Source organism: Hibiscus syriacus, unplaced genomic scaffold (genome assembly GCF_006381635.1).
Source record: "Hibiscus syriacus cultivar Baekdansim isolate YM2019G1 unplaced genomic scaffold, ASM638163v2 tig00112415_pilon, whole genome shotgun sequence".
Lineage (NCBI taxonomy): Eukaryota > Viridiplantae > Streptophyta > Magnoliopsida > Malvales > Malvaceae > Hibiscus > Hibiscus syriacus.
This window is the reverse complement of record NW_024063327.1, coordinates 2659-74747: the sequence shown is the minus strand read 5'-3', so window position 1 is coordinate 74747 and position 72089 is coordinate 2659. Positions and strand designations below refer to the sequence as shown.

The 72089-nt window shown below is 33.7% G+C and overlaps 5 protein-coding genes, 1 long non-coding RNA gene, 1 other non-coding gene and 1 pseudogene across 8 annotated transcripts in view; 6 read left to right on the top strand and 2 right to left on the bottom strand.

The window, feature by feature from the left end:
* The window catches only part of LOC120179424 (cyclic nucleotide-gated ion channel 4-like), a 5516-nt gene extending 1665 nt beyond the window's left edge, over positions 1-3851 (bottom strand). Inside the window, exons 1-4 of one of the 2 annotated variants that reach the window (XM_039185024.1) lie at positions 3149-3850; positions 2628-2843; positions 1256-1569; positions 1048-1156 (exon numbers count right to left, since the gene is read on the bottom strand). In XM_039185024.1, the coding sequence (XP_039040955.1) occupies positions 1048-1156; positions 1256-1569; positions 2628-2843; positions 3149-3775 (1266 nt within the window). In that variant the 5' untranslated portion in view covers positions 3776-3850. Of the gene's footprint in view, positions 1-1047; positions 1157-1255; positions 1570-2627; positions 2844-3148 lie in introns of both variants that reach the window. The other variant, XM_039185025.1, reaches the window with a different exon arrangement.
* Positions 3852-17405: 13554 nt separating this feature from the next.
* On the top strand, positions 17406-17951 carry LOC120179430. Its single transcript, XR_005521615.1, has 3 exons — positions 17406-17480; positions 17607-17758; positions 17853-17951. It is a non-coding gene; the product is annotated as an uncharacterized LOC120179430 (long non-coding RNA).
* Positions 17952-19622: 1671 nt separating this feature from the next.
* On the top strand, positions 19623-19695 carry TRNAF-GAA. Its single transcript has one exon. It is a non-coding gene; the product is annotated as a tRNA-Phe (tRNA).
* A 350-nt stretch (positions 19696-20045) lies between these two features.
* LOC120179429 (chlorophyll a-b binding protein 13, chloroplastic-like) lies at positions 20046-21183 on the top strand. Its single transcript, XM_039185027.1, has 3 exons — positions 20046-20227; positions 20308-20469; positions 20567-21183. Exons 1-3 carry the CDS (start codon positions 20114-20116, stop codon positions 21074-21076), a joined length of 786 nt encoding a protein of 261 aa, XP_039040958.1. The 5' UTR covers positions 20046-20113; the 3' UTR covers positions 21077-21183.
* Positions 21184-21286: 103 nt separating this feature from the next.
* Positions 21287-55974, bottom strand: LOC120179426 (myosin-2-like). The gene is made up of 27 exons (XM_039185026.1): positions 55968-55974; positions 36963-36969; positions 28655-29123; positions 28034-28135; positions 27791-27934; positions 27555-27705; positions 27438-27465; positions 27160-27328; positions 26900-26963; positions 26762-26775; positions 26588-26672; positions 26332-26435; positions 26102-26240; positions 25776-25894; positions 25501-25653; positions 25327-25416; positions 25062-25139; positions 24614-24772; positions 24211-24396; positions 23650-23855; positions 23419-23554; positions 23008-23137; positions 22820-22933; positions 22600-22736; positions 22226-22441; positions 21582-22075; positions 21287-21545 (listed from the first exon to the last, which is right to left on the bottom strand). Exons 3-26 carry the CDS (start codon positions 29090-29092, stop codon positions 21635-21637), a joined length of 3603 nt encoding a protein of 1200 aa, XP_039040957.1. The 5' UTR covers positions 29093-29123; positions 36963-36969; positions 55968-55974; the 3' UTR covers positions 21287-21545; positions 21582-21634.
* Positions 55975-57778: 1804 nt separating this feature from the next.
* LOC120179432 lies at positions 57779-58471 on the top strand (annotated as a pseudogene).
* An 11-nt stretch (positions 58472-58482) lies between these two features.
* Positions 58483-61567, top strand: LOC120179423 (cytochrome P450 81E8-like). The gene is made up of 3 exons (XM_039185023.1): positions 58483-58650; positions 58765-58873; positions 61338-61567. Exons 1-3 carry the CDS (start codon positions 58483-58485, stop codon positions 61565-61567), a joined length of 507 nt encoding a protein of 168 aa, XP_039040954.1.
* Positions 61568-62458: 891 nt separating this feature from the next.
* On the top strand, positions 62459-64216 carry LOC120179431 (cytochrome P450 81Q32-like). Its single transcript, XM_039185028.1, has 2 exons — positions 62459-63377; positions 63492-64216. Exons 1-2 carry the CDS (start codon positions 62481-62483, stop codon positions 64125-64127), a joined length of 1533 nt encoding a protein of 510 aa, XP_039040959.1. The 5' UTR covers positions 62459-62480; the 3' UTR covers positions 64128-64216.
* The last annotated feature ends 7873 nt before the right edge of the window (positions 64217-72089 follow it).

The window sequence follows — 72089 nt, the reverse complement described above, 5'->3', positions numbered from 1 at the left end:
AATCACAATACTAAAAAAATAATTGGTGTAGCACTGAAACGACACGTGGGGGAAATGGCAGAAATGTCAGACATTTTTGTAACATGTCATCTGTCTGAACATGAAAATTATCAAAGATTTGTTGGAATAAAATATGGACAGATAGAATCGTTTGATGGGCTCCCACTGGACCCTGTGGCTTTGGGATTTTGGTTAAAAAAAGAACCAACACTTTTCTCTGGGCATCAATGTTACTTCAACTGCAATATCAGTCACTGTTATTTTTTTTTGGGGACAAAATCAATCACTGTTGGTCTAAACTTTTTCTCTTTCGATAAACTATAAATTTCATCAATTAAATTTGATCATATTTCTATTCAGTCACTAAACTTTCATTTTAATCACTATACTTTTTAATTGTTCCAGATTCTCTTGATTTCACGACGATAGAATATCTTCTTTCAAATCTGAACAGTAAGGAGGAGGAGGAGGAGACTAGTTATACATCATGATTTTATGTTTATCAAATAGTTGAGATTGTTGATTGGAATCATTTTCCTTTGGATTGGGTTTTACGAGTTTTAAAGAGAATTTAAGAAAATTTAAATTGATAGATAGATAGGAGACGGCAAGATAAGTTTATGAATGTCTTTTGTGATAAAAAAAGATGATGAAAAAAAAAGGTGGTTCTAACACTGACATGACACATGAATGAAATTTTATGAGATTCATCTTTGTTGGAAAGAAAAAGAAAGAGAAATGTGATCAAAAGGTGGCTTCCATTCCATGTTAGCAAATGCAGTACATGTCAATACAAAATCAGCTACGTCACTCTATTATTTCTGATTTAATACTTCAGTGACAAAAAATGAATAACTCAAAAGTTTAACGATCAAATTGAAAATGTTTAAACTCAATGACTAAAATAAGAATATGCTCAAAGTTGAGTGGTGAAATTTTTCTTTACCCTTTTTTTTTACTATTCATTACTTTTATGCTGGAATTAATTTTGATGATATGCAACTTTATAACATTGTGAGTAGCATATTAAATGTTATTAGTAAATACCTTAATGTTTCCGATCAACATTGTGACGAGAAGAAGTCCACTGGTAAGCACAATGATGTTGAAAACAACTTCCAGCCATTCGGTTGTGCTCTCCAAGTTCCCAAATGTGCTGATAATTTACACAAACACACACACAAGGAACGAATAAATTAAAAAAAAATATTAATGTATAGTTCGAGATCGTTTTATTATTAAAAAAGAAGGAAACCTGAGAGTCATGAGACCCCAGAAGATGGGGAAAAGTATTTTCTCGAGACGACTGTCGTTCTTGACGAGCTGAACGGTCCATTTATAAGCTCCGTAATCATAGTTAGCAGGGGTTTCAATGCATGCGCTTCTCACTTGTTTGTTTTCTGCCCAAAGTAGCCTAGCTCCATCCCTCACCATGCTTCTTGTTCCATAGTAAATTGGATCTTTGCAAGTCAATAACCTCAGGTCACAATTCTCTATTCCTCTACATTGCTCTTTCAGGCACTTGGCCGATCTTTGGATCCCCAACAAGTACCAGCAAGCTCCCGCTGCCTGCCATGAAAATGAAATCAATAACCACTGATGTAGCAAATGTTGAAATAATTGAGGATTTGGATGAAATGAGTATTTTAGCCTAAAATTTTCACGAATCGTGTGTAACCAAGTACAAGACATTGGATGCTCAAAGGTTCACTATTTGCAACATTTACCCCCACATTTTTCCTCCCACGTGAATCACGAATTGACCAAGAAAGGACATTAAAAATGTAATTACCATACGGTTTTTCACCTTTAGGGGACATGACCATGACCATGCATCTTTCAGAATAAGCCGAAAAATAATTTGGGGTTGCTAAATGGTCTTGACAGCTAAAAGCTTTTATCCACCCACAAATTTTTTACACTTCAAAGCTTTATCGAAATAGAAAACAAAAATCAAAACTTCCTCAAACTATTCGTCTAAAAACCTAATTGTTATACACGATACAAGATATAATGATCATAAACGTTAGTTACAATACAATTTATCCAGGGATGGAACAAGGGACGGGCGAGGGCAGTCGTCCCCCTGGTATTTTAGATTTTTCTATTGAAAATCTGTTTACGTTCTCTGAAATTTTATGAGTTCGAGTTAACCCCAACATAAAATTATGCGTTCGTCATTGAATTTATCTCTTCCGGTCTAGATAAAAATTATTCACCCTTTTCTTTTTAGATAACCTATTAATAGTGTTTACGTAAGAGTCCTAGAGAATGGAGTAAATGTCTTACTTCGTATTTTGTTAAGAGAAAGAAATAGTATTAACTTATCGTCTTATCCCTAAAGTTATGTCTCTAACTTATATAGAGTTAAGAATGTTGAAACTGATGATTTTTTTAATAAATTTTATTAGTATATATTTTTTGAAAATATTATTTTCACAATCACTTCAAAGATTAGTATTTATATTTTCTTTTCCGTACCTTTTGTAAGTAGTGATGGTTATTGAGATTACTATAAAAATTAAAGGTGAACATTCATCAAGTAGAGTTGAGAAGATCAATTTTTCGAATCGAATCGAGTTTTACTCACTTTTAATAGAAAACCAAGAAAAAATAAAACTGCTTACATGTGAAGCGACGAAATAAGCGATCAAATTGAGAGCAATCCCCCACCAGACGGTACCAAAGACGTAGCCGGAAAGGTTTTGCATCCGTCGTAGGAGGCAAACGGCATGGTAGATCTTCGGAAGGTATTGGAAGAGGAATATTATCAACAGCACCGTCATTACTAGGGTTACCGATCCTCTTTCCAATAATGATGGAATTGCCACCCACAGTACAATCTACATTTCATTGCAATTTCACGTCAGTCCATAACTATATAATTCAAATGAAAATGGGAATATAAATGATGAAACCCATTGTATATTTTCCATTCTATCCTTGTCCTAAAAAATATAAAAAACGACATGGTTTCTTCACATGTTTTGTTACACTGTCCACTGCATGCAACAGACTCACTAATGGCAATATGGCATGCACTTGTCATGATCTCCTCCAACACACTAAAATGTAAGGTTTTTAATTTAATCTTTATTTTATATTAATTAATGAAACTGAATAATGTGATTTGTGGTGATGATTGTACCTGAGGTAGGGGTAGGATTACGAAGAGATCGAAGAAGAATCCTTTTGTTGCTTTAAGGTATTTAAATGCCACGTGGCGTGCATTCGCACCACGGGGTCGGCTGCTTCTTTCTCGCCTCCCGTCTCTCTCCTCTTCACTCTCGCTTCCGCTTCTCTTATCGTACGACGATCGCTTGACCATTTTGAGCTGCAGGCACATGTTCCACACGTGCAACGCGTCGGTCATGCACCGGAGCGCCGTCACGGTGATGGCGAACCACCCGTCGACGAACAGGCACATGCACGTGTCGCTTACCGAGAGGGTGTAGAAGAACAACGGGTCCATGAAGAGGCCCGTTGCGCACACGAGGAGGAAAACCCTATTCCATTCCTGAACCCATTTAGCTCTAGGGTCCAAAACTCGCCCTAGCGACCAAATTTTACGCCGACGGCCGCTGCCGCCACACATTAAAAACAATCCCCGACTATCCCTCCAACTCTCTTCTTCTTCTTCCTCCTCAACCTCATCCTCCAACAATTCTTCTTCTTCCGTATCTCCCAACTTCTCTTCCTCGTCGTCATCGTCGTCGTCAGTAAAATACGGCGCATGAGCGCCACGCGAAAAGGAAATTTCCCGTTCGCTCGCCATAGATTCGAGAATTCAGCAAGAAAGAAAGAAACGTATACGTGACTAGTGAGAGATCTTCATATGAGGTTTTGAAGAAGGACGGAATATAGGCAAAGTTGGCGAAGAAAGGGCATAAGCATTTGACAGGAGAGCAGTGAAAATATGGGGAAGTAGGAGAGAAGAGTAGAAGACAATAATATATGTAGTGACAAATTATCGAATGTACAATTTTGCCCTTCAAATAATTTAAATTATGGCATGTACAATAATACATGTAGCGACAAATATTAAAGTTGAAACCTAAATATAATCATTAATTTTTTTTATTTGTTTAATATTTAAAATAATTATATTTCGAGTTTGAGTTATATTAAAAATCTGTATCAATGCTCTAATCCTTTACAATTTTTTCACTTTTTTTGGGTCCACGTGCAATTCATTAATTTTTCAACCAACTAGCAAGTATGGGAATAATTTTTTTTTTTGTTGCCCTCTCGTTCTAAGACTTCACATTAATTAATCTGGATTGACCTGGGTCGCACTCTTGGCTTTGGTGGGTGAGTCTCCCAGCGATGATTTTCTGCATACATAATGACTCAAACCTGAGGTATTGCTTAAAGAATATCAAGTTGCTTACCACTTAAACCAACCACGTTGGTATTGTTTAATACATTATCAATAAAGAATTTAAAATTTTAATGAATTAGATTCTTGGATTGGATGTAGAGAAACGAAATTTGTGGTGCTCAATTACAATTTTGGAGGCGTCAAAATTAAACTTTTATCATTTTATAAATTAAAAGACCCACAAATCTTAAAGAGGTTAAACTACAAATTTAATATTAAGTGGGACCAAAATGCAATTTAACTATTATGTGAGGTTTTCAAAGCAATAGCTGCATGATTTGAGTTTAGAATACTATGAATCCTAATATATCTTTAGAGAAAAATTATTTTATACTTATAATTTGTATGTGTGTGGGTAACTATCATATGAAGCTTCTTAATTTGGTCTAAATTCTACTCTTAATAGCTTTGTTTGAAATCTATTCTGTTAAAACCATTCACCAGGGGCCACGCAACAGCAGAAACAGACAAGGAAATGCATGACAACAAAACAAAAAGAATATTAAATAAAAGTAGTAAAAGTGTAAAGGGAATGTTGAGAACTTAGTTTTTGTTTAATTTCAGAGTACAACCCAAATGGGTTTTTTTTTGGGGGGGGCATATTACTTTTTATTTTTAATTGAGACCCTGATTTAATAATTGTAATTGATGGGGTTATATGGAAATAATTGATATAAACATGGTATATAAAAAATGATATTATCGTGGCACAAATAATACATGGATACGTTAAGCAGCTTGATATCACTTAAGTAAGTCTTGAATTCGAGTCATTGTGTACAAAAAATCCCCGCTGCGAGATTCACCCACCAAAGTCAGATGTACGACCCAAATCGATCGAGATTAGCCAAGGCTAAGTTTTGGGAACCAGAAAGGCAAAAATTAAAGATGCATGTAGAGCAACATCCGGTCTCCCCTCTCTTTGAACCTAGGTTATCTTTTAATATTTTGTGTTATTTTTTCTTTTTTTTCTAATATTTGTTGAACCCGTCACAATATTAATGTTAATGTTGATTTTCGGTGGTTAGTGATTATTAATTCTCTCTCTTTTTATATTATGTCTTTCTTTTTTTAATTTTGAATAAGAATTGTTATCCCTCTTACACACATTTTTCTATTTTTGTGATATAATCCTTATGGATTTTGGTATGTTTTTCGCATACATTTGTGATCGTTTTGGTACTCACACAAATAGTCGTTCTAGTGGATAAGACACTAGATTCTTTAAGCAATGTCAAGTGTTCGAACATTAGCGTTTGCGAATAGAACAAACTGGGTTGGGACGGTCGCCCTTGTCTCTGTGATATCTGATTTGGATTAGTCGGTCAATAGATTGGATATCAATGATTAATTCAAAAAAAGACCCTCGAGTCATTTATTTTCTAATTAGGTTATCCGTGATCACGTATAGTTAGATCCTCTCTTTGGTAAAAGGTTGTTTGTCGATATAATCAAAATTATATAACGAAGCAGCCTGCCAGATAGTTTAGTTCGTTTATCATTCCTTTATCACTTCGCAAATCATCTCGTTCAACATAAACACTGTGTTTTTACAATGATTATTGTGTTCTTTTGATATTGGTAGTCATACTCAACAAAATGTTTTTATTTTTTTTGTCTTTGAGTTTAATATTTTTATTTTTATATAATTTCTTAGTGATTATTGTTCTCATTTTTTTCTAAGCTTAAATATTATAATTATGGGTTCTTCCATTATATTAATTAATGAAATGTAGTTATCATTATTTAATACATATATATATATATGAATTCCATTAAAAATTGACTAAAATCTCATAATGTGGGTCAATAAAAAATTATTTTAGGTTTATTTTTCTAATAAATTATACATTATTAAATTTAATTATATAGAAATTATATGATAACACATAAAATAAAACAAATATGTAAATTATTAAATTTAATTATATAAAAAATTGTGCTTTCATTTTTTAAGTAATTTTCTCTAATACATGTTTTTGAATAAGATACCTCAAAATATTTCTTATTGTTGCTAAAATATCATTGGAGAAATATCAGCACAATATGAAATATTTTAAATTTTGAAATATTTAAAATTATGAGGTATCATTGGTCAAAATTTAAAATATTTTAAATAGTATACGATATTCAAAACCATAATTTTTTTATTGAGAGAAGAAACTAATTTTATTCAAAATATGAAATATTTAAAATTACAATAAAGATTTATAATTACCATAGTAAATTAAGCATATTATTAGGAAATTTTTTATATAATCACTGAAACAAAACTAGAAACTAAAGATTATATAAGGACCATACAAGGAAAAATTAAACCAAACCAAGAAACTCGAACAAAGATGGATACAAACAAATCTTATCGCATCAGCAAACAAACCACAAAAGGGGATCAAGATATTAAAAGACCACCCAAAAACCACAAATCAGACTCGAACGATATGAAAAGCTATCAACGATCGCAAATCGTGTATCCAAATCCAATCTGAGGGTCCAAAACAGGGAAGATCACCGATATATCATAATAGGCACCATCTTGATCAGTCATAGCGATGTCAAATCAACCATTTGAAATAAAAGATAAACGAAAAAAAGAGCCAAAGAACCAAAAAATATCAAATAGCATAAGAAAACTTACCATAAAGACAAATAAAAACGTGTAACACATGTAGATTTATTAAAATTCAAAAAAAATTACAAAACAAAAAAGAAAAATATAATAAAGTATAATGACGGTCAACAACCAATAATAAAATTGATATCATCGCCGATTAACAAAATAAAAAAAATTGATGAGCAGTAAACTAATAGGATAAATCTAGGATTTTTTTCCTTAAAACGTATTATCTAACTTCAAAACCATAATTTTAATATAATTTAACTAGAACCACAAAATATTAATTAAAATATATTTATTTCACTCCTATATTTTTGTCAACGTTTGTTGTCCGTCAAACATATATTATAGGACACTAGTATCAAGATATGGGCAGTGTATAGTATTATCTCCGCACCTAAATTGTTGTCCTCATAAAGGGAAATTATACTCAATTCTTAATATACGGTTATGAAAAAATGTTATTGATTTTGTTATTATTTTTATAATAAAATTAGTAAAAATTTATTTAAAATATTTTTATTTTTATTTAAAATATTAATATTTTTTAATATTTTTGGTAAAGTGTCCAATAATAACAAAATCGATAAAAATAACAAAGTTGATAGTAATTTATCAGATATGTTAATTAAACCGGTAAAACACCCAATAATAACAAAACCGATAGAAATAATAATATTTCTGATAATTATTTATCGATTTTGTTAAAAATATAATAACAAAACCAATATCGCATAAGACTCCCGCACGTAAGACTCCCCCACCCCTATATTTACATGTAGCTTTCATTTTTTTAATGCAATTTTTTTTATTTTTTTATTTCTCCCGAGAAAATTAAAAATTAATAGAAAATTAATAAAATGATAATTTTCTCCCATTTGCCGAATAGCTTCCTCGCTCTTTCATCTTTCTTTCTCAAGTCTTTAATGATTATTTAATATACGGTTCAGAACATGTTGATATACATCTGGTCATAATGAACGAATATAATAAAAAATAATTAATTCAATACATATTAATTATCAATTATAATAATAAAATGCATTTTATAAAATTTTCTTAAATAAAGTCAAATACTTAAATCTTAATTTTTTTTTAAGGAATGACAACTTTAATTCACTAATAACAGAAGGAATTAGAGTTACAACGAACTAAAATATAGAAAGAAAATTGAAGACAATAATCACCAAAATTCTCGTACAAAAATAAAATATTAAACCTAAATATACGAAGCAAAACAAAATTTTCCATTGAGAATAACGACCAACATCAAAAGAACTCAGTAACTTTTATAAAAACTCATTATCTATGTGGAATGAGACGCTTTATGAAGTGATAAAGGAGTTGTGAGCGAACCAAACAATCTGGTAGGCTGCTTCGCTGCACAATTGACAGGCTACTTCGCCGCACAATTCTGATTATATCAGCAAACAACATTTTACCAAAGAGGGGATCTGACTACACGTGACCACCGATAAATCAATCATAAAATAAATATCGTGATGATTTTTGTACGAACACCAAAATGACCGCAAAGGTATGAAAAAAACTTACCATAAACCACAAGGATCGTGTCATAAGAGCAGAGAAAATACATGCCACAAGAGCAAGAAATTATTTTATGGACCCGACTCACCACATTATTCATGGTCCCAGTGAATGACAACCACAAATTTTAAAATAACTTCCAAATAACCACACACTTTTTATTTATATGTAGGAAAGAGATGAAGATTCACATTGGAAAAAAATGATGTGAACAATGTTATTGGTTGGAACCATGGATGACGTGGTGAGCCGGGACCATCTAATAAATTCTCCACAAGAATAGAGAAAAATGTGTCATAAGGACAAAAAATTTAAAAAGACTCAAGAAAAACAATGAAGAACAAGAGAACTAATAATCACCGGGGTCGGCAACCAATCTTAATTAGTACCGCCATCGGCTAAACAAAAATAAAATAGAAAAAAAAGACGGCACAAAAGTATTAGGAGAAAATTAGGTTAAAACTCTTAAATTTTAATATTATAAATAAAATAAATAGAGTTAAAACTATTATTATCATAATAAATATTTATAATATTAAATTTTAAATTTCATATCAAAACCTTGAATGAAATAAATATCAATTTTAGCAATTTTAGCAAACAAAAATAACATCTTATAAGCAGAAAGAAATCAAATTAAAATATAAATAGTAAGCCTAGTAAAAGAACCAAAACCATAATTTAACCTTTATTTTAATTTAAAGAATTTCAGTTTCCCCAACTATTACATGTTTTTCTTATATAAATATATAAGTTATTCTTTAATTTTTTTTTATTAATATGAGATAAATACATTTACTATCTATTCAAAGTTATTCATTATTCTTAAGCTCTTAATATGAGACAAATTGTACTTCATCGCATATGTAATCATAACCTTTAAGATATATTAATTAAGTTAAAGTTTTTTGAGGATTATAAAGTGATATTGGTTTGTAATCTCTTTATATTAATAATGCACAACTGCATACGATTATATTCGCGCCTATTATACAATTTCAAATTTAGGCAACATAGTTACATTTTTTAATAGGGTAAATTACATATTTGATAACTGAACTTTCATATGATTCCTATTTTACTCACAGTACTTTCAAAAATTTTAATTTGCTCACTCAACTTTATAGATTGAGTTTTTTTGGTCACTCGGCCGTTAAATTTCTCACGCCATTTTGACATGGCTTAGAAAAATGATTTTTTAATTGGTACAACTCGAGGTGAGTCGGGGTTAGACGAACAGATGATCGGGGTGGCCAGAAAACAACGTCGAACCACTTACCTAACGGTTGACAATGGAGGCAATGACAGTGAAAGGGCAAATCGACTGAGTTTTGGTCGGAAAGAGAAGAGGACTTCAGCGGTGGTGACGGTGAGACGAACAGACGGATGAGGTGGCCGAAAATCGACAAAAATCGATGGGAAGCTTTGGTTTCCTAATGAACCTTCGACAGTTTCTCTATGATGAATGGTTGGGGGCCTTGACGATCGATCACTAGGATTTTGGTCGCGGTGGCTTGACGCTCACATCGATACTGGCAGTGACAGTAAGCCTCAAACGGTGATTGAGATCAACGGTAGGTCTTCGAACAATTTCCTATGATTTTACGATGAACGGTGGGCTTTCATCAACGGTGAATGGTAGGGCTTCGATCGGGAGGCGACATTAGTGCTGTTAGAGGTGGCAGTGCGAGCCACTGCTGGCCGGAGATGGGTTCGACGATGAGGGCAGCGGTGGACGATCCTTGACGATGAGAAGTTTAACGGCAAAGTGAGCAAATTGAAATTTTTGAAAGTACGATGAGTAAAATAGGAATCGTATGAAAGTTCAATTATCAAATTTGAAATTTACCCTTCATTTTTTAACCTGTCATGGCATCCGTGAATTTTAACGATTAAAAAACTATTTCTCTAAGCCACGTCATAATGGCGTGAGAAGTTTAATGGAAGGGTGACAAAAAAATCAATCTATAAAGTTAAGTGAGCAAATTGAAAATTCTAAAAATAAGGTGAGTAAAATAGGAATCGTATGAAAATTCAGTTATCAAATTTGTAATTTACCCTTTTTAATAATCATCAAATATATGACGTATTGATAGACTAATTCAAATAGGATGCTATAAAAAATTATTGTAGAGACAATTTTCTCAATCTAATATATTTCATTGATAATACCAAATTTTAATCTCATATTATTGTTTAAGAAATTTAAAAACCTCATTACGTCATACCGACGTATAGTTGGTACATATAAAATTAAAAATTTCATGTAATTTTGAAATGATAATGATGGGAATATCAAATGAACAATTGAAGAGTTAAGGAAAACAATAATTCAATGAAAGAGGGTAATAGTTTCTAGAAAAGGATTGTGATAATCCTGGGGGAGTAAATTAGAAGAAAAAGACATAAGAAATAGGAAAGAGAGAGTGTTGGGTATTATTCACAAATAAGTCCAAAAACCGCAGCTTCCATGCAACTTCGTATATTTTGTTGGTTTCTTAATTAAATTAAATTTTATCGATATCCAAAAAGCTTCTATTCTCCAAATTAGACACTTCGTTTTCATACCTTCCCTACCATTTTTTCAATGATTACTGGCAAAGAAACAACAACAAACCCTATATATATATATATATATATATATATATGTGTGTGTGTGTGTGTGGGGTTGAAAACTACAAATGTGAGATCATCGGATAATATTATGGACTTTAGTGATCATTAAAAAAACTGATTATTTAAAACAAGAAAGGGAAAGTTCTTGATTTAACCCTCTAGCTAGGTAGTTAAGTCCTTGGTAGCAATCATTTTCGTTAATGATTTTTTTGGGGTTCATTTTTCAAGCCGAGGGATTAAAATGTAATACGGGGATAGGATAGGGAGTTCTGTGATGATTTTCCTGTTGAACTTTTAAGTAGTTAAGAATATTTCTTTCTTAATATAAAGATTGAATCATGAATAATTTATATATTTCATGAGAGTCAGCAAAATATGCATAGAAAATACTGTTACTGAAGAGGCAATATATATTCAAAATAAAATATTTTCTCAAATAAAATGTTGTTCAAGAAAAAATTAGGGTGTAATGAATTTTATTTGTGGAATGATTGTAATGAATTTCCCCTTAGTATCTAAAATTTCAATAATAAAAAGAAGAGAATTGGAGTTTTAATTCATGTTCTTAAACTTTGAAAAAAAAGAAGTGTCATGTCATCATGTTTTAACTAGATAAGTTTATAAATTAAAAAATATTGTATATTTAAATAAAATAAAAATATATATATTCTTTTATATTATAAAATAATGATATTAATTAAATTAATATATAATCATCTGAATTAAAGTATGTTAACATAAGTATTTTGAAGGGGATAAGGAGCATTTTGTACAAATGTTGGCTCTATAGCTGACTATGGGTCACATACCATTAATCCTCCCATGTGAAATCCTTCACGCTCCACCTGCATGATTGATGCAAAGATTCTCACTCTTATATCTTTCAAATCCGAACATTATAGTGTGTGTATATATATAATATGAAATTTCTAATTATTAACACGTATTTATGATCTTATTTTTGATCGATTAATAATTTAATTTTCTAAGTTCATCCAAAATATTCTAATGATACAAGTCAATGATCCTTTTATTCAATGGTAAAAAAAAAATTTTACTTCGACATATTAAAAATTAAAATTATAATAATGATATATTGACACGTAAAGCAATCTGAGTGATAAAAAATATTATATTCTTTAAAATTTTTGAGTTCAAACAATTCTATATGTGTGAGATTACTAATTGATCCTGACGATTTCACTAAGATCTTCGAGGTGACACAATCATATCAAACACACTTGGTTGTATGACTTGAAGATTGAGCTGTGTGTCTCTGTGAGTGCATAAATGAGTGACAAATGCAATTAATAACCTTCGAGTATCCGAAACACAAAAATATTTAATTTTTTGTAGTTGTTCTTTAATGAATTTTAGGGGATTATTTATCTTTTAATTAAATAGAGACATTATATTCTAAGATAAATACTACGATTCAAATTCACACAAGATGAGATAATTTAAATATTTTAAACAATTCAATTAAGAATATTGTGTATAAATGTATTTTTATAAATAAATGTTTTCCACCTCTCAACATGTTTGACAGCTAATCTGTGTTCCGTAGCCCCGCCCACATTTTTATTTGATGGAAAATTACGCTTTTTGTCACTCAATTTTGGTTTTGTTTCTATTTTGATCATTGAATTTTAAAAAATTGAATTTAATCAAAATTTCTTCTTCTTCTTTTTTGTCATTGATCCGTTAAGCTATAAACGAAGTAATGGCATTGCAATTTATATCGAAATTATATTATTTTAGACCCCTATAAAATGTTAAATGTACATCAAAATATTGTTATTTTAGATCCATATAAGCTTTTTTTCTCTCATTTTCTCTTTTTTTCCTATTATCTTCTTTTCCTTTAATGGTCAATTGTTACCACTGACGGTCGATGTGTCACTATTGGGTAGAACCTAAACGGACAACTTTTTTATTATTGGGATCTTCAAATGGAAGCTTCTGCCATCAGAGATCTACCAAAATCGAAGATGAGTTTATATTCTTCTTTTTATATATATATTGTATTTGTTGTAATAGACGGTTTTTGTTTTTGGTTTGTCAGATTAGATGGTCGAAAGTAATTTTTGAGATGACTATCGAGAATGATATCTAGGGATAATTATTGAGGTCGATGGTAAAGGAATGAAGGTGTTATGGTTTCAATAGTAATTCTCGAATAGTTGGAGACGAAGATGATGGTGGTTTGAGTAAAGATAATAGATAACGATTAAGGCATTGATATATGTACGATTAATGGTCACCGAATAAAAGTTACACATCAAAAATAAGCATTTAGATCTAATTAACCAAAGCAGTGGTACAATCTTCCATTAGAATTAAGTCTTGATTGACACTATATCTAAAATATGACCATTGAATAATTATTCCCTCACCTTGTAAAAATATATTTGAATTTATTTGTGAAGTTTAAAAGTATATTGTTATCCATCATTAAAATCTCTGAAATCACTTCAATTTCGACCAGTTTTTTTACTGGAACCGATTGGTTGGGGGGCAGAAAATCAACTATAGTATTACTAGCTACAAGATGCAACCCTAATCAACTAGCACATGTTTCCTTCTCGGGTTCTATTTTCTAAGTTTCATAGTACAATTGAGTTACTAGTTATAGTCAAACCCTAACTTCGAAAGAGAGGGACCCATTAACACGTGAAGAGATCTCGAGGACCACTTAACATTAAACCTTGAATTGGAGTTTTTCATACGTAGCTATGTACGTTTAGCATATTTGCACAGTTTTGCCTTTTCTCACTCCGAATTTCCCCGGAAAATACAATGGAAAAATCGCTTTCGAAAATTTTGATGTCACTCTCACATTTTCCCTCATTAAATATTTGAAATGGAAACTTGTCAATTAGATCCGTACGACGACCCGCCATATAAAGAAGACAAATCCCACAAGGCATCTCCAAATATTTAATGGAAGATTTTTTAGAAACCTAATTATCATTGTTGATGTATAATGAGAAGAATGACAATTTACTGTGATTGAAGTGTTGCTTATGCCATTTATTTCTTCTTCTTCTTTTTTGTATACTTGTCTCTCTTTCTGAGTTATGACATGTCTTAGAATTTTTCCCCTACTTTAGAATGTAGGATGGTGATGTTATGTTATAGGTTGGAAGCTTAATGCCTCGTTATTAAGGTTTATTCTTCTCGTCATGTCTAACAGTTACTCTTATTTGTTGTTCTCATACTGTCTGGTCATTCCGGTGAAGCTTGGGTAAAGCACAACACCTTGTCCCTCCAGAGTGTAAGGAGTGCTACAAGGTGATTTGTCCAAGGATGGTGTTTGAAAAAGAAGAGGAGGCTATGTTCTATTTGTATCTTTGTTTTTGTTTGTGTTTTTGATGGTTCATCCTTTGTGATTTGGACAAAGGGGCGTGTGTTCCGTATCTTTTTATGAAGTAAAATTTTTCAACTTAGTTTACTTCATCGTTGAACGGGTGAAAATATCTCTACAAAATTATTAGAGACGTCCTTGCTAAATATTCCTAGCATCAATCTAATAGTGGAAGACCCACGAAGACATCTCGTGTTTATACAAATGGAGGCATCTCGACGCTATAATAGGGAGATATTTAGCTAATGTTGGTAGAGCACAAGGTTTTTATCCTTGGGGTCGTGGGATCGAGTCTCATGGAGGGCATTTCATAATTCAGAGGTCTCCTACGAAAACTGCTCTCAACCTGGCGCTGGGGGCAACCTACTATCCTACCTCCCCTTACTCCATTACATATGGGAATAAGGGTCAACTAATACTCTAGCTAACGGAGGGATGTATAACAGTTCACTCTGTCTTATTTAGAAGAGTCGTGTGTGGTCCATCCTTTCTAACTTTAATGAAAAATCATACCCGATTCAATCAAATAATTATTCTTATTCTCCACGGCAGAAGCTCCACCTAAGAGGACTATTGCTTAATGTTAATTGTACACCTTTACTGGTTTCATATCGATTAAAAGGTGGCTGGCAACAATGGTGAGCAAGAGGTAGTGGTGGAGCTTTTCGGTAATTTAGTTGGAAAGGATAAAAATGCAATGGTTGTATAATTTTGGGCCTTTATTGCAATTGTAAAAATATGATATTTGATTGTAATTTACATAAAGTATATGCCATTACTGTAATTTATAAAATATAATTTCTTTTTATTGTAATTTACAAAAAATGTTCTTTATTGTAATTTATAAAAAAATGTTGTCCTTTATTATAAATTATGGAAATTTTCATCATTCATTGTATTTTACAGAAACGCTATTCTTTTATTGTAATTTATATAAAAATTATTTTAATTGTAATTTTACTATTTTTTAATTTTTAATAAATAAATTGTGACGATACTATTTCAGTCATTTACACAATAAAATTATTATATCATTGACGACGATACGAATAATTAGTGATGAAACTTTATGTATTTTGGTGATGTAATTAATTGTCATTGAATGTAAATTATAATGTGATGTTATTCATTAACGTCACAATATATTTAATAATACATGATGAAAATATATACATCATCACATTTTACATTTAGTGATACACCTAAGGTGACGTCTGCTGTGACGTTAAACTTTAAGTCACAAAATACAAATAGTGACGTAAATGTAAGTTTTAGTGACGTTATTTTAGTTGTCATCAATAAGCAAATTTTTTTGTAGTGACTCTTTGCGAGGGAAAAAAATATCACAAGCTACATTATGCAAACCTAATCAACTATCACATGTTTTCTTGTTTAATTCTTCTCCGAGTCCCTAACCATGGGCACACCGAAAAACTTGGTATATTTTGAAAGAAAGGGGCACCTAAAACATGTGAAGAGATCTCGAGGACCACTTAAAATTAAACCTTGATTTGGAGTTTTTCATACGTAGCTACCTACGTACCCCCCGGCGCGAAATTTCCCGGAAAATGCATTGGGGAAATCGCTTTCAAAAGTTTTGGTGCCTCTCGTTAAATCATCGAAGTGAAAGCTTGTCAATTAGATCCGTACGAAGTTTTCCAACCATAAAAGGAAGACAAATCCCATAAGGCATCTCCAAATATGATAAGCATCCGATGATATAATAAGTTAATATACTTTTGTTTTCTATATCATTTTATTATATTAATATATAGGTTTAATTAGGGTTTCTGTTGATAACTTTATCGTGCCATGTTTAAAATGATTTTCTCCCGACAAACATTGCATGCTATTATAAGAAGGTGTAGTCAATGCCTATGATAATATTTAAGTGGGGGAAACAAAGTAATGAGTTTTAAGACTAATTAATTAACTGCAGACGATTAACATTGACAAGGCTACATTACACTTTTGCTTCCCTTTCTGGGATTATTTTCATGCATGAGGATTAGTTGTTATCATTTTCTAGACTTGTTATGTTCGTAGTATCTGTACAAAGATTTTTAATTATTTGACAATGAACGCTCGTACCTCTGCATACATAGTGTTAATAATCTTATAGAGAGTTGATTAGAATCCTTATTAAAATTTGTTGAATTTAGTTACGATGGTTCAGAAGATTCTTAGGATTAGTATAAAATAAACATAAAAAATCCGAAAGAAGAAATGAAGAACTTTATAAAGTGAGAACTAGAAATGAAGATTCTTAGAATTTTGTTATCATTTTCTAGACTTGTTATGTTCGTAGTATCTGTACAAAGATTTTTTCCCCAGATCGTGAATTAACACAGTGATGATCTTGTGACAATGTTTGAATCATGGTTTTGTGCCTCACTTTTATTGGTTTTACTCGAGATGTGGTCCTAAATAGAACTAATGGCTTATCTGATCCATGTATCTCACCTTGCATTTTGGGAAAGGCTTCTTGTTTTTTTATCCCCTTTGATTTTATGTCAATTGGATGTCCCTGTTATAAATTCTTTCTGGCTGTTATTTTATAACATAATTCTATGGTTTACTCAATTGCTTTTACTAGTTTGACAGCTATTTCTTTTCATCGTTTTCCTGTTTGTGTTAGTGATTTCTTTACTCTTTTATTGACAGAACAAAATAGGAAAATATTAAGATGCTTCAAAGTTTGAAGAGGAAGACTTGATTCTTAAAGTTTCCCTTTTCCAATTGATTGGCATAAAAATTACCACAAACTTATAATGCTAAATTCCCCAGTTGCGAAAATGTTCCTTAATCATTCTTTATCAATAGTGCCTTCGGTAGATGGAACAATACACTATGCTTCAATTCACCTATTAATTTTGCAGGAACGTGTCAAGGAAAGGTCCTCACACCCTAAGGATACTTTTCGGTTCACATCCACTGTGCAGTCCTTTTAGGTAATCTTAATTTGCATTTGCTCCGTGCTGAGCAACAATGATTGAATGTGCTCCACTCTCTATTTGTTTAGAGTCTTCTTATACAACATTCTTTGCATATAAACTTGTGGTTTTTCAATATTATAGACTGTCAGGAGTAAAATGATACGTAATAGGAAGTACAACTTCCTTTAGAGATGGTGAAGATACAACACAGATGTCAAGCTCTGCCAATATGGGCCGGAAAGGGTCATTGGCAGCTTTTATATCATCTGGTGATGCTCCAGAACTTGTTAAAGGTGACACTTTGATCTTAACCCGTTGGCATGCAACTTAGAAGTAATGAAATTTGCATCACTAGCAAAAATTTCATTTGTAATTTTCCTAATGCAGATCTGCACCGGTTGCTGCATCAGCTGCAGTTCTCAGTATTACTGATGACGAGAACATCAACTCTGCTTCAAGTGAAGGACGTGGAATTATCGAGGTTGACGACAGTTCAGTATGAGATACCTTTCAGTCAGTTAATTTTGTCACAATTTCAAGAATAATGTAAATACAATCTGAATAAGTGTTCCGTAGCTTTTGAAGGAAAATGATGAAATTGTTCAAGGTAAGGACGCAAGAGAGCAGCTCCTAGGGCTAGGGGAAGAGGTAGAGGATCTACGTCTAAGCCGGGATGGAAATCTGATGACTCTTAAGTTCATAAAATGTTAATGAACAACAGAACAAGTATGATGATGGTGACGACAACGACGACGATGCTGCTGAAGAGATTGCAAGGAGATTCAACAAGCCTTCACCTGGGGTTAGTGGTTATTCTTCATTCGTTCTTTTTGCATTTTAATTTTCTGCAGTCAACAGCATGTTTATATTGCTTTGCCTATTTATCTCCTTTTTATGTAATATTATTTCAATTCTATTCAACTAAAATGCAGCAGAATAAAATTATTTCAGCACAATTCAACCTGGAAAGCGAATGATATGTAGATTTGGGATAGCTAACAACAGGATTCGACTAGCGAGGATAGCTCAGTTGGGAGAGGGTCAGACTGAAGATCTGAAGGTCGCATGTTTGATCCTTGATCACCGCATTGTTTTTTATAACATATTCCTATGGTTTGGTCGATTGCTTTTGTTAGTTGGACAGTTATTTATTTTCATCATATTTTTGTTTGTGTTAGTGATTTCTTTACTCTCTTATTGACAGAACAAAATAGGAAAAGATTAAGATGCTTCAAAGTTTGAAGAGGAAGACTTGATTCTCAAAGTTGGGGAGTGCTTCGAGGCAAACATTTCGAGTTGATTGATATAAAAATTACCACAAACCCCAATTGCGAAAATGTTCCTTAGTCAATCATTCTTTATCAATAGTGCCTTTGGCAGATGGAATAATAAACGATGCTTCAATTCACCTAAGGATACTTTTCAGTTCACATCCAGTGTGCAGTCCTTTGATGTGATCTTAATTTGCATTTGCTCCGTGCAGATCAACAGTGATTGAATATGGTCCACTTTCAATTTGTTTAGAACGTTGAAGCTTTCTTATACAACATTTTTTGCATCTAAACTTTTCGTTCTTCAATATTATAGAATGTCAGGAGTAAATATGAGACGGGAATAGGAAGTTCAACCTCCTTCAGCGATGATGAAGATAGCTCTGTCAATATAGGCCGGAAAGGGTCATTGACAGCTTTTCGATCATCAGGGGTTAGTGATTATTCCTTGACACGTATATTTTCTCCTCGGGTTAGTGATTGTGCTATTCGTTCCTTTTGCAAGGAGATTGCATGGAATAATAAGCTATGCTTTAATTCATCGATTAATTTTGGCAGGAATGTCAGGAACGTGCCTCCGGTAGATGGAATAATACACTATGCTGAAGAGATTGCAACAAAGAGATTCAACAAGCCTTCACCTCGGATTAGTAATTGTTCTATTCGTTCTTTTGAAGTTTAATTTTCTGCAATCAACTTAGCATGTAATTTATCTCCTTTTTACTCGGCTTTCGGTACATGCTGCTGCTAAATTATTAGTGTCCCCATGACCGGATCTGAACCTGATCCTTCGTGTCGGGGGTTTAATTTTGTCGGATTGTGATATAATTTCTTAGGTTGCTATTTCGTCCGATTTGAAATGAAAAGCAACAGCAATAGTCAATAAGCGGGGATAGCTCAGTTTGGAGAGCGTCAGACTGAAGATCTGAAGGTCGCGTGTTCGATCCACGCTCACCGCATTATTTTTCTCTTCCTCGAAAGACAATACACTATATTCCTTTGTCTATATATTTTGTCCCAGGAGAAAAAGCCCAAAATATCCCTCCCTCCAATTCAAAAGCCCAAACCACTAACTCCCAACAGTTTTAGAAGATAGAATGTATGGATATAAGGATAAAAGTTGGAGATACTTCAAATCCTTTGCAGCCTTTTAATTGGCTGATTTCTGAAATCTCCCCAGCCCCTAGTCCCCACCACAATCCCTTACTTCATCTCCACCAATTCCTTCTTCCTTTCCTATTGTCTACTTATTTCTTTTACGTATATATATATATATAAAAACTCACACTTCCCCTTCCATGCATTTCCCTTGTTAAAGCTAAAATCAACTAAATAAACCGAAAAAACAAAGGCATTGCCCTTTAACTCTGAGAGGCAATGGCTTCGATGCTTAGCTCAGGAACTGTCCTTAGGCCAACCCCATTTCTTGGCCAAAACAAAAAGGCCAACCCTCTCAGAGATGTTTCTGTTGGCACTGGAAAATACACAATGGTAAGTTCTTTGGGGGGAGGGGGTTGCCTTTTTCATCTTGTATACTGAATTTTGCATTTGGGGTGTAATGTAATGTGTAGGGAAATGAACTGTGGTATGGACCAGACAGAGTGAAGTATTTGGGACCCTTTTCAGCTCAGATTCCATCCTACTTGAACGGAGAGTTCCCCGGTGACTATGGATGGGACACTGCTGGTTTGTCAGCCGACCCTGAGGCCTTTGCCAGGAACAGAGCTCTTGAGGTGAGCTTTGTTAGCTACTGAAACTGTTTGTGCTTCCTTTAATACTAAATCCAATGCTGTGTTTTTTTATAAGCATATAAGAGTTTGTGTTGCCTAGGTGATCCATGGAAGATGGGCAATGTTGGGAGCACTAGGCTGCATCACCCCGGAAGTCCTTGAGAAATGGGTTAGAGTGGACTTCAAGGAACCGGTATGGTTCAAGGCTGGAGCTCAAATCTTCTCAGAAGGTGGCTTGGACTACCTCGGCAACCCCAATCTCGTCCATGCTCAAAGCATTCTTGCCGTCCTCGGATTTCAAGTCATCCTCATGGGTCTCGTTGAAGGTTTCCGTATCAACGGTCTCCCTGGTGTCGGAGAAGGCAATGACCTTTACCCTGGTGGTCAATACTTTGATCCTCTTGGTCTTGCTGATGACCCTGTCACGTTTGCCGAACTTAAGGTTAAAGAAATCAAGAATGGAAGACTAGCCATGTTTTCTATGTTTGGTTTCTTTGTCCAAGCCATTGTTACTGGAAAAGGTCCCCTGGAAAACCTCTTGGACCACCTTGACAACCCTGTTGCCAACAATGCTTGGGTCTATGCTACCAAGTTTGTACCCGGATCGTAAATGAATAACCCCCACCCGCATGCTATCGAACTTGTTTCATAATTTGCTTGTGTGTTAAGAATGGAGATATGTATCATCCATGTACTTGTAGATTTTGAAGATTTAAAACGTGCATTACTGAGAATTCAATGAAATTCATGTTCCAGTTCGATTTAGGGTTCAACAGATATGGAGCGCTCAAAGAAATATCAGATTCTATGACAATAATTTGGGGAAAGCATATGAACAATTACCATTTCATCTGTATACAGAAAACTACAAAGTCGAAGCTTATATAACTGACAACTGAATATACATAAACTAAACCGAACTACTAGAAGAAGACAGCGGTCTCAGATGCGGCGAATTCCTATTTTGTCTATGCACACGATGATTCCTCCCAACGAGTAACAAAAATTGGTAAGATATACAAGCACAATGCTCCCTCACCGGCCATGGAGGACAGACATTTATATTTGTAGACGAAAATGAAAACCGGTACCTAAGAAGGGATGCAGGTGATCGTTTAGGCAACAATTCTCTGATCAATCGAGATGATCGTTTCAAGGTGGGACTCAATCACGATCTTGAACTAAGTTTCTCCCACCATTTTCTTCGAGTTTTGTCTGATTCTTGACACCCACGCTTATGTAGTTTTGCCTTTGTTGTCTTCAATCTCATCTTGAAATCTCTCTTCCATGTCTCGAATATGCGTTTCAATCTTTGAAGCTCATCTTCGGGATTCACATAAGAAGCTAGCTGTGCCGTTCTGGTTTCATCCAAAGATTTTGCATCATTATCAAAAGCTTGTTTCTTCTGATCAAACTCTTTTAGCAGATTTCCCACTGCATTCGACGAATCATTCTCTCTTCCCCAAAGAGGTGTATCCACACCAGGAGTTCGAGATCCCATGGACACATCTTCAGAATCATAATGACGAGGCGATACCACACCAGCCCTTCCTAGCTGACCAGCAGCACTATCAGCAGCAAGACTCTTTCTGGCTGCAGCAAGACTTGTCTGCAATAAATGCAATCAAAGTTGATAATACATCCAAGTTATTAAATTATTAAATATGCATTAGCAGCGACTATGGGGACCTTTTGTGTCCGTCAACAACAATTACTTGAAGCAAAATAGTTATATATATATATAAACAAGCAAACTCACCTGTTGTGACGCCAATTGCTTTTGCCACATGTCCTCCATTGACTTCATCTTTGCCTCGAAATCCAAGCACTTTGCTTCATATTGTTGTAATTGCTCACGTAAAGTGACGTTTTCCTGTTCTTTTTGCCCCAAAGTTGCTTCTGCCTTGAGTACCCTTCTTTGAAGTTCTGCCATTGCAGAAGGTACGACTTGAATCTGTTGCTCGTGTGGTATTTCCTGGTCAGCCAAAATTACGGTTCGAGTAAATCCTTGAGAGCATCAAGAAAGTAAAACATGCTCGGAGACATGCAACTAAGAGAAAATAAAACCGGTTCGGAAAATATCTTTACAAGAAAATGGAAGGGAAGGAAAGAGGAAAAATTCTAGTATGTTACCATGTCAACCGTGGGGAATACCTTTGCCTCAGAAAGCTTCCTACCAGTCTTTCGTCTAGATTTTACGCTTTCACAGTTCAACTGTTCCGAATTATGTATGTTATTGAAATTTCTCCTGGCCAACCACCCACGGATTACTGCAGTGGAGAAAAACATGATACTGATAAGAAAACAGTAGAAAATTGAAAGCCACAATTTAGCGAGCACACAAGGGATTTACCAGATTGTAAATATATGACTGATGTCAACTGCTCATCTAGTAACTGAGAAGCAAATGCTGAGCACCTATGTGCCTCAATAGCATACTTCCTTCGGATACTTTGACCACAGACAACTGCATCGCAAAGGAAATATCCATCAATCGAATAATCTCTCAGTAAGTTATCTTGATTGGAAGAAGTTGCTTACATGATTGTATATTTTCTGCTCCTTTGTTGAGCTCATGGAAAAGGCAACGAGCTCGGTGACCACGGAAGTATTTTTGAACCCCTATTACTCCTTGCAACACCTGTTTTCTCCTATCCTCCAATACACCAATCTGCATGTCGGCCACAGCCAGACAATAAAAGCATCAAAGAAATTATTTCATACATTATTTAACAATAAATAGAAGGGAATAAGTTGGTATCTATATTTTCCAAAACTCAGTATGTTAACTTTATTTGCCACAGAATGATACAGAAAGTATAGGTCTTGCAATTTTCTATAGGGTCATATAGGTCCTGGAAGTCTTGGTCAAAGGGGTACCAATATTGGAAATTACAGCACAAAAATTGAAAGGAACATGAAGAAAAAAAAAGCCAAGGGTATAAAACTTACCTGTCCAGCTCGAAGAAACAGTTTGGTATAGCCAATTTGATATATATCAGGGAGGACATTAAATTGTTTTAGAACAGCAACTGAAATACTTAATGGGTCATGAGATGCATTAGTCTCCAACAGTAGGAACCCGTACCTGTGAAATGCTTGAATATATGAGAACTATGCAGAAGAGAGAACAATTTTAAACTTAAAAACAAGCCATAAACTACATAAGGTTTTAGCTGCTACCTTTCTGCAAACTCTTGATGAGTAATTCGAGTAGGATATCCTGATCTTGAGATTTTAACAACCTCTAAGACTCCACAATATCTAAGTTGCTTCAGGACAAGATCATCTTCAAAAGTGTCGGGGACCTGCTTGCAGTTTGGCTTTATGCAGAGAATAAAGTGAGGTGTTGTATTCTCCAACTGGTGCATTAGTTCAAAGAGTTGGCTCTGCCAGTACAGAAAAAAAAACATTTCACAAAGCATGCCATTGTGCAGTAAACACCAATATTCCTACTACTATATTAGCCACCCCTGCATTGCCAAAGGAATGCAAAAGATTTCAAAGGTAAATTCACATCAAATGCCGAAGAAAAATACATGCAAGAACCATAACTATTCTAAGAGTATATTACATTCAATGATTCGAAGGATTGGAAAATGTTGGAATGCTAAATAATGGACATTAATGTAAGAAAGTCTCTCCGATAGAGATGGGAAAAGTAAAATGCTTTGCAGTTTTATTGATCAGTTTGAACTGCATTACAACCACCAGGTATATTTGGATCAAAGGAAGCAAATATACCTTGAACTTCATGCTAACAGTTTGCTTTGGTGCGTTTGATGAAATTGCAGGTTTCATAGATTGATCAAGCATTTTTTTGGCAAATGTTTGTGGCAATTGGCCACTACAAGATGATAGAAGCTGGGCCAACCCCGAGTACAGGGGATCTCGGTTCTTTTCCAGAAAGCCATTAGTATCATACAGTACCTGGCAGAACTCCAAAAATCAGTAATTTCATCTATGCTTTAAACATTACCAATTTACCATCTTATTGGTATTCCACACCATTTGAATCAACCAGCCAAACAAATTCAGCCTTTTCAAAAAATTTAGACTTCCTTAATGGCATCTCAGGGTTTGATTATCTTCCTTTAAAATTGAATGAAAGAAAATCTTCTTAATCCTCAAAAGAAAACTGACTGACCTCTCCTGCAAAATGTCGAATGCCAAAGGCCCTGCCTCTGTCTCCTTTGAAGTAAGAATTAGAATGCAGGTGTTGTTTCAACTTACTAGCAAGGGTAAAATCAGTTGCATTGGGGAAATTTGATTCCTCATCCAGCAAAGAAAGTATTCCCAATGGTTTCTGCAAAATAAACACCAAAAAAAACATTTTAGCTTTCAAACGCAACCAAATATGAAAAGGAAATAAAAATTTCAGCCAGCATCAGCACCGAAGCTAAGACAACAAATTTAGTAAGAAACTAAGAATAGAAGGAAAACAATAGAATATAAGACCAAGAATCAGCACCAAAACTAAGACGATATACTTTAGCAAGAACTGCATGCTATATAATATATAGAAGAGAGTCCAATGATCCCTTAAAAAACTCCAAGCGAACATTGCTGACAAACAAACTATTGAACCAAATTACCTTCTCAAATAAGTCCAAGCACTCTTGGTTGTCTTCAAAATCAACTTTGGTCCAATCGATCCCATCCAACTCATACACCTGAAATACATAAAAGATGGGAGTTGGTGAAAATAATAATTTTAGTGAAGGGAAACCAAATCCATAGATAAGAATCAACAGCAGAGAGCCAGATCATTTAGAACTGTAACTACTGGAAATTAATTTGCATGCCAGGTAAAAAAAGGGCTGAGAACTGGAAACCCAGCTTAAAATTTCAGTTCCTTACCTCTTGCTCAAGCTTAAATAGGTGCCTGTTGAAATGTTGTTGCAACCTCTCGTTTGTATAATTTATACAAAACTGTTCAAAGCTATTCTTCTGGAAGTCGGAAGAGAAAAATCATAAGTTGAACAAACTTCTACACAATTATAATATTTAAATAGCTGATTAGAAACTACTTACCTTAAATGACTCAAACCCATAAATATCAAGGATGCTTATGGACCTGTCTACACATCTTTTACCACCTTCAAGAGACTTGTTGATTTGCTCCACGAGCCAGTCAAACAAGCTTGCATAGATAAATTTTGCTAATGCATCTCTTGTGTCAATTGCCTATATAACAAGTTATAACCAACATGTTTTCAGGTTGTTAATGTGTGCATCATAGAAAACATAGAATGCGACTTAAAAGATAATAGAGGAAGAATAATTTTGCTATCAAAAACTAGAGGAACCTGTTGCAATGTCGATTTCTTAGCAATATTATCCTCGGCAGCTCGGATTCTATGGGTAGATAAAGCTTGCATCAACTCATGAGGTGCACAACCCATCAACATGGCAGCACTGGTTAAAGCTGTGACAAGGAAAAATCCCACTTCAACTCACAAGTGAAACAAAAGGGCTACCTACAGGCATTATATTCCTTGTTTTATGCAATGCCTATGCAAATTCAGTTCCTTAAAAAATGCTACAACAAAGAAGGTATCCAGTTTCTCTCTATTGGAAGAAAAAAATACATGGAAAAAAAAGACATGTGCAAAGTTAAATCCCACATTATTACCTTCGCTGGCTACTGCCTCCACATAATGTTCATTGTCAATTAATTGAAATGATATATTTCCCAGCCATAATACTGCAGCAAGCATTGCAAATGCTTGCTCTTGCTGTTCTTTGCAAATTTGAGCAACGTCCAAGGCTTCCTGCAGAAATGGGCAAACTATTGCTAAAAAGACGAAGCGAAGAATGGAGTGCACTATTATGGTGACATTAAAGTCTAGTCTTTTGAATTACCACAAGCTTACAGAACTTCTCAGCATCATCAACACCATTGATCACCAAGTTGTCACTCTGGATAAGATAGTTGTACTCGTTTGCCGTTTTAAGATTCAATCTTTCTGCAAAGCCATAATTCAAAGGATCATAAATATATTTCACAGATTCAAGTAAAGAAGCTGAAGAACTGTAAACAATATCATTTATCTATTTCAAGACCACAACTTTTCTGAACTAGCATTGACTATGAAATGTTTTAAAAATGAAAAAGTACCCCTTAGAGCAGGTGGAGCACCAGCACAAAGTTGATAAAAGATATGGTAAGACCGTTCACCAGCAGCCACCTGAACTACTCTCGACTGCTCAAAGGTGACATCAAAAAGATCCACATCAGATATTATACATGATAACAGAGATAATATGAACTTTAACTTGGTCAGGAACTTACCTTTTCCAGAAGAACTATCCAGGATTGTCGTTGATGAATCAACATTAGCACAAAAATAAAGTCAGTAACCAGGATCAATCTATGTTATTTTATTACTGAAAAGTAATAATAGAAAATTTTCAAATTCAACAAGCTTACAAGTTTGGATGCCGGCACCATATATCTTCCCCGGCTCGGTAAAATGAATTTCAGAAATTTTGCCCTGCACCAAAACAGAATAATGAACGTCGTATTTTTCAGTTTTCTGAGCTATCGCAAATGTTATACACAAACCAGCATGGAAATTGGTCATCTAGGGTAATATTACCAAGGATCCTTTAACATGAGAGTAATTTCATATAGATTTGCCTTCAATATATAAGTGGAACAAATGAACGAAGGGGAAAAGAAGTACTCACAAATCGGGTAGAATTGTCATTCCTAGATGTCTTTGCATTACCAAATGCTTCAAGTATAAAATGCGTGTCAAGGATTTTAGACTCTATCACGCCATTGCCACCTCCTAGGGCAGCTAGGTACTGCATTGTAAATTTTGCTGTCTCAGTCTTCCCAGCTCCACTTTCTCCACTACAAGATAACTTATGTTATTCCATAGGTCATAAAACTAATAATGGGCTTAAAGAACCGCAGTAATCTACTATCATATCCTAAGACAAATATTAAATATCCCACAGACCTTATGATTATAGACTGATTGACTCGACCTGCAAAATTTTAACAATGGACAATTAATAGAGTACAAAAAACACACTACTTTAACACCATAAGCAAATTATCACTTGTTTATGCTAACCATTCATCATCTCATTATAAGCAGTGTCTGCTACAGCAAAAACATGAGGGCTGTCTGTAGCTTTCTCTTTATAACTGGTGGCAAAATCTTTTCCATAAATTGGGATGTCTTTGTACGGGTTGACTGCAACCAAAACTGGACCTGCTTTACTCTACATAAAGAAAAAAAGTATACATGAAGCTTGGTAGCGGAGATAATTCTCATTAGTACATGAGTAAGGATGGTATCATTCTTACATATATCATATTGCGATAATATCTATACTTAAGATTGTGAAGAACTGATGGCTCATTCAAATAAACAAGCTGTATTAGATCATTCACACCCTCCAAAATATCCGGGTTTGCAGGTAAGAGGTCGTTGGCTGATACTTTTACAACCTATACCAACATTAGAATGTAAACCTAAATGAAAACCCGCCGAAAGAAAAACTGAAGGCTCGTTATACAATTTAAAAAGCAAGATACATATGAAATTACATTTCCATTAGAAAGAGAGACAAATGATTCCTCTCCTGATGTAGATTGTATAGCTCCAGGCTCCCAGACCCCTTTCGGTTGCCGGCACCAAACACGAAGTTTCTGTAACCAAATCCTCTCTCGACAAATTAGATTTACTTAAATTATTTTCACAGAAGAAAACAAAAGTCCAAGGTGATGCTTCCTTTTTTATGTTTCAGAAGTGGTAATCAAAATTTCATATCAACAACAATTTCTAGCATAGCACTCCCAAGTCAATTTCATCAAAATATTAAAACAACAACAAAGGCAAAACTACTCAGCAGTAGCAGGTTCTCATTCCATGAAAGATCGCAGATTTTACCCCATGCCTACTAATCCAACGCATTGTATCAACTCAAAAAAGGCAAAGAAAAATAGAAAAAAGATGCGTCCATCGGATATCAACCCTTAAGTGAGAAACAACAATAATCAAAATCGATCTAAGTTAAAAGAAAGCTACAAAAATATTTTTTTTCTTCAAATTTCGCCTGTAATTATTAAATACTTCCTAAAAGGTATTAAAACATGGATGTCTAGCCCATAAAACAAATCGATCCAATAAAGAAGAAGAAGACGAAACAGTTTCAACTTAACACTTACTTTATTAGTGAAATACTCAATAGTATCATTCACCTTCCAGTTCGTCTTCCCTTTCCCAATTTCCTTCACCTCATCTTTGGCATCAGAAACCTTATCTTCCCCTTTCTTCTGTTGTACTAAATAATAAGGTGAACCCATATTCACATCTTTCCTCAATTTTTTGTTCCCAAAACCATCCTCTTCATTTCTTTCAGTTTCCTCTATCCGTTCCACTTCACTTAAGCCGCCGCCGGTTCCGTTTTCGCCGCTGATAACGACTTTGAAGTTCGTCGGAAGGGACCGGCGGGCCGAGGGAAGTCTGGCCTTGGATGTTGGCCGCGATGGTAAAGTCGGCGGTAAGTCTTTAGGCTTCTCCTCCTCATCTCGCTGCCGGAGATTCTCTAACATTTCTTCGAGCGAACTTTTCGCTAAAGTCGTCGGAGACGCCGATAGCATCATTTTCGCGGGGGAAAAACTAAAAAAATAAACTCTTTTTCTTAAAAAATAAAACTTATTCCTTCGCTAAATTCACTTTGAAATTTTTTTGAAAAAGAAGATCGAACCATCTTATGCATTTGAAGTGAACAAAAAACAATGGAAACGTAGAACTAAAAAAAACCAGTGAATCGGAAAAAAAAAACAAAAAGAGAAAACCCGTTTCGAATTTTTGTTAAAAGAAACAGAACCACTGGAACTATCACACCATAGAACTAGCAAAAATCACAGCTTTAAAAGAAAAAAACCAAAACTATTTTTTAAAATCTTACAAAACAGATTAAGGTTGGTACAACAACAAAGCTTTGAACAAGAAACAACTATCAAAATTGTTTTGGGGAGAAACAACTGAGCTTCTGCTTCATTTTTTTTTTCCTCTTCTTTTTTCTGCTTCTACTTTGGGTTTTATCAAACTACAAGAACAAGAAAGGAACGGATTGGATCTGATGAATATTTTCAGAAATGTATATTTTTAAGAATAATATTAAAGGAATCAATTTACTGAAATAGCTAAAAAGGAAGTTCCCGGGAGAAAATTGAAATGCAGGCGTTAGAGGAGGGACCTGAATAAAGCTGAAACTTTATTTATTATTAAATTCCTAATTTTAAAATTCCTTATTTTTCAAAAATTTCTCAATATATGATATTCTCAAAATTTAAACATATTATGTGTATAGATTATTATTAAATTGTTATAATAATTATTTAAATAAATATTTGAATAACTTATGCAAAATAATATTATTTTTATTAATCTGAGATAAATATAAGATATATATTTAAATATATCTCTTAACCATTTGAATAAAAATAACAAAAATTCTTTTACCGTCAATATTATTTAGTTCTTGCACAAAAATAATATTAAGTCGTGTTAATAAAGGGGAAATTTTGTGGCATGAAAGACTAAGTGTTTTTGTGGTCCTTTTTGCAATAATTTTGTCAACACATTTGCTCTAGTTGGCCCTCATTTGCCCACAACGATACATGCATTTTGGGCTTCAAGAGTAAGTTTATTGACTTGTTATGAAAATAATGGAATTGAAAATGACATGGAAACAAATTTTGTCCTTTAAGATTTGTTTTTGTTTTATTTTTGCATTTTGTTTTATTTTGATGATTAAAATTCAAAGCTTTTTTATTTTCATTTTATTATATTATGATTAGGTGCTTTAATACTTATTAGGCAATGTTTGTTGGGATGTTGGAGGAAAGTTGGAATGATTAGAATTTTCTTAGCCAATATTTTGAAATGATTAATAATTATTTATTAGTCAAAGCTTTTTTATTTTGAAATGTTGTTGGCGTTGTTGAAGAATTTGCTTGCTTCCGAGGTTTCTTTGTGGGTTGCTTGGGTGCGAAGTTATGTCTTTAAGGCTCGTTTGGTTTAAGGAATGTTGTATTATCGAGGGAATGAAATCTTTATTTCCCGTTTGGTTGGCCATTAATCTTATTCCCGGTAATCTTTTATTACCAACAGTGGATTTTTGGGGTATATTATCAGGAATGTGATTACCCCTTCTCTTATGTATTGTTAGATTACTGTCGTTTTGGACTAAAATGCCCTTAATTTTTTTTTTCAAAAATATACTTCTTCTGTCGTTGAATAATAAAAATTCTACGAATGTTAAATTATAAATTTATCCTTAAACTATTTTAGATTTACAAAAAAAAAAATCTATAATTAAAATTTTATATGAAATTCAAGGGTTAAAATAAAACTGTAATCATTCATTAAACCTATTTATCTTTTTAATTTTGTAAAAAAATTATATAAATTATATGAATTTAAATTTTTTAAAGAAAATATATATATTAATTATAATAATATTATAGTAGAATTCAACTTGTTAAAAAATAAATATATAATAAGGATAATTTGGTCAAATATACATTCCAGTAATCTTTCATTCCTTTAAACAAACACGATAATCTTACATTCCTGCTAAACTAACCAAACACAAAATACAACATTCTCAGTAATCCTATTACATGGTAATATTTTATTCTCACTGATAATATTACATTCTGTGAACCAAATGCACCCTAAAGATAAAGATTTATTACAAGTGGAAAGCAGTGTCTCTTTTGGATGGGTGCTAACTGCTAAGGAATGTTGCTAAGGAATGTGTTGAAGCTTAGAGATAAGGTTCGTCATTTAGTTTCTGATGAAGGGGCTCAATTCTCTATTCGGTGGTGGTGGAATGAGATTAGGGACAGGAGACCTAAGGTTGATTGGCATAGACTCGTTTGACCTGTTGGAGATAAGGTTGATTGTTATTTAATTTATGATGATATGTACTAAGAGTATAAACATTCATTGTCAAATAGTTAAAAATCTTTGAACATATATTATCTTATATTTATTAATAGAATTATTATAAAAATAATTTCATAAATGCACGTTATAAGGTCATAAAAAACATATATATATATATTTTTTTTATTTTTGATACTTGAAATTGAAATTATGAATACATGTGGACGTATATAGACCTCTCTATATAATGATGAAGGGGCGAATACTTGCTTAGATATCACATTCTGTATTGTTTTTTCTTTTCGTATAATAATAAAAATTGTATATTTTCTTTTTGCAAACTTGATTGTGGATTGCGTTGGGCAAATTAAAGGCTGCCTCAAAGTACGATAGATTGATGGAATTTTGAGACTTGTGTTCACTTTTTTTTTTTGTTAAACTTTTATATTATTTAATTGTTCCAATAATATCATCAAGAAATTATATTTCATTCATTCAACCCAACAATTTCCGAGAAAATAAAATTCTTATTATAAACTTTATTAATTTATCCTTCCAATGATCGTCTAGATTAGTTTTTAACAACGTCGATATTACTAAAAGTTTAATCTATTAAATAGTTTTATAGTAAAAATATTTTTTTTTAAAACAAAACTTTGAGTTTGAACAATTATATTTGTAAAAATATATATGTTATCAATAGACTAAAAAATTTTAAACATATATTATTTTATAATTATATCATATTATATATAGAAGTATATAGATTTTCATAAAATTATTCATACTAAATGAGACATACCACCATTTATTACGAAGATTGTCTGTACTTTTTTTATTAAGTTAAAGTGATTATAAAGTAATATTTATTCTAAATGCTCTTATTCATTTAATATTAATAATTCAATTATCGAGGTTGAACATTAGTTGTACAGTAGTTGTACGGCTGAACACCTTGACCGAGTCGAGGTTGAGTTTGCAAACTGGGAACTCGAGTGTACACAATATTGAATACCAAAAGTTAATGGGTTTATCTTTAGTTGGTAGAGTGCATGTGGATGGACAGAGCTTTAATCATCGAACATAAAGGAATGTCAGGTTATATTTCTGACATACTTGCAGGGGTATGTCCCCAAAAGCACTTGTGTTGATAGATAGATACCTTCAGTCCAACTCTTTCTTTTTTAAATTATTTTGTTTAAGTATCTGCCATTGTTTCTCAGCTTCTTGTCTTCTTTCTTTCTCCAGTTTTCTCCCTGAACGAGTAGTTGCCAAACATTATGAAATATTGATAAAACATTAGAAGATATTAACATATTCAAGTTGATTATATGTATATATTTGGGAAAATTAAGCATTTAGTACTCAAACTATTAGTTTTGGTACATTTTAGTATCTAAACTTTTAATTTTTTTTTCACAATCATACCTAAAGTTTAAATTTAATTTCATTTTAGCATCTTACCATTAAAAACTTTAGTTTTTGTTTCATTTTAGTATATCGTTCAAAATTTAACGTTAAATTTTGAAAATAATGAAAGTTTAAGTACTAAAACGGACCAAAATTTATAATTTATGTGCTAAACGATTTAAGTTGAATGGTGGGATATTAAAATGAAATAAAAACTAAAGTTATGTATGATTTTCAAAAAAATCAAAAATTTAAATACTAAAACATATCAAAACTAATAATTTAAATACTAAATACGTAGTTTAGCCTATTTATTTTCATCCCCGGACCGTTCTTGAGTAACATGATACCTTCATTGTTGCATGTCTTTATCTCCATGCCCCATGCTCATGCCTGTGTAACGGTCACTTTATTGCAACTTTTATAAAGATCTTTTGAGAGCCAAATTAAGCTTTTCAACATTAGCATATTACCCATAATTTTAATTGTTTTGATTAAGGCGAGTATTTGATGTATTAATGGCTTACAATTTTATATATTATTAAAAACAAATTTTTATTTTTATAATTTATTATATTGTTTTATTAATTAATTTATTGACGTGTAATAAAATCCTACCTAACAGATATGGTTGATTGAGAGGCCACAGGCCCACAACCACTTTATTTAAAAATGTTCAAACCGTTGTGGCCGATTGGAAAATCTGAACTCAGCTTAGCTGTTAGTTCATTATGCATGATGAATTATAGTTGAACAAGCTGAAATAGTTGGACATCAACACTTTTGTCTCAACTAGGACTGGATTTATCTTCCGGTTCGGTCGTTTCCTAACAAATTGGCGTCTTAACATAAGTACGTAGATGTTTTTATTTATCCACCGATTAGGGAGGTAAAAAACTCACCCGAGCTATAAAATTGACTAAAACAGATTTGAGTCAAAACTGTTTGTAACCCGAGATGATAGTGATCCGAAATCTATTCGAGTTCGAACTGGTATTGACCTAAACTCGATTTGGACTCGGAAAATTATGACTTGCACCCGACCTGAACCTGATAATGTGATCATTGAACCCAACCTGATATGAACCCGAACCCAACATGATATGAACCCGAACCCAAGATTAACTTAGTAAATACCTGATATTACCCGACCTGTTATCAATCTGACTTGTTATGAATCTGATATGTAATTGACTCAACATGTAAATGATCCGACTTGTTATTGAACTGATTTGATATTTACTTGACTTGTTAATTACAATTTATGAAATTGTGAGATTATGAATTTATGATATTATAGTGTGACAAAATGCATCTTCACAATTTTAAATACATGATCAATTATAATCATTAAATTAAAATATTTATTTTTTATATTTATAAATTATAGTATATATAATTTGAGATTAATAAAGTTAATAAAAATAATTATTTAAAATTTAAAATAAATTATTAATTATGATAATTGAATTAAAAGTTAAATTAGAAAATTAGATGTCAAATTATATCCAACAACTAAATTCAAGTCTTAAGATATATTTAATTTAGATGAGACTATTATAATAACTTGCCTATACCGTTATAAAATTTCTTATTGAACTGATCACATGGTTGTAGTTAAAATATTATTAGATACGTGTGGATGGCTATGGTTTTTATCATACTATAATAGGCGGCCATTGAGATTTCTAATTGGATGAGATGGTTTTCATTTTTTAATTTCGCCCCCGTATTTGGTTAGGTTTTCAATATTCTCCCACCTTTCTTAATTGATTTTGAAATTATTCCTCAAATGCAATCAAAAATTTCCACGTAATTATTTATTTATTTATTTTTTCGTTCCCTATTTTATCTTTTACGAAGCTTACATTTATATAATGTGTTTATTATAAAATGAACACTTAAATTATATTTAATTTTTCAAATTTATAAATATTATTTACATTAAAGTAGGTGACATTTAATATTTTATTGAGAAAATCGCCTCAGTGACCAAAAAAAAGTTATAATATACGATTTTAACCAACTTTTTTTGGATTTGCCAAAATGACCAACAAAATCGCAACGCGAAATAAAAATCGCAACGCGATCCCCAGAATCGCAAATCAGTTTCCAAAATCGCAACGCGATTCTTGAAAATCGCAATGCGATAGTACAAATTCGCATTGCGATTTTCCAAAAATCGCAACGCGAATATGAAAATCGCAACGCGAACACATAAATCGCAACGCGTATCCGTAAATCGCAACGTGTATCCGTATATCGCAACGCGTATCCGTAAATCGCAACGATAATACATAAAATCGCAACGCGTATCCGTAAATCGCAACGCGATATTTAAAGCGCCATTATAATCGCTACGCGTATTTTATTTTCAAATTACAAAAACCAATATTAAGACAAAATCCCGTAATCGCAACTCATAACCTAAAACCTAAAATCACAACTCAGTCCCATCTCCATCTCTCACTCTCTACGGCGAAGAAATCCGTCCCCATCTCCGAAGATTTCCGTCCCCATCTCCGGCGAAATCCCTCACAACCATTCACGGTCAGAAATCCCTCACAATATTCAGAAATGGAAAATCAACCTCCGAGGGTTAGTTTTTTTAATTATTTTTATTTTGAAATGTTTGCATTATTGTAGGTTTTTCATATTGAAACTGATGATAAGTTTACTGGTCATTTCAATAATAGATTAACCATTTCACTTAGATTTCATTTCGCGTTACGATTCTGTCGTTGCGATTTTCATTTCGCGTTGCTATTCTCTCGTTGCGATTTTCAAGTTAGTATTTGTCTTTGTCTTTGTTCTGTCTTTGGTTGAAGTAATGCAATCCATTCAAGTTTCAATTTGCAGAAGAGTCGCAACGAGATAAATGAAAATCGCAACGAGAGAATGACTGTCGCAACGAGAGAAATGAAAATCGCAACGAGAGAATCGCAACGCGAAATGAAAATTGCAACTAGATAATCGCAACGCGAAACCAAAATCGCATTGCGATTTCATTTCGCGTTGCGATTCTCTCGTTGCGATTTTCATTTCGCGTTGCGATTCTCTCGTTGCGATTTTCATTTCGCGTTGCGATTCTCTCGTTGCGATTTTCATTTCAACCAAAAGACAAAACGTGTTGCAAATTTTAGTTTCAAGAATAAACTACTACTTTTTATGTTTATTGTTTTTGGTATATCTTCACAGTGTAGTTTTTGGTATATCTAACTTGGTATGTTTATTGTTTTGTAGAAATTTTTTTCGGCTCAATTGACCTGAGAAATAAAGTCAGCCTGGCCACTACAATTGCTTCGAAGCTTTCACCTGCTCAAAGACAATTGTTTGAGGAAACCTGCTTCGGGCCATGGCTGAGAGTACAGCATCCGGGTGGAGATGCTAATTTGACCCATTGTGGCTTCAGACCATGACATCAAATCTACCCGACAGTATACAACGTGGTGAGGAAGAGATATGGTTTCATTTTCCACCAGCGTATACTTGTTTTGGGCGGAAGGAGTTCTGCTTAATCACTGGTCTACGATTCGGACACGATGATGTAGGCCGGTACACTCGTCATATCGCCCGCCCATCATGGTTATCCCGGGTTTTTCCGGATGAGTCAATGGAGAAGCCGAACCTACATGTCGACGACCTGAAGAAATTGTTTAATAAGAAAGCTGGTTTCACTCGGATGAATGACGTCGATGTTGTCCGAGTATGCCTTCTACTACTTGTGTATGCCGGCTTTTTAGGCAGAGAGGCCAGACAACCTATTCATCGGGAGCTAATAATATGGTAGAGGACCTGAATGCATGGAATCTGTTTCCGTGGGGTTCGTATATATGGAAAGCTACCTGGACTAAGTTGTCGTCTGCCTTTGATGACCGCAAAAGTTTGCGGGGCGATGGGTCCAAATACACTTTGTCAGGCTTTGTTTGGGCCTTTAAGGTAAGAATTTCTATATAATGTTTCTAAAATTATAATTAATTATTTAACAATTACTAATTTTGTTATTATTGTTTGTAGATTTGGATATTCGAGGCTTTCCCCAGCATGCGTACATATGCAATAAAACGTCAAATGATATTCCCAGGGCTATTTCCTGGAAGAGGAAAACTCTGTTGGATTGGGAAGACTTAATACCATATGCGACAATAAATAATGTAAGTTAACACAAATACTTTCATATAATATATAAACAAGTTATTAATAGTAGACGTTTAACTTTGTTTGAGTTTTTATATTTTAGGAGGCCAACATTCCATTACAAAGACTGACACCCACGGAGGAAGAGCTTGCCATTGATTGGTGGCAAGCTAGTCAGAGTTTTTTTGATGGCACGGATGATGAGCAGCATCCACTTCCTCCAATTCGAGAGCCATCACCTCACCTAGAGCCATCACCCGATCGACCCGACTATACACCTCTAGAACGAGAGCCATCACCTATCCCGTCACATCATCAAGCCTCTTCTCCACCATCACCTCATGATAGGCGACCGACAAAGATGCCACGACTCCTATCTCCCTGTTCTCCACCTCCACCTCAACGGGATGAGTCAAGGGAGTTACGTGATGAGGTCAATGCCTTGCGTGAGGAGATCGGTACTCTACGCGATAACGATGGTGCATGGCGTGTGGAGGTGTCAACTTTACGTGGTGAGGTTGCCGCTCTACGTGAGATGATAGTATCGTTGCAGAATGAGGTTCATACTCTACGCAACGAGGTAAGTTTAAGATTTTCCATATTTAACTTAATGATAAATTTACTCGTAATTTCACTTAGATTAGCCATTTCACTTAGATTGCTTAGTAAATTTATTCGGTTGCTGCCAATTCTGCTAAACTGTGTATTCTTTAACACTGTGAAATAGTATTTGTCTTTGTTTTGTCTTTTGGTTGAAAGTAAATTTGTTCGGTTGCTGCCAATTCTGCTAAACTGTGTATTCTTTAACACTGTGAAATAGTATTTGTCTTTGTTTTGTCTTTTGGTTGAAAGTAAATTTGTTCGATTACTGCCAATTCTGCTAAACTGTGTAATCTTTAACACTGTGAAATAGTATTTGTCTTTGTTTTGTCTTTTGGTTGAAAGTAAATTTGTTCGGTTGCTGCCAATTCTGCTAAACTGTGTATTCTTTAACACTGTGAAATAGTATTTGTCTTTGTTTTGTCTTTTGGTTGAAAGTAAATTTGTTCGGTTGCTGCCAATTCTGCTAAACTGTGTATTCTTTAACACTGTGAAATAGTATTTGTCTTTGTTTTGTCTTTTGGTTGAAAGTAAATTTGTTCGGTTGCTGCCAATTCTGCTAAACTGTGTATTCTTTAACACTGTGAAATAGTATTTGTCTTTGTTTTGTCTTTTGGTTGAAGTAATGCAATCCATTCAAGTTTCAATTTGCAGAAGAAGAATAGTTTACTTTCGCAACACGAAACTTAAAATCGCAACGCGAAACCAAAATCGCAACGCGAAATGAAAATCGCAACGACAGAATCGCAACGCGAAACCAAAATCGCAACGACAAGATCGCAACGCGAAACCAAAATCGCATTGCGATTTTCATTTCGCGTTGCGATTCTTTCGTTGCGATTTTCATTTCGCATTGCGATTCTGTCGTTGCGATTTTCATTTCGCGTTGCGATTTTGGTTTCGCGTTGCGATTTTAAGTTTCGTGTTGCGAAAGTAAACTATTTCTTCTTCTGCAAATTGAAACTTGAATGGATTGCATTACTTCAACCAATAGACAAAACAAAGACAAATACTAACTTCAGGGTATTAGTTTGAAACATATTTTTCTTTGTTATCTGATGCATTTTGTGAACTATGATAGAATAATGACTTGGGTGAATACAATGCAAGTTTGAAACATATTTGTCTTTGTTTTCACTGTTTAAATATCATGTCTGTTTATTTACTGATTTTGTATTTAATTATTTAGCGGCCCGATAGAGTGGATGCTTTACGTCGGGTTATGCTTGCACGACGGAGTTCACGCATCAGACAGCGTGCACGTGCTATTAAGTCTCCGTACACCCCAATAGTGCGAAGACACCGCAAGAAGAAGCCCGACTCGCCTGTCATCCTCAAGAGTCCACTCCTATCGTTGAAGAGGCCCCCTATCATTCCTCGAGAGTCCCCTCCCACCGTTCAAGAGGCCACTGTCATCATTGAAGAGGTCCCTCCCACCATTCAAGAGCCCGATTCACATGGCGTCATATGTAGGCTTCTTGAGAAACCCTCTGACGTGCCGGACATGATGGATTCAAGTTGGCTCTCGTATGAGTTACCGGCCAGTACCATACCGGTATCTGAAGAGGAGAGGGATCAACTACCGGACACAATTCTGGATAACACCCTTTGGGCTAAGACCGCTGTTGATTTTTATCTACATGAGCAGAGCCAGGGGTGTTTCACTGACATATGCAAGCTCACCGATGATATCTATTTGTTGCTTGATCGGTCTTGGTGGGCGTATTATTAGGGGTCGAAGACAATGGCTATTTCGATGGGGGGGTAAGTCTTATATTTTTCTTATATTTCAATTTGATTAATTTTTTTTTAAATTTATGTAAGTCACTAATATATGTCTTTTTTTGTAAAACAGCATATCGATGCGTGGGTGACACGTCTTCTAATAATAAGAAAACTTAAGAAAATAAAAATATACGATATACAATTATGCCGACGTCTTTTCACGCCGTTCACTTGAAGAATGCACGAGATGAATCATTTGATTTGGGCAATGGACAAGCTAAACTTTATCCTGCATGGTGGGAGGTCGATAAGGTTAGTATTTATTTTAGATTGAGTTTAAAGGTTTTATGAAATAAGTGCGCAAATGAATGAATTATTACTTATGATTGCAGGTGTTTATCCCTGTTTTGGAACGTAAACATTGGATTCTCGTCGAGCTTCAGCTCCCATCCCTTAAGACAATAGTGTATGACAGCATGATAAATTACATATCATTGGCTGATTTAAGAGATGTTATTAAGGGATGGAGCTCTCATTTGGCTAAATTCTTGGATGCGATCAATTATTGGACTCGTTCTGGAAACAAGAAGCCAAAGAAGCTCAATATTACAGTTATTAGAGACGAGACCGCGCCACAACAAACGAGCGGAGCCAGAGGAGATTGTGGTCCTCTCGTATGCTTGGCGTTGGAGCGTTTGACGACGGGAAGCATCAAGTATCTACCTCCCACCGATAGAGATAGAGCTGCAGTAGGCTTGTGGTTTCGGCATTATATGGCTAAATCGATATATACGAGACGCTGCCTACCTGCATCCGCGTTATAAAAATGTCCATAAACAATTGGTAAGTTTATATACTTTTGGTTTGAAAATGTTTGGTTAAGTACCTAGAATTCAATAATTTGCTGTTTGTAGGTTTTAGATGTGTAGAAAGTGTTGTTTGAGCAAATGTTTGGTTTCTGCAGGTTAATCTCAGAAGTGAACTGCGTGAAAATGATGTATGGCTGCAAAAGTTGATTCAATAGTTTAATTGATTGTTTTTTGATTGTTTAATTGATTTGTAAAAGTTGATTCAATAGTATATGATCGGAAATAAGAATTATTGCTTATTTTTTTATTGTTTAATTGATTTGTAAAAGATGATTTGTAAAAGTTGATTTGTGTAATTGATGCGAATATAATTCTTATTTGTGCTTGTTTAATTGATTGAAATGTAATGGTTGATTTTGTTGATTTCAATCTGCATTATGTTGAAGGCAAAATTGACTATCGCAATGCGAAATGAAAATCGCAATGCGAAATGAAAATCGCAACGAGAGAATCGCAATGCGAAATGAAAATCGCAATGCGGAAATGAAAATCGCAACGGGAGAATCGCAATGCGATTTTAATTTCGCATTGCGATTCTCTCGTTGCGATTTCATTTCGCATTGCGATTTCATTTCGCATTGCGATTCTCTCGTTGCGATTTTCATTTCGCATTGCGATTTTCATTTCCGCATTGCGATTTTCATGTTGGGATTTTCATTTCGCATTGCGATTCTCTCGTTGCGATTGTAATTCCGTGTTGCGATAGTCAAATGCATGCCTAATAGTGATAACAACTGAATAACAAGAGTTGGTTAAGTCAAAATGGTTGGCCTGAGTCATTAATTCAACTGAAAATGTTAAAAGTTCACACATAAAATCCACATAATACAACGTTTGCATTTAAAAATCACCTAAGTTAACAGTCCCAAAAGGTGAAGCCAATTGTGATTTTGATGAGGATCCATATTTTGGTAGAGGAAAAGATGATTTTGATGGCACTGGTGATCCACATGTCAACCTTGTATGACCACTTTCCTTGCACCGACTACATGTCGATCTCTTCTTCTCTTCACCCTTAGACGGTATACGATCGTGACTTTTTGGTCGGCCAGGTAGCCTTCTGTCCATGGCTGGTGGAAAAACTGTTTGTAAGTCATCCGGATATTGACCAAGACCAAATTTCGAATACTGACTAGTACTCACAATTTTTTCTGTTGGCTCATCATCGTCTAACTGGTCAATACGAAAACCGGAATTTGGTGCTGAAAGTTGATTGGGATTTGGATTAGAGAAAGGTTGTGGGTTTTGAGAAAAACTTAGTTGATTACTACCCGCTACTGACCCAACAATACTACTTCTAGGTTCAACAACATACAATGTAACATCATCTTGTGAAACACTAATGTAAGCAATGAATCGTTCAACATCTTCATTGTCGGTTAACAAATAAACTTTACCATTTCTCTGATAAGATAGCCTAAATCCACTTAGGGGCTCTAAATTCAATTTATTTGAAACACGTAGCATTAGAGTTTCATAAGTTAACTTTTGTAAAGACAATTTTAGTTGAAGATTCATGGGTAAAGGCATATATTGTAAAACACCATGAACATTATCCCATGACCCTCCAAAACACAAATCTATCCAAACATGATCAACATTAGATGATTTCATGGTTGTAAATTAATTTACTAAACAGACGAGCTGCGAAACTAAAACCTGTTGCCGGATTGGGAAGGATGTCGTTGGATATAGGAACGGATGTCGCCGGAGAGAGTGATAGATGGAGATGGAATGAGTTGCGATTTAGGGATTTAGTTTATGATTTCAGTGTTATATACCCAAAATTTCAGTGTTGTGATTTACAGATTCTCGTTGCGATTTACGGATTATCGTTGCGATTTACAGATTCTCGTTGCGATTTACGGATTATCGTTGCGATTTACAGATTCTCGTTGCGATTTACGGATTATCGTTGCGATTTACGGATACGCGTTGCGATATACGGATACGCATTGCGATTTACGGATACGCGTTGCGATATACGGATACACGTTGCGATTTACGGATACGCGTTGCGATTTATGTGTTCGCGTTGCGATTTTCATATTCGCGTTGCGATTTTGGAAAATCGCAATGCGGATTTGTACTATCGCATTGCGATTTTCAAGAATCGCGTTGCGATTTTGGAAACTGATTTGCGATTCTGGGGATCGCGTTGCGATTTTTATTTCGCGTTGCGATTTTGTTGGTCATTTTGGCAAATCCAAAAAAAGTTGGTTAAAATCGTATATTATAACTTTTTTTTGGTCACTGAGGCGATTTTCTCTATTTTATTTTATAATAATTTTAAGCTGGTTTATTACATTTGTTAAAATAATATTTATGTATTAATAAATTCTTTAATCTTACAACCTTCTAAAGATTCTAATATTTTTTAAATTAAAATAAATAAAAATAAAACATATTTTATAGAGTTAAAGTTTGGTTTTACTTCCAGATAAATAAATTTTGGAATTAAAATATTAAAAATATATTTTTAGAGTAGGATTTTTAATTCCATATAAAAAGGAAAATGAATATTGAATGTTTGTTTGATTGTTTATATCTATCAATGAATGTGATAGATCCATGAATATTTTTCAGGGTGTACGTACATATATATTAATCACATAAAATTTTAATAAAATGTGGGCACAACTAAAATTTCAGGGTGAACAAAATAAAATGTGCAATTATCTGAAGAAAATTCTAATTTCAAGGTGTGCACGTGCTCACCCTAGATCCTTAATCGATCCGTCACTGGGTAGAACTGATCATTTATTAAAATTAACACAAGTGAACTAATAACTTAAAACAAATTAAGGTTTAATCAGGAAACTTATAATTACAAAAGAATGTAGCACTTTTATTAATACACAATACAATTGCAATATAACACACTTACCCCATTAGTTTTTTTCTTCTCTACCTATAAGTTCTCTTACTTTAACACACTTTTTATACTCTTCACTATTCTAGTAAAAATGATAAATCTCATCTCATATTTATAGATTTTAGTGTTCATTGGATTGTTGATACATGTCAACATTTTATCTATTAATCTTATAAATGTTGAGAATCTTTTATAGATAATTCTAGATGTAATATCAAATATTAAAATATCTAGATTATTTTACGATTATATATATATATATATATATATTATTATTTTAGAATATTCTCAAGATATATCTCGTAAATGATAATTATATATTTATATAGTGGCTTTGCAACATTGGCATTTTGTAATGATTAAAAGAGAAAATCTTATATTTTCAAATAAATAAATAAATAAATAAATAAATAATTTAGTTAATTTGTACAAATTACTTTTAATTTGATACTATTAATTATTCTCCATCGTTGCCTGCAATTGTACACCGATAAAGCTTTTGTTTTCGTATCTGTTAGATATTCGATATGACTTGACAATATACCTTGGTGCATTCCCTCTATCTTGGCTTGAGTTTCTTCTCATTCTTCCCCAATCGGATGAGGTAACAATGTTGACCTTGTAATATCTTCAGAACTGACTGGAGATATCTCGTACAAAATAAGTTGCCTATAACAAGAAGTTTTACTATGAGGCGCCTAAAATAAGGTTAATAAACGACGTGACCTATAAAAAAGGTAATAGGTTAAAAGCGGAGTACAAAATATTGTAAATCATAATAAAAAAAATTATCAGCCAGAGTAACATAATAGGTTGCACTAAAATGTTGTAGAGGCTAAGAAAATGAGTTATAATCGGTAAATGTTATGGATACTATTAACATTTTAGGTTTTGCATAAAAGGTTACCAAAGTTTAAGCTAATGGACCTTAGACATTCCCACGATAAAAAAATAAGTTAAAAGCTGAAAATATTATGAATATATATAAGAAATACGGTTGTGTTAAGAATGTCATGGTTCACTAAGAATTAGGTTGTGATATGTAATATTAATATTTTTAATTAATTATACAAAAATATATATAGATTTTAATCCTTTGATTGATTCAAATATATTATTTTAATTTTTAAAATGTATTTATTAATTAATGTTATGAAATATACATTTGATCTAGTGATTTGACTATATGTTGATTTAGTATTTGTAAATCTTAATTCTTTGATTTAGTATGCATAAAAAATTTCTTTGATTATATATATACATATATATATATATATTATATTATTTTGATATTATGTTTGATATTTATAAATATATGTTTGGTATATATTAATTAATTCAAATATATTATTTTAATTTTTGAAAAGTTGTTCACCGTCGTTTGATCTACGTGGTCTTAGAGAATATTTGTCAACTCACCGTCGTGAAGTTATTCACCATATAGATTCACAATCGAAGATATTCGCTGTCACTGGAAAATATCAATAAAGGTTTTACTCTTCCTTTAAATTTGCTCTATTTATTTTAATTTATTCTGTTAGTTCTTCTCTAATTTTTTGCAAGTTTTTAAACTTCTTCTTCTTTTTCTTCTTCTTCATATTTTTAGGTTGTGTTACAATTTTTTTACATATTATAGTCTTATTGTAATATCCCAAATTTTGATTAGTGACTAAAATATAAGTTTTGAAAGTTTGATGGCTAAAGTATAAACTTTTAAATGTTTAGGGACCAAAAATATAATTTTAAAAAATCACATACTTTAACCCGTAAATGAATAGATTGGCCTAAAACAAGAATTTTCTTAGTAATCAGATTTTTGATATGGAATTTGTATTAAAAGTTATAAAGTGATAAAGTTCGGTATAGAAATTGGGTAATCAGATCGAGTCATAATTTCACGAAAATTTTAAGGATGTTAGTTAATGGATGGAAATGTTATTTACATATATTATATTTGAGAAATTTAGCTCAGATTGGTGTAATTTTTCAGATTTGATGAACAATATAAAATTTAGTGACTAAAATACAATTTTCAAAAATTGTATGGCCAAAGTAAAAAGTCAAAGCCAAGTAGATTCATCTTTGACTAAAGAATATTTAAATGGAAGATAATACAATGACATTTAGTAATTTTCAAGATTCATTAATGGCAAATTAGGGATTTCTCATAAATTGAATTTTATATTCAATTTAATTAGTTTAAATGTCATGTGTATTATGAAAATTACTATAAAAATCAAGATATCTTCTTCCTCCATCAGTTGCTGCCGTGAACCCCTACAAGGTGAGAAAAAAATATTCTTTTTCATTTTTGATCTATTTTAGTAGGATTTTGAATTAAGTTGTGAAATATAAAAATGTTCTCCATCAAATTCTCAATCATTTGGTATAAAAGTTTATGTTAAACATGCTTGGATATTGAGATTTGATGATTAGGGTGAAATATTATTATGTTTTTGAGGTTGGAGATTAATTCTAAGGCATGTATGATGATTGAAATTATTTATACATGCTTATATTAGGTTGGGCCAATTTACGGTTCATGGAGAATTGATGGAGTTGGATTTAATTTGTTGTTATGATGATTAGAACAACATGAATTTAATGTAAGGAATTTGAATTCATGATTAAAATTGAATGGAAATCAAGCTTTATGGTTCTTGGAATATTCATCCATTCAAGGAAAAATAGGGGGAAATATTGAAAAATTTCCTATGATCAAAAATTGATATTAAATGTGTTCTATGTGACTTGGAGATCAATTTGGAACTATTTAGAAGCTTGAATTAGAAAAAGGACTATTTTACAAGTTTTGAGAATTTTGACATCTTACTGCATAAATGTGATAACTAGAGGGTTCAATGTTGAATTTTAACATTTGAAATGCTGAAATTTTTAAGTTGGGAAATTGATTGGAACAAAATTTTAAGTTTGGTAAATTTTAGTGGAAGAATTCGAAAAATCCTAAAGTTTAGGGACTTGATTGCAAGTTATTAAATGTGAAAGTATCATTTGATTAAAATATTACAATGCTGGAAATTTTATTAGTATGCTAATTTTTGGAGTTTGATTATAAGTTGGGAGCAATTTGTAAGTTTATTAAAGTGCAGAGTTGAATTTGAAAAGTATAAGAAAGTTTAGGATGAAATTTCAAGCTTTTGAATGTTTAAGTGTTGATTTGGATATTTTTAATAAGGTAATGGAAATTTTAAAAATTTATATGGAATGATCATAATGGTGAAGGGTTATTATGAATTTAATGGAAAAGTTAAGGTGAATTCTAGAAAAAAAATCATAATTAGTGATTTGATTTTGTAATTAGCAAAAGTTGAAGGGTTGATGATGGAAATAAATAATTATGGAATTTAAAGAGTATGTTTGAGAAGTTTGAATCTATGATGGAAGTATGATTTAGTTTTATATCGATGTAGTATCGATTTTATTTTTATAGACTTTTATATTATTAAGTTTAGATTATGTTAGTACGATACTAACATATAGTTGAATATTTTATGTTATTATATGATGTTGTCATATCACGATAAACCTAGCTGTTGAAACATTTTAATATTTCGATATAACAAATTAAGTTAAATGGATTTTAAGATTTTTCCAAATGATTTTCTAAGTATATTCGATATAACTATTCGAATATCAAAACATTACTCCAAATATTTCAAAAATCATTTTTAATCCTTACTTAAGTGTAAAATTAAGTTTTAATCATAAAACAATTTCAAAATAATTTTACAAAGTATTTCGAACCAATTCAAAGCCAAAAATTCCAGATTGCTCAGAGGGAACCGATTCCCCCCCATAGGAGGAAACGATTCCCCCTGAATGGTTTGGCTCCGAGATTTCCAGAATGCTCGGAGGGAACCGATTCCCCCCTGTTCAACGGTCGAAATATTTGAATTTTACACTTAGGGAACCGATTCCCTATGAGAGGGAACCGATTCCCCCCACGCTCCAAGCTGTTTTATTAAATGTTTTCACACTAAAACGGCTATAATATCTTCTCTAATTATCCCCAACGTTCAGAAGTGATCCAAGGTGTATTTAAGCAAGCTTAGAAGCCATTGATCAACAACAAGAAATATCAAGCAACTAGAATCAAGAGAGAATCAAAGAGAAAGCATCAAACCTCAAGTTTGAGCATTTCAAAGCCCATTTTCATTCAATATTCATTTTGCTTTCAAGAACACTTTTTGGGCTCAATTGTATTCATCTTTGAGTGTTCTTTTCTTTGTTCTAGAATTGTGCAAACATCTTACCTTGTGAGGTTTTCTTGTAAGTTTGCAAATTTGTAATCTTCTCTTTGAGAAAAGAGTGTTCTCAAGAGTGGGGTATACTCTTGAGGGAATTGTAAGGTTATCTCTTTGGCCTCAAAAGAAAGAACAAATTAGTGAATTTGTTGGAAAATCCTTAGTGTGGATAGCTAAGGTAGTGGACGTAGACTTTGTTTGAGAAAGTCGAACCACTGTAAATCGCTGTGCAATTATTTTCAATTTTCTGCAAAAGCTTCCACAAAATTTTTATTGGCAATTCACCCCCCTCTTGGCCAATTTCGTCATTCGATTAACTCAACAATTGGTATCAGAGCCTAACTCATTTGAAGGTTTAATCGCCTCTTGAGTCGATCCGGGAAGAGTTACATCGATTACAAAGTCATCAATGGCCTCCACTTCAAACTTCGACTCCGGTCTCGATTCGATGCCCGTCAACAAGCCTCCTTTCTTCAATGGAGCTAACTACGCCTATTGGAAGAATAGAATGATGTACTTCATTCAAGCAAGTGATATGGGAGCATGGAATGCCGTAGAAGAAGGATACATTAAGCCTATCACTCATCCAAGGTTGTGGAGTGAAGGAGATACTAAACTGTTCCAGCTCAACTCCAAAGCCATCCATATTATCTTTTGTGCTCTTGGACCAGATGAATACGGAAGAGTTTCATCGTGTACAACCGCCAAAGAAATATGGGACAAGCTTCAAGTCACATATGAAGGCACCGATGAGGTAAAGAAATCAAAAATTAGTATTCTAACGCATAGCTATGAAAATTTCAGGATGAAACCAAATGAAGACATCAAAGCTATGACGGATAGATTTTCAACGATTGTCAATGGTCTCAAATCATATGGAGAGATCATCTCAAATGAAAAGCTTGTGAGGAAGTTAGTCTACTCCCTCCCAAAATCATGGCAATCAAAGAAGACGGCAATCATCGAGTCTAAGGACCTATCGTCCTTAACCCTTGAAGAACTTATCGGTTCACTCCTCACTCATGAGATGATGCTTGAAGATGAGGTGGACCTTGATAAAGTTGAAGAGACACCAAAGGAGAAGGAGAAGAAGAAAAACATTGGAGTTGCTCTCAAATCCATAAAAGATGAGAGTGATTCTAATGATGATGATGATGACGAGGAAATGGCATTGTTTGCCAAACGGTTCAGAAAAATGATGAGACCTTACCAAGGAAGAAAATTCAAACGAAACGAAGGCCTCAAAAATGAACCAAAAGAGAAGGACCCAATCATTTGCTATGAATGCAAAAAGCCGGGCATGTCAAATATGATTGCCCACAATTGAAGAAAAAGGGTCAATCAAAGAATAAGCACAAGGCTCATGTGGCTACATGGAGCGATGAAGAAGGTTCCGATGAAGAGGAACAAGAAGTAGCAAACTTGTGCTTGATGGCATTCGGGGAAGATTCTAAGGTAACCTCTAACTCATCCGATTTTGATGATTATCTTATGATGAGCTATTAGAGGAATAATGGGTTGGCTTCGGACTATGAGAAATTATTTTTAAAATATAAAAATGATGTTTCAAAGTTGAAAAATGAAAATAAACTCATATCCAAAACCAACAATGATCTTGAAAGTAAAATCAAAGATTTGCAAATCAAACTAGAAGAGTTGAAAAGAAAAATTTAGATTTGCAAAATTTACTTTCAAAGGTCAATGATGATCATCAAAAGAAAATTGATGATCATAAAACTTCTTTTGATAAAGTTGGAACAAAACATTTTGAAAAAGGAGAAAATTCAAAATCCAACTTTGTTAGAAAAGATTTTAGAAACTACAATCATAGAAATCCTCAACGAACCTTAAATGGTAAAATCTTTAAAGTATATGGGTTCCTAAAGGACTCATTACTACTAAAGATAAAGATATCCTACACAAATGGATACCTAAGGGACTAGGATTTTGGAAACTAATGAATATGGACCCAAAAGAATTTGGGTACCAAAAATCAAAAATTAATCTATGTTTGTAGGGAAAGGAGCATTGCTACAAGGCACGAGAAACAAATTCAAATTCATGGTACCTTGATAGTGGATGCTCAAGACACATGACCGGAGACAAAAGCCGGTTCATAGAGCTTAACGAGGAGAAGTGACTTTGGTGATAATTCAAAAGGTCACATTGAAGGTATTGGTACAATAGTAATACTCTTCCATACAAATTAAGAATGTTTTATATGTGAATGGATTAAAGCATAATCTATTGAGTATTAGTCAATTAAGCGATAAGGATTCAATGTCTTATTTGAAATTAATGGTTGTAAAGTCATGACATTGCATCTAATCGATTAGCTTGTTGGTCATAGAATAGGAAAAATTTACATGGTGCATTTAGATTCTATTGATATGACTAATTTATGCCTAGTTGCTAAGGATGAGCATGATAGTTGGTTATGGCATAGGAGACTAGTCATGCTAGTATGAGTGTTTTGTAACGGCTAATTCAAGGTGATTAGTTCGAGGGTTGCCTAAGCTTAAATTTGATAATGATAAAATCTGTGATGCTTGTGCTAAAGGAAAACAAAAACGATTTCTTTAAATTAATGATGTATAACTAGTAGAGTATAATTGATCCATTAGATCTTTTTGGGCCAACTAGAACTACTAGCTTGGGAGGAAAACAATATGTATTGTCTTGGTAGATGACTATTTAGATACACTGGGTTCTATTCTTAAGTACTAAAGATGAAGCATTAGAAAATTTCATCACATTTTCAAAATAATCCAAATGAAAAGGTTACTCTATCACTAGTTAGAAGTGATCATGGAACTGAATTTGAAAATCTTGGATTTATTGAGTTTTGTATTCTAATGGTATTAGCCACAATTTTTCAGCACCTAGAACCCTCAACAAAATGGAGTTGTTGAGAGGAAAAATCGAACTTTAGAAGAAATGGCTAGAACCATGCTTTGTGAAAATATTTGCCAAAATATTTTGGGCGGAAGCCACAAATACCGCTTGTTATGTTGTAAATCGAGTAATGATTAGGCCAATTTTAAAGAAAACTCCATATGAAATTCTCAAAAATAAAAAGCCTAACATTAGCTATTTTCATCCTTTTGGATGTAAATGTTTTGTTTTAAACAACGGTAAAGAAAATCTTGGTAAATTTGATGCTAAAAGTGATGAAGGAATTTTTCTGGGTTATTCCTTAAATTCTAAAGCTTATCGTGTATTTAATAAAAGAACTTTAGTTGTAGAAGTCTATACATGTTATTTCTATGAAAATCCCCTTCCAAGAAGGATTCTTCTGTTAATGATGATGTAGGTATTGTACAAGCAATGACGTTAGACATGACGTTGGAGAATCATCATCAAAGGAAGAAACAAAGATGAGGAAACTCATGATCCCCTCGAGAATCCAACCATTGAAGAAAGGGAAGTATCTTTTCCAAGAGAGTACAACTATGTCAAGGATGGTGAAATTATAGGTGATCCATCAAAAGGGGTAACTACTCGATCTTCTCTTAGAAATATCTGTAATTATGTTGCATTTATTTCATGCATAGAGCCTAAGAACATCAAAGAAGCATTAAAAGATGAACATTGGATTATGGCTATGCAAGAAAAATTAAATCAATTTGAGAGAAGTAAAGTATGGACATTAGTTGAAAGGCCTAGTAATAAAATCTACTGTAGGTACTAGATGGGTTTTTAGAAATAAACTTGATGAAAGTGGTAATATAGTGAGGAACAAGGCTAGACTTGTTTCTCAAGGCTATACTCAAAGAAGGCATAGACTATGATGAAACATACGCTCCCGTAGCTAGGATGGAAGCAATTAGAATGTTATTAGCATTTGCATGTTTCAATGAATTTAAATTATATCAAATGGATGTTAAAAGTGCATTTTTAAATGGTTTTATAAAGAAGAAGTGTACGTGGAACAACCTCCAGGTTTTGAAGATTCAAATTTTCCGGATCATGTTTTAAAATTGACAAAAGTCTTTATGGTTTAAAACAAGCCCTAGAGCTTGGTATGAAAGATTGTCAAATTTTTAATTGAAAAAGGTTTTTTAAAGGAAAGGTTGACACTACATTGTTTTTAAAGAGAAAAGGTAAAGATTTATAGTAGTTCAAATTTATGTTGATGATATAATATTTGGTTCTACTAATGATGTTCTTTGTCAAGAATTTTCTAAGCTAATGCAAAGTGAGTTTGAGATGAGCATGATGGGGGAGCTCTCATTTTTCTTGGGACTCCAAATCAAGCAAAGAAAAAGATGGCATCTTCATTAATCAAGCTAAGTACGTCAAAGATATGCTCAAGAAGTTTGGACGGAAAATGGGAAACCTCAAACACTCCAATGAGCTCTTCAACAAAGCTTGACTTAGATGAAGGAGGTAATGTGTAGATGTTAAATTATATAGGTCAATGATTGGCTCTTTGCTTTATCTAACTGCAAGTAGACCGGACATTATGTTAGTGTTTGCTTATGTGCTAGATTTCAATCATGTCCTAAGGAATCACATTTACTAGCTGTTAAGAGAATCTTTAGATACCTTAAGGACACTCCTAGTTAGGACTTTGGTATCCTAGAGACTCTAGCTTTAGCTTGCATGCTTTTTCTGATGCGGATTATGGAGGATGCAAATTAGATAGGAAAAGCACCTCCGGTACTTGCCAATTCCTTGGAAATATGCTAATTTCTTGGTTTTCAAAGAAACAAAATTGTGTTGCATTATCTACCACTGAAGCCGAATACATTTCAGCTGGTAGTTGTTGTGCACAAGTTTTATGGATGAAACAACAACTTTTTGATTATGGAATTGAAGTAGGTACTATTCCTATCAAGTGTGACAATACTAGTGCTATTTGTCTCACTAAAAATCCCATCCAACACTCTAGAACTAAGCATATTGAAATAAGACATCACTTCATTAGAGACCATGTCACTAAGGAAGATGTAGTTATAGAATTTGTTGATACTTTGCACCAATTAGCGGATATCTTACAAAACCCTTAGACAAGGAAAGATTTGGACACTTAGGAGAGAATTAGGTTTGACCAACCTATCTTCACTTAGTGTTTAAAATAATTTTAGCACTTTTAATAAATCTTGAAAAATGCTTATAATAATAATTTTTGATTGCATTCTTGCTATTAGTTAGGGGGAGTTTGTGATTCTTAGTGAAAATTAATTTTATGTTCAAAAATCTATTAAAGATTAATTTAATTGTTTGAACATAATTAATTTTTGATATATGAGTTGCCAATACCACTAGAAAATATTAATTTAGCATTTTGTGCTTAAAAAAATCGGATTTTAGCATTTTGGTGCAGAGGGAATCGATCCCCCCCTGAGGGAACCGATTCCCCTTTGAAGGGGAACCGATTCCCCTTTGAAGGGGAACCGATTCCCCCCACAGGGGAATCGATACCCCCTGGGGTTCTGCTAAAATCGGGCAGAATAACCCCAAACTCTCAAAAACCCTCTTCCTCTCTCTTCGCCGTTTCTTCCCTCTAAACCCCTCAAATCTCCATTTTTGCCTCAAATCAACGATATTAATCGGAATTTGCTTCATAAATCATCTTCCAAACCTGTTGGAATCATTAAAATCGTGCAAACAACATCTAAATCCCCTCAATCTTCATATTTCAAGGTAAATTTTCTAAACTCTTTATTTCATTATTTTTGAACATAGGATTAGTTTCAATTAGTTCTAGGTTGAAATAGTGATCGGGCATTATTTAGTGATTAGAAACTAGATGTTACAACTAATTTCATCAAAAACACAAGAATTTTTCAATTTTTTTTAAATTTTCGAAATAATAAAAAAAAATATGTTATTTTTCAAATTATGTGTTTTGATTAAATTATATTGTGTTATGAAAAACTACATATATTGTTTCTCAAAACCATATTTTTCAAAAGTTTTTTAACAACTTTGCCCATTAGGATTGATTTAGAGAATCTTGAAATATTGAGGACTCATTTGAGTTTTGGGATTAATTGAATTGCAGACACTTGTTTTAAAATTGCAGGTTATTATATCTATTCCGATTTCCTTCACCATGTCAAATCCTAAACGTCCTAGGTCTTCATCTAGTCGTTCTAGTCGTCAACCAAATCCACCTCCAAATCCTCCTTCTATTCCAATTTCTAATCCCAATCCCACTGATCCTAACTTGACTATCCAAAATTCGTGTTTCAATCATCCTGGGTCTAGAAATCACCGATATTGGTATTATCAATATTTCGATTCTTACAAAATCCGGGAAGAACGTATTCCTTCTCGTCAAGCTTGTTAGCTATCGATTTTAAATATCTTCCCATTTTACAAGAATGGAAATTTGATAAACTATTGATCTTGAACCCATCGTTTACCATCAACTTGTTCGTATATTCTACTCTAATGCCGTATGTGTTAAAAACCAAGCTGAAACCGAAACCATAGGAATTCGTTCCTACCTCCTAGGACAATTCTTATATATTGACCCGGCATATATAGCCAATACATTTGGATTAGATAATGATGGTATTTCGAATGAAAACAAATCTTAGGTTCTCGTTATAAAAGAAGAGATAGTGCGAGTGTCTTAGACCTACATGAGTGTTTTCTTCATCTAATGATTTCTTGGTGGTTTCGACCATCCGGAGGTCGTTATTCTACTCTTAGAGCTTTGGATCTTTGGTGGTTACATGTTTCGAAAACCGTATTAAAATTACCTACCTCAGATTATTTTGCTGAAATTGTTGAAACCGTAAATCTTGTTCCTAACAAGAAACACTGTTCATCTCTAGTTTACGGTTTCTTTTTGAGTAATCTGTTTTCCAAAGTTGGGCTTAGAGTCGGTCTAGATGTCATTTTTCCTCTTAAGAAACAAATAAATCTTCTTTCCTTAACGAGAGCGGGATGGGTAAAGGACAAAGAAACCGGTGAATGGGTTCGTTCTTCTACTCCGGGAGCTAGTTCTTCACAAGCTCCACCCGAGGCTGACGAAGATCCCGAGTTTGAACAATTAATGAGGGATATTGATGAAGCTGAAGAAGAACCTGAACAACCCGAAGAGCAGCCCGAGGAGCAAGCACAACAACGCATCAAATGCCTCCATATTTTCAATCCTTTATGGAGACATTCGATTTCCGATACGCTACCATGGACTCGCGCTTTTCCTCTATAGAGTCTCATTTATCCACAATGGGAGCTCAACAATTAGAGATTCTTCGGGAGATGCGTGCAAACAATGAATCAACCAACGCTCGTATCAATGAACTCACACACGAGATGGCCGCTATGCGAGCCCGTTTTCCTCCTACCGATCCGGATGCTTGATTTTATGTTTAGCTTTAAAACTTTGAACAAAATGAATATTGTTTCAACATTTTGATTTGTTTGATTTTGTGGATTGTTGGATTTTGGATATGAATGGTGTGAACTTATATGTTTGGTGTTTTATTCATTTTTTGCATCATTTACATTATCATTAGCAATATGACCAATTTTGCCATATCACATTATTTATGAATATTGATTTATGAAACTAATGGCTAACCTCTCTTTTGATTGTGATCTTAGCAGCTTAAGCTTATAATTAATAAATCAATTGGCTAAATGATTTTCAAAACCTTGTTTTCAATGTCTTTTTGATTTAACAAAAGGGGGGAAGAATAAGTGTTAAATGTTTTACATGATAAATTGAAGAAGTGTTAAAGTAAGGGGGAGTAATTTCAAAAACTTGATTTCAAAAATCATAAAATTACTAAATTTTGTTATATCAAAAGGGGGAGATTGTTGAAACATTTTAATATTTCGATATAACAATTAAGTTAAATGGATTTTAAGATTTTCCAAATGATTTTCTAAGTATATTCGATATAACTATTCGAATATCAAAACATTACTCCAAATATTTCAAAAATCATTTTTGATCCTTACTTAAGTGTAAAATTAAGTTTTAATCATAAAACAATTTCAAAATAATTTTACAAAGTATTTCGAACCAATTCAAAGCCAAAAATTCCAGATTACTCAGAGGGAACCGATTCCCCCCCATAGGAACCGATTCCCCCTGAATGGTTTGGCTCTGAGATTTCCAGAATGCTCGGAGGGAACCGATTCCCCCCCAAGGGGGTACCGATTCCCCCCTGTTCAACAGTCGAAATATTTGAATTTTACACTTAGGGAACCGATTCCCTATGATAGGGAACCGATTCCCCCCACTGTCCAAGCTGTTTTATTAAATGTTTTCACACTAAAACGGCTATAATATCTTCTCTAATTATCCCCAACGTTCAGAAGTGATCCAAGGTGTATTTAAGCAAGCTTAGAAGCCATTGATCAACAACAAGAAACATCAAGCAACTAGAATCAAGAGAGAATCAAAGAGAAAGCATCAAACCTCAAGTTTGAGCATTTCAAAGCCCATTTTCATTCAATATTCATTTTGCTTTCAAGAACACTTTTTGTGCTCAATTGTATTCATCTTTGAGTGTTCTTTTCTTTGTTTTAGAATTGTGCAAACATCTTACCTTGTGAGGTTTTCTTGTAAGTTTGCAAATTTGTAATCTTCTCTTTGAGAAAAGAGTGTTCTCAAGAGTTGGGGTATACTCTTGAGGGAATTGTAAGGTTATCTCTTTGGCCTCAAAAGAAAGAACAAATTAGTAAATTTGTTGGAAAATCCTTAGTGTGGATAGCTAAGGTAGTGGACGTAGACTTTTTTTGAGAAAGTCGAACCACTATAAATCGGTGTGTAATTATTTTCAATTTTCTGCAAAAGCTTCCACAAAATTTTTATTGCCAATTCACCCCCCCTCTTGGCCAATTTCGTCATTCGTTAACTCAACACTTCACCATCAAGCTGTCCTACAGAAATCAGATTTCTTTTGAGGCCATGAATATGTCTCACTCCTTTCAGCGTCCAGGTGGTCTGGTTTGACAACTTTAGTCGGAGGTCTCCTTTTCCGACGATCTTCAAGGTTTAATCATCAGCTAGATGAACCTTCCCAAAATCACCACTTACATAGTTCTCCATGATTTCTAGGCATGGGGTGGAGTGGAAAGATGCCCCTGAATCCAAGATCCATGATTCAATCGGACTGTTGACTATCACTCTGAATTTAGATCTGCCACGATTTGAATATCACTCTGAAGTTCTCCCTCTAGACTCCGTGTGCAAGGCTGAGGAGGTTGATGCTTCACCCGATTCTCTTCGTCGAATTTCTTCGCTCAATACCAGATCCCGAACATCGTCGAATTTCAATTTACTGTTTCTTGACAAGCTGTTGACTGCTGTAATAGTAGCATTCCAGCTGTCTGGTAGATGATAAGAGAATTAAAGCTCGAACTTCATCATCGAATTCAATTTCCACGGAACTCAACTGGGTTGTGATTGTGTTGAGTTCATTTAAGTGTTGAGCCACTGATGCCCCTTTCGCCATCCGCAAATTGAATATTCCCCTCATCAAATGAACTTTGTTTGAGGCCGATGGCTTCTCATACATACTGGAGAGAGCCGCCATAAGACCCGTCGTGGTCTTTTCCTTTGCTATGTTGAAAGTAACATTGCAGAATAACGTCAGTCGGATAACTCCGAGGGCTTGTCTGTCGAGAAGAGCCCAATCTTCATTCTTCATGCCCTCTGGTTGTTTTCCTGAGAGAGCTTGATATAGATTTTTCTGGTACAGAAAATCTTCAATCTGCATCTTCCAAAATCCAAAGTCCGCACCATCGAACTTTTCAATTTTCACCTTCCCTTCGTCTGCAGCCATCGCTCCCACTCGAATCTGGCTTCTTTGGATTGTTTCTAACAATTTGTACGAACCACCGTGTATTATAACACCTCCGTCGAAAAACTCGTATCGCCGACAAAAATTTTACTATTCACGAAATTCACTATTCACGTGAATTGTAATGAATACTAACCTCGCAAAAATTGACAAAATTCACAACCAAAAGCTCTGATTACCAGTTGTTGGGAAATAAAACGAATACGAGTAATTTCCTTATAACCAGATTAGTGAGAATGCGAAATAAAAGCGGAAAAATAATACCCGAAATTGATAACGGAGTTCAACCAATTTTGCCTACCTCTCCAGACTGCTACAGATCTTTTACTAAGAGAGAAAATTTACAAGTATTTACAAAACACTCACTACTCACAAGAAAGCTCTCTAGTAATGGGATAAAGAAATGATTTTTGGGATTTTGAGATGATTTTGAAACTAAATGGGATAGGGTATTTATAGTTGAAGCTTGAGGACTAATCTTATAAATACACTAAACTTCAATGACTCAATTTGGTGATTATCCCTTCAAAATTTCAACAATAAACATGCCAAACTTTGACAAAACAATAGAAGCCGGCTGCTGCCATATTTCCTTGACTTTAACAAAGGCCCCATGTGATTTAACGTTCCTGGCATTATTTCCTGGATAACACTCGTAATGTAGAGACATTAGAACAAGGACCGCTGAAATTGATAAACGCTCATCTCAAATGGAAGAAACAACAATTCTTTACTTGTCTCTTTCCCTTGTCTTCTCCTATGTTTAAATATGTTGTTTCAAATAAAGAAACACTGCAAAAACATCCCTCCATGCCCACCTTCACTCCCCATACTCGGCCACCTTCACCTTCTCAAACCTCCTTCCCACCGTTTCTACCATTCTCTTTCTCAAAAATATGGTCCAATCTTCTCCCTTCGCCTCGGCTCTTGGTTTGCGGTGGTGGTTCATCTTCCACGCGGTGGTGGTTTCATCTCCACCCGGCGGAGAAATGTTTCACTAAGAACGATGTAGTTTTGGCTAATCGTCCCAAGTTTATCATGGGGAAGTACTTGGGCTACAACTACACCACACTTACATCCCCATCCTATGGCGATCATTGGCGCAACTTACGTCGTATCGGCGCCATTGAAATCTACTCATCTAGCCGTCTCAACGCCTTTGCAAGCGTTCGATTGTTGCGTGACTAGCGTCGAGGGTTTGCAAGAGTGGACCTCAAGTCCATGCTTCGTGACTTGACGTTCAATAATATAATGAGGGTGCTTGCGGGGAAAAGTTACTACGGAGATGAAGTTATGGATGACGATTAAGCGAGCGAATTTAGGGAGATTATACCAGAGGCGGTTAGCTATGGCGGATCGGGAAATCCTGCAGATTTCTTGCCTGTGTTGAATTGGTTTGGAGGGTTTGAAAAGAAGGTGAAGAAGCTTGGGGAAAAGATGGACGGATTGATGCAAAAGTTGATAGATCAGCACCGATGTAAGAGGCTGGACAATAATAAAAATTACAACAACAACAATAATAATAGTACGATCGACCACCTTCTTAACTTGCAACAATCTGATCCTCATTACTATACTGATGAAATCATCAAAGGACTCATGTTGGTAAGTTGGAATCTTCTTTGTTCAAGTTCCATCGTTTCAATCATCAAAACCCATGTTAATATCGATAGGAATCTTTATATCACCATGTCAATAACAAGCATGAATGCTGTGCAGGTGCTAATATTTGCAGGAATTGATACATCAGCGGTGACCTTAGAATGGGCAATGTCCAATTTGCTAAACCATCCAGTTGTATTGAGGAGCTCTAAAGCTGAAATAGACAGTGAAATAGGGGAATAAAATCTAATCGATGAATTGGATCTCCCAAAGCTGAAATATCTTCAAGGTATATATGTTCGAGACTCTTAGATCATACCCTGCAGCCCCTCTTCTGCTCCCACACGTGCCATCTAGTGATTGCACCGTTGGTGGATACGATGTTCCGCGTAGCACGATCGTGTTGGTGAATGCATGAGAAATTAGGGGGGATCCAAAATCATGGGAGGATCCAACAAGTTTCAAGCCAGAGAGATTTGCGAATGATGAGAAATTAGGGGTAGATGATGATTTATGGACACACAAGCTAATGCCATTTGGGTTAGGAAGAAGGGCATGTCCAGGAGCAGGGTAAGCTCAACGAGTGGTGGGCTTAACCTTAGGAGCATTGATTCAATGCTTTGAGTGGGAAAGGATTGATGGCATGCCAGTTGATATGGTTGAAGGAAAAGGAGGCACCATGCCAAAGCTCACCCGTTAAAGGCTTTGTGCAAAGCTCGCCCCATTGTGGATAGAACTTTTTATATTAATTAGTTTAGAGTTTTTATTAGAAAAAGTTAAATATTTTTATTGATTGTACGTAGTTATAATGATGAATACCATTTTTTGCGCAATTCGTCCTATTTCATTAGGGGTGTAAATGAGACGAGACATATCGTGAGTTACTCGAGATCGACTCGAACTCAAGCTCAACTCAAATTCTTAACAAGCCGAAACGAGCTACTTGATACTCGACTCGAAAAACTCGTGAGCAGATCGAAAATATAATATATTAAGATTTTATTTTTAAAAAAATAAATTATTAATAATATTAACATTTATGTGTTGATTTTTTTTAAAATACAATAAGGCTTTCATGTATTTAAGGTTCATATTTAAGTTTGAGTTTGATTATTCAATCTTGTTAAGTTTAAGAGTTTTTTTTATTGAACTGCTCACGAGCTTCAATTCAGGATTTCGAGTTTGAGTCGAGCTTAAAAATTTTAAGCTCGCGAGTTTTCGAGTCGAGTTGATCTCCATTTCAGAGCTTTCGAGTCGAATTGATCTCAACAATACTCGAGCTCGACTTAGCTCGTTTACACCCCAACCGGATTAAATGGGATGAGTACGGGTTTCACATGTGGTAAAGGTAAAAAAATTGGAGATAAAAATTAAATAAATAATGTCAAAAAATATTTATGCGTTTCACTAAATAGTTATTTTTAGTCTCTATTTTTTTTAAGTATTTTGGTTCCCAATGTTTAATTTTAGAGCAAAATATTGCCTAATGTTTGACTAAATAGTTACTTCTTCCCTTATTCTTTATTGAAATATTTTGTTACCAACGTTTCAGTTTATGACAAAAAGATTCATATTTTAGAGCATTTATCGTTTTTAGAATTTTTTTATCATTATACTAAAATTAAACATGTCATGGATAATGGTACGGGTGTGAATATGACCTTGTATCCCTTCATCGTTATCGTCTCGCATTATTATTTGTATTTGGATACTATGTAAGAACTTTATTTTTAAAAATTTTGATATCGCGTTGAAGTTATATTTTAATTTATCAACTATAATATCATGATAATTATTATTATTATTATTAAACACTTTTATGTCTGTAATACTTCTAATATCTTGTGATTTTATAAATTAATCAGTAACTTAATTTATGTCATATTTTATCATAATAGTATACATTAAAAATATGTGCTATAATTATGAATTTTAATTTAATATCATACACACCCTATAGGTATAATAACTCAAACTCGAATCTTTAAAAAAAAAAAATCTTTTTACCATTGAATTATAAATCATTAGTTTTATTATTTGATTAAATTTTTTAAAAAAAACTATAAATAAAATTAACACATGCATTGAGTCACGAACTAGTTTAAACAGATTAAATTGCATAAAGTTAGTAATCTTTGCATTCTAAATCATAAAGGTGAAATTATATTATTAAGATGGTCTCTTACTGAGTTTTAAAATCAATTTTTTTTAAATTTTAATCATAGTTATTTTAAATAATTAAATTTCATAAAATATATTTAAAAATTATTTGATTAAATTTTTTTAGAATTATTTTTATATTTTTATTAATAATAAATTTTAAATAATAATAAGTTCACATTAAAAGATTTTGATAAAAAATTCAGCAATGAACAGAGAATAAATAATTAAAATAGTATAACTAGGGGTGATTAATGAGTTGAGTAGCTCGAATTTGACTCGGTAAAAACTAGACTCGAGACCTTAACGAGTTGAGTCGAACAAAGTCCAACTCGACTCGATAAGTTCACGAACATCTCGTTAATTTTTTATTTTAATATATTTGTAGATTGTTACTTTGAAGCTTAGACTTTAAAATTACTTCATACATTCTTTTGATAGTTTTTTTAATTAAATTTACTAATTTATGTTTATATTAAGCTGGGGTGATGTATGAACGTCTAACTTGGTGTGATGGCGTTCTGTGTAAGGCAAATGGGGAGCTTCGTCTAATGTTCTTGGATCAACGGTTAAGTTGGGGATTGATTTTTCGGTCATTACGGGCATTAGAATATCGTTGGAAGTTCTAACTGAAGAAAAGGAGTTGGGTGCAGGGGAGTTCATGGTGGAAGGCGACTCAGAAATAGCTACGGATTGGGTGGAATTTCCACCTCATCGGCAATGGAACGGTGGTCTATGCTTCTGGAAGTGTACAGACTGAGGCGGAAAATTGAGTTCATTCATCTCAATCATTTTTATTTTTTACCGAAGAGGAAATGGCTTATTCTCTCAGGTGGGAATTGAAGGTATGCTTAGAAGAGAGTTGGTCAAAGCTTGGTGGTAAGTGACTGGGGTTCTGGTTCTTTCTGTGATATTTTCTGATGTGATTGTTAGTATTGATAGTTATGATTTTGGTTTTTTGATTGCTGGAGCTATATTGTTGGGTGCATGGATGCTGAAAATTTTTTGGCCATGTGTGGTGGTCTTGTAGCTGGGTTATAAGCGAGGTATTATAGTGTTGTATTTTGTTTAGTTTGGTTTAACAGTCGAGTTTGAAGATTTGTTTTCCCATGGGTGTGAATACTCTTTTCTCCACATAGTATTAAGGAGGTTTTTAACAGGCTCATATTCAAGGTTAAGGCGTTTATGTTTAATAAATAAATTCTTTTTGCCCAGAAAAAAAGAATAAATTTTATCTATAGTTAAAAAAATAAAGTAAATTTCGGTTAACTTGATGAATGACGAATATCGAGTTTAACGAGTAACGAGCATAATTAATAACTAACTTAACGAGCAACGAATCGAGTCAAGTAATAAAACTTTTTAATGAGCACAAATTAAGCACGTCATAACTCGCGATCTACTCGCTTGATAAACTGTAAGTATAACGTATGCAATGACGTCTAGCTGTAATTCAGATGCATGCATTAAGAAAAAAAGAAAAGGACCCACAAGGACGCACAACGGTGAAAACTCACCTGCTTGAGGCCCCATGTGCCTCATCAGAACAAGATATAATTCTTTAAGATAATGTGAAAAAACTGACCACCACATAAAGGTCATCCACTTAAACACTCATATTCCCACTTACGTATAAAGCAGTTACCCCTGAAATTGATAAACGCCCATCTGAAATGGAAGAAACAACAATTCTTTACTCGTCTCTTTCCCTTATCTTCCTTCTCGTTTGTTTAAACTTGTTCAAATCAAAGAAACACCCCAAAAACCTCCCTCCATCCCCACTTTCACTCCCCATACTCGGCCACCTCCACCTCCTCAAACCGCCTGTCCACCGTTTCTACCACCGTCTTTCTCAAATATACGGTCCAGTCTTCTCCCTCCGCCTTGGCTCTCGGTTTGTAGTAGTGGTATCATCTTCGACCGTGGCGGAGGAATGCTTCACTAAGAACGATGTACTTTTGGCTAATCGTCCCAAGTTGATCATATGGAAGTACATCGGCTACAACTACACCTCAGTTACAGCCTCATCCTACGGTGATCATTGGCGCAACTTACGTCGTATCAGCGCCATTGAAATCTTCTCGTCTAGTCGTCTCAACGCCTTTGCGAGCATTCGGAAAGATGAGGTCCGGAGGTTGTTGGTGAAATTGTCGCGTGACTCGCGTCGAGGGTTTGCAAGAGTGGAGCTCAAGTCCATGCTTCATGACTTGACTTTCAATAACATAATGAGGATGCTTGCGGGGAAGAGGTACTACGGAGAAGAAGTGATGGATGACGATGAAGCGAGCGAATTTAGGGAGCTTATAGCACAGGCGGTTAGCTATGCCGGATCGGGAAATCGTTCAGATTTCATGCCTTTGTTGAATTGGTTTGGAGGGTATGAGAAGAAGGTGAAGAAGCTTGGAGAAAAGATAGACGGATTGTTGCAAAAGTTAATAGATGAGCACCGGTGTAAGCAGCTGTATAATACTAATAATAATAATAATAATAGTACAATCGACCACCTTCTTAACTTGCAACAATCTGATCCTCATTACTATACCGATGAAATCATCAAAGGACTCATGTTGGTTAGTTGAAATCTTCTTTCTTCAAGTTCCATCGTTCCTATAATAAAAAACCATGTTAATATATATAGGATTCTTTATATTGCCTTGTCAATAACAAGCATGGTCATTTTGCAGGTGCTAATATTTGCAGGAACTGATACATCAGCAGTGACCTTAGAATGGGCAATGTCCAATTTGCTAAACCATCCAGTTGTATTGAGGAGGGCTAAAGCTGAAATAGACAGTGAAATAGGGGAAGAAAATCTGATAGATGAATCGGATCTCCCAAAGCTGAAATATCTTCAAGGTATTATATTTGAGACTCTTAGATTATACCCTGCAGCCCCTCTTCTGCTCCCACACGAGCCATCTAGTGATTGCACCGTTGGTGGATACGATGTTCCGCGTGGCACGATCGTGTTGGTGAATGCATGGTCCATTCATAGAGATCCAAAATCATGGGAAGATCCAACAAGTTTCAAGCCAGAGAGATTTGAAAATGATGAGAAATTAGGGGGAGAAGGTGACTTGGGGACTCACAATCTAATGCCATTTGGGTTAGGAAGAAGGGCATGTCCAGGAGCAGGGCAAGCTCAACGAGTGATGGGGTTAACCTTAGGAGCATTGATTCAATGCTTTGAGTGGGAAAGGATTGATGGCAACGCAATTGATATGGTTGAAGGAACAGGAGGCACCATGCCTAAAGCTCATCCCTTGAAGGCTTTGTGCAAAGCTCGCCCCATTGTGGATAGAACTTTTTATACTAATTAGTTGGAGTTTTTTTTATAGAAAAAAGTTGTATACTTTTATTGATTGTATTTAGTTATAATGAAGCAAATGGAATAATAACTTCTGAAGCACTTGTATTGGGATGTTATTAATACATGTTTTTGCGGAATTCGTCCTATTTTATACTAATATTTTAACACGTTTTCTTATTAAACGTTTTTAAGTCTTGTTCGTCTTAATATTAAATGTTTGTTATTTTTCTTTCTTTTATTTATGCTAAATTATAATTAATATTTTGAAGTTTATTTTAAATTTTAATTATATAAATAAAAAAATCAATAATAATAAATAGAAAATAATAATCAATTTTTTATTCTCACAAGTTAATTGTATAAAGATTTATATGATTTAAATTTTGAAATGGGATGATTTTACGTTTTATACTCTTAGCAAATCATAAGATGAGAATAGAAAAAAACTTGACGGGAACTAATGCAGAAGTAGCATCTCAAACTCGCCCAACCCTAATCTAGGATAAATTACTTAGTGTCGATGGCAACAAATGGGCTATCACGATTGTAACGAAACGAATTTTTGGGTCAACATTCGAGTGTTGAATCAAGGTTCAATTGAATTGATTGATCATAGAATGGAGTTTCCTTGGGTCAAATTTGAGTATAATCGTGTGAGTAATCATTTTAATTGGTGATAGAAGAGGGGTTTGAACTTGAGATGAAGGAAGAGGGGACCTAGAGGGCAATTTTCTGAATAAAGAAAATTGTGCCTAATTTAGTAGGATTTTAATCTAACTTGCTCTAACTTTATGGGGCAATTTGCATAGCCCCTTTTTTCTTCTCTTGCCTAAACTTTATCCTTCATAGCTCTCCATTTTCATCTTCCTTTATCTATTTACTCAAGCAAAAACTAGAACAAAGCTGCAATCTTTCTTCTTCCTCTACATCAATCTAAAAATCCAAGGTAAGAATCATGATCTATGAATTATGAGCTCCAAGATAAGCTCATCATCTTCTTCTATAGTGACCATGAGCTCATTCTGGGTTTTACAAAAGCTTAAGCTCCAAGAGTTCCTCCAATATTTTCATTCGAATTATATGTAACCTAATTGTTTTTTAGCCAGTTATAATAATCATTTCAATGTCGAAATCATTTTTGTGGCTTTGGATTAGTGAAAGTGTTGTGTGAAAGCCCCAAGGGCAAGAGCAGGGAGGATTCGGCTCTAGGTGAGCTATAAAGGTTTTGAATTGCTTAGAAGTTGAGGTAACACACCCTTGACTCCACCTTACTACTTATAGATCATATACATTAGTTTGTTTGCTTGTATTAGGCGGTTAGAGCATATTGTTTGGTTTTGGTGTTCATAGATTGTAGAGAAAGATTTGGACGTTAGAAATAAATGAATATTATGTTTTTTATGATCCCTCAATACTTCTATAAGCTTTATTAATCAAATTAGTCCTTGAACCAACTGTTTTGGATGAGTTTGGGTTGATTTTCATGTGAAACAAGCCAATTATGAGTTTGAGTATTGGTACCATATGAATTAATATCGACACTATTATTCAAAGGGAAAAAAGTAGATTTTTTTAAGGGGTATCGATGCATGTTCATAAGGTATCGATATTGTTCGTTTTATATCAATACCAAAGACTTGGTATCAATATTGGGGGTATTTTAAACCAATATTGGGGCTAGTTTTGGTAGCAATACTTAAAGGAAGTATTGATACCACATAGGTGAGTATCGATACTCAAGGCATGATATTGACAATAATGATTATTAAGTAAACTTTAAGGCTATTTTAGGTACCGGTATTCAAGGAGAGTATCAATAGCTATGTGTCGGTATCTATACCATCAGTGGAATTTGGTTAATGAACATTGAATTATCTATAAGAGCTTGAGAGTGATGAGTCTATCAATTAAAAACTTAAAATTGGAAACTTAAGAATATGTGAATGATTAATAGCATGGAGTTTAATGATGTGTTGAAAAGAATAAGAACATTATGATAAGAGGTTTTATAAAACTTATGTCTTTGCTTGATACTCAAGAAATAAAGAGGACACTTGAGTTATTTATTTATGACGATCGTCTGTTGTGTTTGATGGGTTATTCGGATATCCTAAGAGTCATTCCAAGTCACTTAAAGTAATGATAGTCGAATGTTGATATAATGCTCTTGTGACCTAAAATCATTCAGATATTCTAGAGTTGTAGATTAGTTGGATGTACGTTCTTAATGCGTATGTCAAACAAGTTTTAGTTGAGGTATTTATCCATCGAGGGGTCATTTGGATGTGCGTTCTTAATGCATGAGTGACCCGGGTCGCATCCAAAGTATCAACGTTGTGGGCTAGATGAGTAGGAGTGTCATATGTTATGATAACCTTATACTCACTACTAGAAAAAACCCCTTTGATGACGTGCAATGCGCGTCATCTATGGGTGCAGATGACACACAAATTCGCGTCATTGAAGCCACCGACATAAATATCAGATGACGTGCAATTGTGCGTCATAAATCTATGGCGCGCATTTATGACGAGCATTGTGCGTCATTGAAGCCCCGTCATAAATGAAAATGACACACATTTTTGTGTCATAAATTTATGACACGCATGTATAACTTACATTGCGTGTCATTGAAGCCCCCATCATAAATGAAGATGACACACATTCGTGTGTCGTGATTATATTTCGTAAATTATATATATTGTAGATTGACAAATAATCAAACTAAATCACATTTAATGCCTCATAATACTAAATATATATATCATTTTATATATAAGCAATCCATTTGCATACAATATATTCACATTAAGTTATAAAAAATATTGTAATCATTTGTCGATACAAGGAACATATAAAAACAAATTAAAAAACAAAAACCTGATTCAGCCATTAATCACACAGTAACTTCATAATCCTACTACAGTAAACTTGAACATCTAAAAACTAACAAAAGCAAAATATATTCATTCAAAAGTTGAAGGAATATAATGAATACAGAACCTTTTACAGCAAAAACTACCATAGTCTCATCTGCATCCCCCTCTTTGTTCTCTTCTTCTATCTTTTCAGAATCAAAAAGCAAACCTCCAGCTTTCTCCAAGCGTTCTTCTAGGGAATCTTCAAGTAACTATGAGAAGTATAAGAAGCTCAAAGTTAAAAAAAATATTAGAAATATGTGAACAAGTATGAAAATGCGTATTTAAGTGGAGTACAAATAGGATTCAGTATAGAGTTGATGGCAACAATAACCCTTTTATTTTCACTAATGGAAGGAGAATTATATCTGTTAAATCCATATATAATTATAAGACCAGTTCAGCAACTCACTCCCCAATGTATATCTTTCTGGTTTATCTGATTTGCTGTATCCTGGCAGCTTCCAATAAGTGTTACAACCTCTACATCATCATAAATGGAACTGGGCTGTCCAGAAGAAACTGCAAGGAAACAAAGAAAACAATATTCAAACAACACCTCTTTTGCATACGTAACATGCAAAATATGAACAATGAAAATGGCATCACCTTGAAAGTTAATGTGTTCATTGATGACCCCAAGCATTGTAGTGGATTGCGTTTTATGCAAATATTGCAACAGAAGATCATATGAATATTGTCGAAGTGATTGACAACAAATTCAGCAGTAAATGAGGAAACAAATAGATTATTTTCTTATCTATTAGCAGTTACCAAAGAAACAATTTAAGGCTTTTACCTGACATATTTTGATGTTAACATTAGACAAGTACGATGATTAAATATATTGTGTTTTACTAAAATTAAAATTAAGCACTTACATTATATAATAAGTAATCGCAGAACTGGGATTTTTCTATCTCCTGATTAAGTGAACGGTCTGTTAATGCCCTTATTTCACTCTGCCTAAGAGAATGAAAAAATTCCATCTTCTGATAGAAAAAACATCTAGGTAGCAGCATTATATAAGAGAAAAATGATTCAAACCTTCAATATATAATTGTATGCTATTGCACCCATTGAAGCTAAAGTGATACCCTCACAGTTGTCAAGCTTAAGAATCGTTATCATTGGTAGTCTTACAAACTTCATAGAAAGCGGCACTAATTAGAACTAAATTAACCATTTGCAAAAACTGACCTCAAGAGATATGTTAGGACAATATGAAGAATTCAGAACATGGAGAACAGAACAAGAGCGAGTTATTTTTTGCAATGTTTCATCACTAACACACGAACAATTTGACATGTCTAAAGAATCTAATTGAGGGCAAGAAGTCACTGCGGAACGAATTACTGCATCTGTAAGTTTATGGCATGCACTTATATCAAGCAGCTGTAAAAGGGGGCAATTAAGGGCTGCTTGTGCCATATTACTACGTTTCAAGGACAAACTCTTTAAAAGTGGGAACCTGCAAAAGATCAGATGTTAGCATAACGGAAGAACAGATTGACATCAAAATATAGTTTACAATCAAATCTAGATTTTGCTTCACCTGATGGATATGCGCATCACACGGTATTTAGCTACTTTCATATCACATAACCTATCATGGTTAATAAGTATCTCTTAACCACCATCATCGAGATTAGCATCATTCACATCCAAACTCCTTAACATACCACACTCAATCAATACATGGAAAAAAGCATCCCCTAGTAGCCCTTTTCCCAATGTTAAAGCCTTAAGATTTCTACCAATCAGAAATTTTTATACACATTAATAAGAGGTTGTGCAAAATTCATTTTATTAGAACGTAAAATATGTCAACAAAATATTATCGTGATGAATGGACAACTTTCATAACAAGAAGGTGCATGCTAGGAGTGCCACTCAGGTTCACTTCAGTGGAATTTGGATATCTTTGACAAATGTCATTAACTACAAGATCAAAATGCAACGTTATTGCAGTATGGCATCCAGTTTCATTACATCAATGTACCATTTTCTCTTGCAAAATAATATTATAATCGAATACCCATATAGTTTTATTATCTAAAAAATAGTGTCGACTCCAAGCAATTTGTAAACTTTGTTTGGAGTAGATTGTTTAAATAAATGAGAACTAAGTAAAGATATGAGAAAATCTGAGACTCACATTGTTCAAGAGATATATTCCAGTTTTCCAAGTTCAAACACCTCCAAAAATCCTCATGAGCACTAGCTGATCGCCATTGCCTACAAATCATGGCAGCATTACAAAGATTACGTTGATCCAAGAAGGAGAACACGCAAATAAACGGACGAGCCCTTTGTTCCTGTTCGTTCATTTAATTAAACGAACACGCAATTTTGTTAATGTTTATTCGTTTAATAAATAAACGAACATAAATGAACTTCTCGCTAAACAATTTACGAATGATTTATTAAACGTTTGTTTGGTTTGCAGTCTTAGCTATTATCATTTCATTAAATCATAATAATATCAATTTAAACAAACATTTATAATTTACAATTTTTAAAACAATTTCAAACAATAATGTCCAAATTTATTTTATTTTAGAATTAACATTTCAACTACAATTCCAAGGGTCAATATTGCTCACACTACAAATGGCTACATAATCAAAATAAAGAGAAAGGGGAAAAAGTGAGACTTACCTGATAAAGCTTCTCCGGATCACAAGGATCTGGTTGTTTCAGAAATATAGCATTAATGGCCGACTTCAGTTTTGCCCATGTTTCCTCCTCAAAATTTGTAGGCAATGTCGGTTTTGCTACAGAGAGCTAGGAGAAGTTAAAGTTGAATCAGAAACCCTTATGAGTATATTTTCAAAGTATTATCATTGTTAGCAAATGCAATGCTGTTCTAGTTTCTTATAATTAGTTCATATAAACAATAGATAACCAGATTTGCATAGAAAACCAAAAATACTTCAAACCTGATTACAGTTCCTTGCAAGTAGACTTATTAATATGATATATCAATACCTGCTAACTAAAATCCATATTTAGCTGTTTGGAAAGATGAAGTAACTTATTATACTTATGCAAGCACGCATCAAATATGCTAACAAAGAAATAGGTTTCAATTTACACAGCCTAAATGACATAATCCAATTTTAATTAATTAGTGTTAGCTTAGTATAACAGTAAAAGTAATAAACATAAATTTGCCTATCCTAAGATCTTAAGACCAAACAAAATCCGTAGTTTCCAAAATTCACCTCCTCTAATCCCCAATTTTTTCATTCCAAAAATGACCCAACAACCAAAGCCACTAAATTCCTAAGATCAAATTATCTAATTAACTGAAAATAAGAAAATCTTATATAAAAAAAAACCCAGATAATAAATTATACAACAAATGAGATCAATTAAAAGGAAACACAAACCTTTAACGAGTTTGATGATGAGATTTTTGGTGGGTTGAGGTGGGATAGCTTTTTTGCGAGATAAATTAGCGGCTGCGGGAGTAAGGGCATCGTACTTGGAATGATAGTCGAGGGCCATAGACGAATGGTCGAAAACCAAATAAGAAGAAGAAGAGGGTCGATTTGTCTGTTTAAAGTTGTAAATGCAACTAAACAGAAAACAAAAGAAAATAAATCGCACGGGCATTAGCGAACAAGAGAGTGGGATCATTGTGAGGACGAGGCGGAAGGAGAAACGGTGCCGCGGTGGAAGAGACGGAGATCCTCGAGTTCATTGGAGGTGGAAATGGGCGGCATAGGCTGGGGATTCAACTCGGGCCTAACAAGAAGAAGAGAATTGAGATGAAAAGAGGAAGAATAGAGAATGAAAGGAGTGGAAAACATTAGGCGTGTACTGATTATCGAGGGGGGAAGAAGCAGGAAAAATGAAAATTATGGGGAAATTAAAATATGAATTTAGAGATAACACACAATTAAAAAATGTATTCTGTTTTTGTAAATTTTTTGGATTATGACTATTAAATATGACACACATTATTGTAAGTCATAAATCGTTCATATTTTAAGAAACATGACATTTTTTTAATGACACACATTTTTGCAAGTCATAAATTAGCGTGTGTCATCGTTCGTGTGTCATTAAAGGTATATTTTCTTGTAGTGACTATTATAATACATATGTAGACACCCATTTTTGTTCGGAGTTACTCTAAGGATTTTTATTATATAGTATATAAATATATATATAGTTTTTGAAAAATATATAGTGTATATATATATATATATATATGGTTTTGAAAATATATAATGTATATAGTTTTTTAAAATCTATAGTTTTCATATATATATATATATATATATTTGGCCACTTCAACCCTAAATCGAGAAATGATCCTCTTCACATGATCTTATCTACTCATCATATGACCTACTCCGAGAGATATATATATAATATATTTGGCCACTTCAACCCTAAATCGGAAATGATCCTCTTCACATCTTATCTACTCATGATCTTACCTACTCCGGTTATTATGATATTATACTTACCTTGAATCCACTCAAAAATTTAAGATTAAAGTTCTTATTTAACCAAGCTCAAAAATTTTAATTTGGAACATAAACTTTTCCGGTTATCAAACAGAAAATTAAACAAAAACTTTAAACCAAAACTAAAAATAAAATTTAGAACACAACCTTAAATCAAAATTAAACACAAAATCTCTAGGTTTATATTAAACAAAAATATAACACCATAGATCAGTACAACACAGTCGACCGATTAGAATACCATACAGAACCACCAGAGTGGCTAACTAAAATTTTGCTTTTTAACTTTCCATTTAAACAACCGTTTGTAATACTCATGCTTAGATAAATCAAACACAATTTAAATACAAGATTTTACATCAGGAGCTCCCAAAAATAATAATTCAAATCATACAGACCACTGTTTAAAATAAGTTACAACTACATGCCCTCTAAAGAAAAACATGAGGCACACTCTGCACTAGTATGATCTGGATAACTGCGGGCAAAAAGGTCCTCAGACTTTTCCTCGACTAACATACGTAAGGAAACAAATTCCAAACGTTGAGCTAACTAGCCCCGTGTCACACT

Excerpts from the sequence above, each read along its gene's own strand:
- LOC120179429 (XM_039185027.1), top strand. The coding sequence starts at position 20,114 with ATGGCTTCGATGCTTAGCTCAGGAACTGTCCTTAGGCCAACCCCATTT. Across the intron at positions 20,228-20,307 it reads GCACTGGAAAATACACAATG|GGAAATGAACTGTGGTATGG; the intron begins GTAAGTTCTTTG and ends TGTAATGTGTAG. Across the intron at positions 20,470-20,566 it reads CCAGGAACAGAGCTCTTGAG|GTGATCCATGGAAGATGGGC; the intron begins GTGAGCTTTGTT and ends TGTGTTGCCTAG.
- LOC120179423 (XM_039185023.1), top strand. The coding sequence starts at position 58,483 with ATGGACGGATTGATGCAAAAGTTGATAGATCAGCACCGATGTAAGAGG. Across the intron at positions 58,651-58,764 it reads TCATCAAAGGACTCATGTTG|GTGCTAATATTTGCAGGAAT; the intron begins GTAAGTTGGAAT and ends AATGCTGTGCAG. Across the intron at positions 58,874-61,337 it reads CTCTAAAGCTGAAATAGACA|GCAAATGGGGAGCTTCGTCT; the intron begins GTGAAATAGGGG and ends GTTCTGTGTAAG.
- LOC120179431 (XM_039185028.1), top strand. The coding sequence starts at position 62,481 with ATGGAAGAAACAACAATTCTTTACTCGTCTCTTTCCCTTATCTTCCTT. Across the intron at positions 63,378-63,491 it reads TCATCAAAGGACTCATGTTG|GTGCTAATATTTGCAGGAAC; the intron begins GTTAGTTGAAAT and ends GTCATTTTGCAG.
- LOC120179426 (XM_039185026.1), bottom strand. The coding sequence starts at position 29,092 with ATGATGCTATCGGCGTCTCCGACGACTTTAGCGAAAAGTTCGCTCGAA. Across the intron at positions 27,935-28,033 it reads TCTCTCTTTCTAATGGAAAT|GTTGTAAAAGTATCAGCCAA; the intron begins GTAATTTCATAT and ends ATGTTGGTATAG. Across the intron at positions 24,397-24,613 it reads TTCGACATTTTGCAGGAGAG|GTACTGTATGATACTAATGG; the intron begins GTCAGTCAGTTT and ends GAGTTCTGCCAG.